This window comes from Salvelinus namaycush, chromosome 7 (genome assembly GCF_016432855.1).
Source record: "Salvelinus namaycush isolate Seneca chromosome 7, SaNama_1.0, whole genome shotgun sequence".
Lineage (NCBI taxonomy): Eukaryota > Metazoa > Chordata > Actinopteri > Salmoniformes > Salmonidae > Salvelinus > Salvelinus namaycush.
The window spans coordinates 3,902,851-3,974,939 of NC_052313.1; the positions used below are offsets into that span (position 1 = coordinate 3,902,851).

Consider the following 72,089-nt stretch of genomic DNA (forward strand, 5'->3'; position numbering starts at 1 on the left):
GGACAGGAACACAGTGGAACAGCAGTACTGATCACCCTAAAACCCTCCTGGACAGGAACACAGTGGAACAGCAGTACTGATCATCCTAAAACCCTCCTGGACAGGAACACAGTGGAACAGCAGTACTGATCACCCTAAAACCCTCCTGGACAGGAACACAGTGGAACAGCAGTACTGATCACCCTAAAACCCTCCTGGACAGGAACACAGTGGAACAGCAGTACTGATCATCCTAAAACCCTCCTGGACAGGAACACAGTGGAACAGCAGTACTGATCACCCTAAAACCCTCCTGGACAGGAACACAGTGGAGCAGCAGTACTGATCATCCTAAAACCCTCCTGGACAGGAACACAGTGGAACAGCAGTACTGATCACCCTAAAACCCTCCTGGACAGGAACACAGTGGAACAGCAGTACTGATCATCCTAAAACCCTCCTGGACAGGAACACAGTGGAACAGCAGTACTGATCACCCTAAAACCCTCCTGGACAGGAACACAGTGGAACAGCAGTACTGATCACCCTAAAACCCTCCTGGACAGGAACACAGTGGAACAGCAGTACTGATCATCCTAAAACCCTCCTGGACAGGAACACAGTGGAACAGCAGTACTGATCACCCTAAAACCCTCCTGGACAGGAACACAGTGGAACAGCAGTACTGAAGGCACTCAGAGCCCCAGCTGTTATCTTTGAGCCAAGCGTAGGAACACACACACACACACACACACACAGTCTTGTATAACTAACCTTCTGGGGACACACAATTCAGTCCCATTCAAAATCCTACTTCCCTAAACCCTAACCTTATCCCGAAACCTAGCCCTAGCTCCTAACCCTAAAACTACCCCTAGCTCCTAACCCTAAAACTATCCCTAGCTCCTAACCCTAAAACTACCCCTAGCTCCTAACCCTAAAACTATCCCTAGCTCCTAACCCTAAAACTACCCCTCGCGCCTAACCCTAACCTTAAACCTAATTCTAACCCTTACCTTTCCCAGACCCCCTGTTCCTATCCCCCCCCAACAGATACAGACCCCCAGACAAAAACAGACTCCTTCATTCCAGACTCAAAGCCGCTTTCACCCAAACCCAACGTACATTTCCCCTCACTCCAGGCATTCAGACCTATATGAGCATTTCACAGAAAACCCCAACCTAAGGGATCTCTTAGTCTATGGCAAACTGTTCCAATAAACTCTCTCCTAAACCACCTGTTGAACGACAGTATTATTGATAACTAACTCCCACACATTCAGTGGGGACACAGATTACAGCGCATGGATGGAGGATTGTTGAAGACATCCGGCTGTCATTCCACAGTTATGTATAGTCCCTGACTGCCATCCTTATGTATAGTCCCTGACTGCCATCCTTATGTATAGTCCCTGACTGCCATCCTAATGAATAGTCCCTGACTGCCATCCATATGTATAGTCCCTGACTGCCATCCATATGTATAGTCCCTGACTGCCATCCTTATGAATAGTCCCTGACTGCCATCCATATGTATAGTCCCTGACTGCCATCCTTATGTATAGTCCCTGACTGCCATCCTAATGAATAGTCCCTGACTGCCATCCTAATGTATAGTCCCTGACTGCCATCCTTATGTATAGTCCCTGACTGCCATCCTTATGTATAGTCCCTGACTGCCATCCATATGTCTAGTCCCTGACTGCCATCCTAATGAATAGTCCCTGACTGCCATCCATATGTCTAGTCCCTGACTGCCATCCTAATGAATAGTCCCTGACTGCCATCCATATGTCTAGTCCCTGACTGCCATCCTTATGTATAGTCCCTGACTGCCATCCTAATGAATAGTCCCTGACTGCCATCCATATGTATAGCCCCTGACTGCCATCCTTATGTATAGTCCCTGACTGCCATCCATATGTCTAGTCCCTGACTGCCATCCTAATGAATAGTCCCTGACTGCCATCCATATGTCTAGTCCCTGACTGCCATCCTAATGAATAGTCCCTGACTGCCATCCATATGTCTAGTCCCTGACTGCCATCCTAATGAATAGTCCCTGACTGCCATCCATATGTATAGTCCCTGACTGCCATCCATATGTCTAGTCCCTGACTGCCATCCTAATGAATAGTCCCTGACTGCCATCCATATGTCTAGTCCCTGACTGCCATCCTAATGAATAGTCCCTGACTGCCATCCTAATGAATAGTCCCTGACTGCCATCCTAATGAATAGTCCCTGACTGCCATCCTAATGAATAGTCCCTGACTGCCATCCATATGTCTAGTCCCTGACTGCCATCCTAATGAATAGTCCCTGACTGCCATCCATATGTCTAGTCCCTGACTGCCATCCTAATGAATAGTCCCTGACTGCCATCCTAATGAATAGTCCCTGACTGCCATCCTTATGTATAGTCCCTGACTGCCATCCATATGTATAGTCCCTGACTGCCATCCTTATGTATAGTCCCTGACTGCCATCCTTATGTATAGTCCCTGACTGCCATCCTTATGTATAGTCCCTGACTGCCATCCTTATGTATAGTCCCTGACTGCCATCCTAATGTATAGTCCCTGACTGCCATCCATATGTCTAGTCCCTGACTGCCATTCTTATGTCTAGTCCCTGACTGCCATTCTTATGTCTAGTCCCTGACTGCCATCCATATGTATAGTCCCTGACTGCCATCCATATGTATAGTCCCTGACTGCCATCCTTATGTCTAGTCCCTGACTGCCATCCATATGTGTAGTCCCTGACTGCCATCCATATGTATAGTCCCTGACTGCCATCCATATGTCTAGTCCCTGACTGCCATCCTTATGTATAGTCCCTGACTGCCATCCTTATGTATAGTCCCTGACTGCCATCCTTATGTATAGTCCCTGACTGCCATCCTTATGTATAGTCCCTGACTGCCATCCTAATGTATAGTCCCTGACTGCCATCCTAATGTATAGTCCCTGACTGCCATCCATATGTATAGTCCCTGACTGCCATCTATATGTATAGTCCCTGACTGCCATTCTTATGTATAGTCCCTGACTGCCATTCTTATGTATAGTCCCTGACTGCCATTCTTATGTATAGTCCCTGACTGCCATTCTTATGTATAGTCCCTGACTACCATCCATATGTATAGTCCCTGACTACCATCCATATGTATAGTCCCTGACTGCCATCCTTATGTATAGTCCCTGACTGCCATCCCTATGTATAGTCCCTGACTGCCATCCATATGTATAGTCCCTGTCATCCTCCTGAATAGTATGCGGGGTAACTGTAAATCTCCGTTCAACATTTCATTCTAAATGCCTAGTGCTTGCTAAATCTATTTTTCAACTAGATCAAAATAATGTTTCTTTGCAGGACAAGGATTGCCCTGACTTTCAAGAATGCCTGAATTGCTTGGCATTGATTTTGTGGTTGGCTGGATGCAAGTTTCCCCGTTCAATATTTCAGATCTACAGAAGTGCAAGTCTAAACATGGCACGGACCGTGGCGATACTGTGGCACGTGAGAATGAATAGAATATGGCAAATATTAGGCAATTCTTGCATTCTATCCATGCTGGCTTTTGCGGGCTACCTGAAACAGATAGGTGAGAGGGCATACTGACTGTCGCCAATTTATTCATGCACAATTTGCCTAAATGGATGATGGAAACACGTCAAACCCTTCATTTCTATTTGACAATAGTTTTTTGCCCAAAAAATGTATGTATTTTCTGTTGTGAGAGATAACAATTATAGGCAATTGTCAATGTAAACTTTCTAAATGTTGATCAAAAACGCTTGAAGGAGAAGAGGTTCTCATATTCATTTTATGGTCAGGGAATAATCAAAATATGAAACAGAAGGCCTGGGTTCATTCAGAGGTCTGCAGTGCCACGGCAGAAATGCATCTTAGATGGCTCCCGGTTATTTGAGCATTACAGGCCAAGTTTGACTGATGTCATTTCCAGTTTCATTTGGAGCCGGGTGAACGTGGCCCATCCGTCATGAGCTTTAAAAAGTCAACGTGTGATAAATGACAAAGCGGTTCTGGAACATTGCTCAAACCTAAAAGGCCAGTTCATATCTGCTCTATAAAACACAAGGCTAGTAAGCTATTTCCCCCCCCCCCCCCCCTCCATCCCTCCCTCCCTCCCTCTTTCTCTCTCTCTGACAGGCTCCAGATGGTTAGATAAACAAGAGGCTAGACGAGAGAGTGCAGTTGTTCGACTTGACATTTAAAACAGAGAATCGTAAACTGAGAGGTGTAGCTCTAAAAGGGCACAGAGTTAAAAAAAAAAAAAAATAATAATAATAAATAAAGTTTTAAAAACTTTGTTGTTCTGTTTCTGCATACTAGTATTTTTTTATATATTTTTTTAATTTTTTTTTGCCTGAAGCTCTGCCCACACTACGACATGGAGGTAACGGAGGAGAACCTAAACATAATATTTACACACAAATACTTTTTAGATCCCAAACTGGTCTTGAAGCTGTAAGTAAAGATGAATCATTTTGAGTGACCAGTAATTTTAGGCTTTTGGCAACACTTAATGCCTGCAGGTAGAGAGCTTGTAAACTTGTGAGCCTTTATATTTGTCATAACGGTGGGTGTAGCTGGTGGAAGTCAGGCGCAGGAGAGCAGAGATGAGCGGACAAAGCACTTTACTGGGGCAATTATTAGAACAGAATGCAACCGCGTCACAAAAACACATGCCCAAAGAACATGTGAGGCAGCACCAAGTACAACAACCAAGTACAAAGGACCGGCTGCCACAAAGCACGGGTACAAAACAAAACCCTGCGCAAACCAGCCGGAAGCGTGCCGACCTTGACAATTAAACAATACCCCACACAGACATGGAGGGAATCAGAGGGCTAAATACACATAGTAATTATGAGGAGATGTAAACCAGGTGTGCAGGAAAACAAGACAAAACAAATGGAAAATGATAGGTGGAGCGGCGATGGCTAGAAGACCGCCGACGTCGACCGCCGAACGCCGCCCGAACAAGGAGAGGAACCGACTTCGGCGGAAGTCGTGACAATATTTTCTTATAATAAGGCACGTGAGAAGCAGTGACGGTCTCCTATAGTTCCAAAGAGAGGATTGCTGCTATTGTTCACAGACTGTGGTCAGGAGAAAAGCCAAGACAATTGGGCTTCATGGTTTACAAGCCAATCGGGGCTTTAAGCTTCATTAATCAGGAACAACAGCATCCGAGCAGAGTAATTAATTAATCTATTTTAATCAGATTGAACCAATACGATTCCATTACTTAGAGAGGCCTCTGTCTAGTCATGGAGGGGAAACACATGTAAGACTTTAGTCAGTGTGAGATGACATTCAGAGGTAAACCTCTAATTGAGACAGTCAGTGTGAGATGACATCTGGAGGTAAACCTCTAATTGAGACATTGTAGAGTCTAGCAAAACCTTAAAACCTGGAAAAAGTATAGAAAACCCCCAAAATTGTCTTCTCACTGTGACTTTTGTTTCCCTCTGTAAACAGCATTAAAACAGTTTTAAAACAGTATTCAAACAGCGTTAAAACAGTATTAAAACAACGTTAAAACAGTAATAAAACAACGTTAACCTGTTTGGGCTGCAGCCCGACACCGGTACACTTATGACAACATCCAGCTCAAGTGCAGGGCGCGAAATTCAAAATATATTTTTTTTAAATATTTAACTTTCACACATTAACAAGTCAAATACAGCATATGAAAGGTACACATCTTGTGAATCAAGCCAACATGTCCGATTTTTAAAATGTTTTACAGGGAAGACACAATATGTAAATCTATTAGCTAACCACGTTAGCAAAAGACACCACTTTTCTTACTCCATCAGTTTTTTACTCCATCAGTAGCTATCACAAATTCGACCAAATAAAGATATAAATAGCCACTAACCAAGAAACAACTTCATCAGATGACAGTCTGATAACATATTTATTGTATACCATATGTTTTGTTCGAAGAATTTGCATATTTCAGGTATAAATCATAGTTTACATTTCAGCTACAATCAGAAATTGCACCGAAAGCAGCCATAATATTTACAGACACCAACATCAAATACCTAATTACTCATCATAAAACATTTCTGAAAAATACATAGTGTACAGCAATTGAAAGACAGGCATCTTGTGATTCCAGACAATATTTCCGATTTATCAAGTGTTTTACAGCGAAAACACAATATAGCGTTATATTAGCGTAGCCACAATAGCCAGAAACACTTGGGCGCCCACGACCAGTTCACATGCACGACAGATATTAGAAATAGCATCATAAATTGTTTCTTACTTTTGGTGATCTTCCGTCAGAATGTTGGACAAGGTGTCCTTTGTCCAGAACAGTCGTTGTTTGTATCTGGAACGGCAAATTTCCCTCTTGATTTAGCATGGGCACTTGCCAAGTGGCACGGATCTCTCCAACGTCAACAAAGTCAGAGAACGGAACACGGCAAAACTCCCGAAAAAATTTCAATAATCTGATTAAACTATATTGAAAAAACATACTTTACGATGATATGGTCACATGTATCAAATAAAATCTAAACCGGAGATATTAGTCGTCCATAACGACAGCTAAACAGAAGGCAAATCCATGTCCCCTTTCGCGCGCTCCAGAAACAGGAAATGGACGGTCACGTCATACAAAGACCTTTAATTCCACCTCAGACCAAGATAAACATGAAATTTCTTCTCTCACCGCCTCTTGACAACCAGGGGAAGGTGTATGAAGTGTACGTAGACTCTTACGTATCATGCCCATGTATAGGCAGGAAGTTGAACAGAGCATCGATTTCTGACATTCCACTTCCTGGTCAGGAAATGTGCTGCAGAATGAGTTCTGTTTCACTCAGATAAATAATTCAAACGGTTTAAGAAACTAGAGAGTGTTTTCTATCCAATAGTAATAATAATATGCATATTGTACGAGCAAGAATTGAGTACGAGGCCGTTTGAAATGGGCACGATTTAACTGGCTACTCAATACTGCCCCTTGCAGCCATAACAGGTTTTAAAACAGTGATAAAACAGTATTAAAACAACGTTAAAACAGTATTAAAACAACGTTAAAACAGTGATAAAACAGTATTAAAACAACGTTAAAACAGTACTAAAACAACGTTAAAACAGTATTAAAACAACGTTAAAACAGTAATAAAACAGTATTAAAACAACGTTAAAACAGTAATAAAACAGTATTAAAACAACGTTACGTTAAAACAGTAATAAAACAGCAGTAAAACAGCATTGAAAGAGCATTAAACCCGCATTAAAACAGTATTAGGAGTATTTAAACAACTTTAAAATAACATAAAAACAGTATTAAAGGAGTATTTAAACAACATTAAAAGAACATTAAAACAGTATTAAAACAGTATTGAAAGAGTATTTAAACAACATTAAAACAGTATTAAAACAGTATTAAAACAGTATAAAAAGAGTATTTAAACAACATTAAAACAGTATTAAAACAGTATTTATAGAACATTAAAACAGTATTAAATGTACCTGGAGGAGCACTTTGAATGTATTTCGTCATTGGATTTATTGCGCTGCCAGACTCAGAAGAAGACGAAATCCACGTCTGTGGTTTTTGGCGATTTCTTTATAGGATAGCTAGCAACTTGTAAACAATTACCCGTTCCTATATGACTACTATTTTAATAGCAATATTGAATAATACAATACAATAATACAATCTTCAACCTAGCCTAAACTCCAATCTTCTAATATTTAAAAAAGGTTCAAAATGTTCCTGTTTGAACCTTTACCCAGGGGTTCCTGTTTGAACCTTTACCCAGGGGTTCCTGTTTGAACCTTTACCCAGGGGTTCCTGTTTGAACCTTTACCCAGGGGTTCCTGTTTGAACCTTTACCCAGGGGTTCCTGTTTGAACCTTTACACAGGGGTTCCTGTTTGAACCTTTACCCAGGGGTTCCTGTTTGAACCTTTACCCAGGGGTTCCTGTTTGAACCTTTACCCAGGGGTTCCTGTTTGAACCTTTACCCAGGGGTTCCTGTTTGAACCTTTACACAGGGGTTCCTGTTTGAACCTTTACCCAGGGGTTCCTGTTTGAACCTTTACCCAGGGGTTCCTGTTTGAACCTTTACCCAGGGGTTCCTGTTTGAACCTTTACACAGGGGTTCCTGTTTGAACCTTTACACAGGGGTTCCTGTTTGAACCTTTACACAGGGGTTCCTATTTGAACCTTTACACAGGGGTTCCTGTTTGAACCTTTACCCAGGGGTTCCTGTTTGAACCTTTACCCAGGGGTTCCTGTTTGAACCTTTACCCAGGGGTTCCTGTTTGAACCTTTACCCAGGGGTTCCTGTTTGAACCTTTACCCAGGGGTTCCTGTTTGAACCTTTACCCAGGGGTTCCTGTTTGAACCTTTACCCAGGGGTTCCTGTTTGAACCTTTACCCAGGGGTTCCTGTTTGAACCTTTACCCAGGGGTTCCTGTTTGAACCTTTACACAGGGGTTCCTGTTTGAACCTTTACCCAGGGGTTCCTGTTTGAACCTTTACACAGGGGTTCCTGTTTGAACCTTTACCCAGGGGTTCCTGTTTGAACCTTTACACAGGGGTTCCTGTTTGAACCTTTACACAGGGGTTCCTGTTTGAACCTTTACCCAGGTGTTCCTGTTTGAACCTTTACACGGGGGTTCCTCGAATATCCTTTTCAGAGGGGAAAAAAACAAAACACAGCAACAGTACAACAAGAACAGCAGCCGATCCAATGGTGCGAAGCTACCGTCTGTGGGATTATGACTGAACGCCTCTAAGTCAGAATCCCCCCTAAACTTAATGATAGCGTAGCATCGTGGAGCTTCGGTTGGCTGTAAGTCAGAATCCCCCCTAAACGTAATGATAGCGTAGCATCGTGGAGCTTCGGTTGGCTCTAAGTCAGAATCCCCCCTAAACGTAATGATAGCGTAGCATCGTGGAGCTTCGGTTGGCTGTAAGTCAGAATCCCCCCTAAACGTAATGATAGCGTAGCACCGTGGAGCTTCGGTTGGCTCTAAGTCAGAATCCCCCCTAAACGTAATGATAGCGTAGCATCGTGGAGCTTCGGTTGGCTCTAAGTCAGAATCCCCCCTAAACGTAATGATAGCGTAGCATCGTGGAGCTTCGGTTGGCTCTAAGTCAGAATCCCCCCTAAACGTAATGATAGCGTAGCATCGTGGAGCTTCGGTTGGCCCGGGATAGCACCATTGGCTCCTCCTCGATCCAGCAGCGTCTCATTTACTTTGTTTTGCGTTTCTCATTCAAACTCTCCACATTAATTATAGCGGTGACTGTCTCTGCATGATAGAGCCAAACTAGTACAGCTAAACACACAGTACTGGAATGATTAAAGGGGCCCCTAAAATCCTGTCTGGGTCCCTGACAGTGACGATGGAAATATGACTATAAGCTTCAACAAAACCCGGACAAAAAATGTAAAAAAAGGCTGATCATTGACTGCTGCCTCTGGTATTTCTCTTTCCTTATTTTATATTTTATTTCTCCTTTATTTAACCAGGTCGGCCAGTTGAGAAAGAGTTCTCATTTACAACTGCGACCTGGCCAAGATAAAGCAAAGCAGTGCGACACAAACAACAACACAGAGTTACACATGGAATAAACAAACGTACTGTCCAATAACACAACAGAAGAAAAAAAATCTGTATACAGTGTGTACTTGAACGTAGACACAGAAACTACAGGCCATCTCTAGGCACACAGTACATTTAATACAACGTTATACAGTGAAGTGAACACACCGGATATGTTACAACACCCACACCAGCATAGGCCTACTATTAACAATGCATTTCCAATAGATAATGTCATTGTGTTCTACAGTGGATACTGGAAGGAAGCACCATCTACAACAACATGTATTGATAACCATAATGTAAACGGGGCCACAGCAATACATAGTGAATAACCAGAACGTCACAGGCAAAACAAGGGACATGTGTCTTCCCACTAGTACGTATTTGTAAGACAACGTTGTAAGTAATTTATATATCAGCTGATATTGCTCTCTTGCAAAGAGATGATTTATGAAATCACAGATTGTAACAATCAGATCATATCATTACATCATATTTGAGAGGTAATGAAAGGATCAGGTTGTCCTTTATTGGAAATGTGAAATAGTCGCTTAAGGAAGGACAAGATTGGGCAAGCTGTTCCTAGTACAATAAGGAATAAGTACTTACTTAGCTAATAGGAGACAATGCCAAGAGTGTGTAAAGCTGTCATCAATGCCTCGCCTGGTTCACCAATTACTTCTCAGATAGAGTTCAGTGTGTCAAATCGGAGGGCCTGTTGTCCGGACCTCTGGCAGTCTCTATGGGGGTGCCCCAGGGTTCAATTCTCGGTCCGACTCTTTTCTCTGTATATATCAATGATGTCGCTCTTGCTGCTGGTGATTCTCTGATCCACCTCTACGCAGACGACACCATTCTGTATACATCTGGCCCTTCTTTGGCCACTGTGTTAACAAGCCTCCAAACGAGCTTCAATGCCATACAACACTCCTTCCGTGGCCTCCAACTGCTTTTAAATGCTAGTAAAACTAAATGCATGCACTTCAACCAATTGCTGCCCGCACCCGCCCGCCCGACTAGCATCACTTCTCTGGACGGTTCTGACTTAGAATATGTGGACAACTACAAATACCTAGGTGTCTGGTTAGACTGTAAACTGTCCTTCCAGACTCACATTAAGCATCTCCAATCCAAAATTAAATCTAGAATCGGCATCCTATTTCGCAACAAAGCCTCCTTCACTCATGCTGCCAAACATACCCTCGTAAAACTGACTATCCTACCGATCCTTGACTTCGGCGATGTGATTTACAAAATAGCCTCCAACACTAGTCTATCACAGTGCCATCCGTTTTGTCACCAAAGCCCCATGTACTACCCACCACTGCGACCTGTATGCTCTCGTTGGCTGGCCCTCACTACATATTCGTCGCCAAACCCACTGGCTCCAGGTCATCTATGAGTCTTTGCTAGGTAAAGGCACGCCTTATCTCAGCTCATTGGTCACCATAGCAACACCCACCCGTAGCACGCGCTCCAGCAGGTATATTTCACTGGTCATCCCCAAAGCCAACACTTACTTTGACCGCCTTTCCTTCCAGTTCTCTGCTGCCAATGACTGGAATGAATTGCAAAAATTACTGAAGCTGGAGTCTTATATCTCCCTCTCTAACTTTAAGCATCAGCTGTCAGAGCAGCTTACCGATCGATCACTGTACCTGTACACAGCCAATCTGTAAATAGCACACCCAAACTACCTCATCCCCATATTGTTATGTATCCTCTTGCTATTTTGCACCCCAGTATCTCTACCTGCACATTCATCTTATGCACATCTATCACTCCAGTGTTAATGTTAAATTGTAATTATTTCGCCTCTATGGCCTATTTATTGCCTTACCTCCCTACTCTTCTCCATTTGCACACACTGTACATATATTTTTCTATTGCATTATTGACTGTACGTTTGTTTATGTGTTGTTGTGTTATTGGACAGTACGTTTGTTTATTCCATGTGTAACTCTGTGTTGTTGTTTGTGTCGTACTGCTTTGCTTTATCTTTGGCCAGGTCGCAGTTGTAAATGAGAACTTGTTCTCAACTAGCCTACCTGGTTAAATAAAGGTGAAATAAAATAAAATAAATACATTTGGGTGTGTGAATAAGAAGTCGAACATAAAGAAATAAACCCTTCACTTACAGCAATTAGCAGTTGCATTGATTATTTATCAATTGGCATCCTGACTCACCTGCATATCAAAGACATGGAAATAATCCCTGATCTTTATTAATGGTGTGCGTAGAGAGGCATGTAGGTGGTCAAACACTTCTGTTACACACGCCTCTGAGAAGAGGGAACGCAACTCCCTGCTACAACTCAACTCTCTGTGAAGTGCAAGAGGTATGGACTGCAGGTGCGAGAAAGGACGACAAAGGCAGAATTTACCGTTTACTAGGATTTATTTTCTTACACGGTAATATGGGGAAAAGGGGCTGGACGGAACCAAAGCAAAGAAAGTAAATATCAAAGTTCCCCCTCTCCTATCTAACCTGCCTACCCACTTAACTTACCTAACTTAGCACCACCTGGTGCCCTAACCAAAATACAGGGGGTGGTCCGCCCAGGTCTTACCTAGTGTGCCTAGACAGTAAATATACTACGGGTATATGTATGCCCGCGGGCCTCTTGCCTAAGCACTCCCAAAGTGCCTTCTCCTTCCCCCCTGGGAACAAATGAAACAGAGTAATTATTAACGATTTCACAAACACTCACAAACACAGGACATAGCAAAACTGCTACCAACAACAACAGTACATACCACACTTTCTGATACACAACCAACACTATATCACAATCAAATTTTTCTCTCTCTCAATCTCCAAATCTCTACTCCTTATCTCATCTCATCTCATCTCATCTCATCTCATCTCATCTCATCTCATCTCATCTCCTCTCTACTCCCTCCAATCTCCTCTCTACTGAACAGAACACTGGTTTTTATATCTTCAGGTGGCAATGTTAATTAGTCAGCTGCTTCTTGACGAGGGGGCGGGGTCAGCTCCAATCACCAATTAGCCTGGGGTCGACCAATCAGCTGGTTGGGGAGTATTTCAGGAAGCCATCTCCTGAAACACACACACTCAAATACAAAACAGAACACAGAAACTGGGGAACGTAACAACTTCCACACCACTGGTCTGATTTAGATGAGCGGTTTCAAACCTCTCTTTGTCTCTGGGAGGACCAGATGTCCACATGAAGAGAGAGAGGAGTTAAATGATCAAATTGAATGTTTTGAAGGGTACCTTCACCCATTCTCTGCAGAAGTGTCTTACTGTATTCTGCTCCACTTCTGTTTTCCATATTTCCCGAACACAAAACATTCACAACAATATTTCAATTAGTATTTGTTCTCCACAAAGTGTTGTTTACCCATTAAATCTATTGCTGGTTGGAGTAATAAGAAACGTAAACAATGATCTGTTCTAAGGAACCCTTCAGTCTGAATAGAGATTCAACTGTCTTTGGTGGCCACTTGATTGACAAGTCAATGACCAAACTATTCAATATGCTTCCATTGTGGTGATAGTTTCTCTGTGAGTGAATCAGAGTATTTGGCAGTGTCATATCTGGACTGAGCTAGACCCCAGAGGATAACCACGGGAACCATGTTGGACTGCATATATCTGTGTAAATCATGTGTAAACATTGCTGGGTTGATGCCGAGGGGGGGGGGAACACTCAGGGCCAATCAGTTAAACGTCTGTGAAAACGTCTCACGGAAATGTGTGTATTTATTTGTGCTTTCCCATGCACTCAAGGACACGCACAATGAGCAAAACAGTACACGCATTGAGCAAAACCGTCGCAACAATTTGAAAAGATGGGATTATCCAAGGCCAGTTCCAAATACTTGCATACAAGTGAAAGCAGTGAGATAAAGTAATTGTGAAACTGAATATGAGTGAAGTCATACCAAATTCACAATCTGTTAAATGGCCACTGACTAGTTTATCCTTCACTGACACAAGGAACCCACTGGTCACAAACTGGTTGAATCAAAGTTCCACGTAATTTCTCAACCTATTGTGACGTGGAATCTACGTGGAAAATACAATGGATTTGAAAAAAGTAATCAACGTAAACTGTTGATTTGAGTTATGAAGACAATAAAAAAGACAGCAGGAAGGAGAGGAGATAAACTAACACAATCATGCATCAATCGTGGCCTGGTTTTAGTGGTGTGGATCGCCTCCTAGCTGTGTCTCTCTCTGTCTGTGACGGCAGAGGTGATGGGCCATTGGAGACAGAAGACTGGAGAATGGAGAGGGGAGACGGGATACAGGAGACTGGAGACTGGAGAGGGAAGACGAGAGAAAGGAAACGGGAGATGGGAGACTGGAGAGGGGAGACGGAAGAAAGGAGACGGGAGAAAGGAGACATGAGTGGGTAGACTGGAGAGGGAAGACAGGAGACTGGAGAAAGGAGACAGGAGACTGGAAAATGGAGACGGAGACGGGAGACTGGAGAGGGGATACGGGAGACGGGAGAAAGGAGACTGGAGAAAGGAGACTGGAAAATGGAGACGGAGACGGAGACGGAGACGGAGACGGAGACTGGAGACTGGAGACTGGAAAATGGAGACGAGAGAAAGGAGACTGGAGACGAGACTGGAGACAGGAAAGGAAAGGAACGGAAAGGGAAAGGGGGGATACCTAAAATGTGTCTTCCGCATTTAACCCAACCCCTCTGAATCAGAAGAGGGGAGGCAGAAGACAGGAGACTGGAGAAGGGAGACGGAGACTGGAGACAGGAGAAAGGTTACGGGAGACAGGAGACTGGAGAAGGGAGACTGGAGAAAGGAGACTGGAAAATGGAGACGAGACTGGAGACGGGAGACAGGAGAAAGGTTACGGGAGACAGGATACAAGAGACAGGAGACAGGAGACTGGAGACGGGAGACGGGAGAAAGGAGACTGGAGAGGGGAGACTGGAGAGGGGAGACTGGAGAGGGGAGACTGGAGAGGGGAGACGGGAGACAGGAGAAAGGTTACGGGAGAAAGGAGAGGGGAGACTGGAGAGGGGAGACGGGAGAAAGGAGACTGGAGGCTGGAGACAGGAGAGGGGATACGGGAGAAAGGAGACTGGAGAGGGGAGACAGGTGAAAGGTTACGGGAGACGGGAGACGAGAGAAAGGAGACAGGATACGAGACTGGAGAGGGGAGAAAGGAGACAGGAGACTGGAGACAGGAAAGGAAGGGAACGGGGGGATACCTAAAATGTGTCTTCCGCATTTAACCCAACCCCTCTGAATCAGAAGAGGGGGAGGCAGGAGACAGGACACTGGAGACAGGACACTGGAGACTGGAGACTGGAGACCGGAAAGGGAAGGCAGGAGAAAGGAGACTGGAGAGGGGAGACGGGAAAAAAGAGACAGGAGACTGGAGAGGTGAGATGGGAGAAAGGAGACAGGAGACAGGAGAGTGGAGAGGGGAGACATGAGACAGGAGACTAGAGACGGGAGAGGGGAGACGGGAGAAAGGAGACTGGAGAGGGGAGAAAGGAGACTGGAGAGGGGAGAAAGGAGACAGCTTGCAGCTCTCTGTTTCGCCTCATTTCCATCATCATTCTATAGCTTCAGCTGTGAAAATATTGTGCAGTGGGTCACACGTCAGGGAAAAACATGATTCTATTACTCTGTAAGTATCCTGGTATAGTCTCCTACTGGCAAGCACAGGATGGGATGGGCTGCTAAATGGGAGGCTGGAGGATTACTAAACATTGGACCAAATTTAGAAAGATTTAACCAATTCCATTTCCCTCTTCAGTCTGTCTGTACTATTCAGCATACGGCTAAACGGATAACAAACTAATGTCATAAACAAGTTAGAAGAAAATAACAAAAGACAGCAACATATGCATTGAAGGCAGGAAATGAAACAGGAAGTTAGATATACAGTACATTTTCCAATACTATCCCTATAAAGTTGCGGTTCATTGGTAAAATCACTGGGGAAGCAAAGACAGAGAAAAAGCCATTTTATAACCTGTTAGTTCGCATGCCTTCGGAACGGTGTTATATAGGCCTAAGGCCGAGAAAATAATAAAGACACAAATTGAACCACACCTTTGTTTCATCACAAAACAGGAGAGCAACCAGTGTCTAGTGAAGTCCACAAAACATATGGCATGTGTCACGCCCTGACCTTAGTATTATTTGTTTTCTTTATTATTTTGGTTAGGTCAGGGTGTGACAAGGGGTGGTTTGTTTAGTTTTTGTCTTGTCTAGGGGTTTTTGTATGTCTATGGGTTTTTGACTAGTCTAGGTAGTTATATGTCTATGGTTGCCTAGATTGGTTCTCAATTAGAGGCAGCTGTTTATCGTTGTCTCTGATTGGGAACCATATTTAGGCAGCCATATTCCTTGAGCATTTGGTGGGTGATTGTCTATGTGTTAGTTGCCTGTGTCTGCACTTTTCATATATAGCTTCACGTTAGTTTTGTAAGTTTGTTTAAGTGTTCTTCGTTTCATTAAATGAGAAGATGTATTCATCTCACACTGCGCCTTGGTCTCATCAATACAACGAACATGATAGCATGTAACAAACAGTTACATTTTTATTTGTTTTTATTAGGGATCCCAATTAGCTATTGCCAAGGCATCAGTTACTCTTCCTGGGGTCCAAACACATTAAGGCATTTACATTACAGATAAAACAAAAGATAAAACAGTACATCACATAACATTATTACACCACTACATATCTACAATACAACATGTATAATACCATCATACAACTATATAACAATGTACAGTACCAGTCAAAAGTTTGGACACACCTACTCATTCAAGGATTTTTCTTTATTTTTACTATTTTCTACATTGTAGAATAATAGTGAAGACATCAAAACTATGAAATAACACATATGGAATCATGTAGTAACCAAAAAAAAGTGTTAAAATCCAAATATATTTGAGATTATTCAAAATAGCCACCAACTTGCTTTGATGACAGCTTTGCAAACTCTTGGTATTCTCTCAACCAGCTTCACCTGGAATGCTTCTCCAACAGTCTTGAAGGAGTTCCCACATATGCTGAGCACTTGTTGGCTGCTTTTCCTTCACTCTGCGGTCCAACTCATCCCAAACCATCTCAATTGGGTTGAGGTCGGGTGATTGTGGAGGCCAGGACATCTGATGCAGCAGTCCATCACTCTCCTTCTTGGTCAAATAGCCCTTACACAGCCTGGAGATGTGTTGGGTCATTGTCCGGTTGAAAAATAAATGATAGTCCCTCTAAGCGTAAACCAGATGGGATGGCGTATCACTGCAGAATGCTGTGGTAGCCATGCTGGTTAAGTGTGCCTTAAATTCTAAATAAATCACAGACATTGTCACCAGCAAAGCACCCCCACACCATCACTCCTCCTCATCCATGCTTCGTGGTGCGGAGATCATCCTTTCCCCCACACCGCGTCTCACAAAGGCACGGCGATTGGAAACAAAAACATGAAATTCGGACTCATCAGACCAAGGGACAGATTTCCACTGGTCTAATGTCCATTGGTTGTGTTTCTTGGCCCAAGCAAGTCTCTTCTTCTTATTGCCGTGCGGTAGCAGAGAAAACAGTCTATGACTTGGGTGACTGGAGTATCTGACAATTTTATGGGCTTTCCTCTGACACCGCCTATTATATAGGTCATGGATTGCAGGAAGCTTGGCCCCAGGGATGTACTGGGCAGTACGCACTACCCTCTGTAGCGCCTTATAGTCAGATGCCAAGCAGTTGCCATTCCAGGCGGTGATGCAACCGGTCAGGATGCTCTCAATAGTGCAGCTGTAGAACTTTTTGAGGATCTCTAGTGGCATGTCTTGTGGGGTTAGCATGGGTGTCTGAGCTGTGTGCTAGTAGTTTAAACAGACAGCTAGGTGCATTCACCTTGTCACCACTTCATACAAAAACAAGCAGTGATGAAGTCAATCTCTCTTCCACTTTGAGTAATGAGAGATTGACATGTACAGTTGAAGTCAGAAGTTTACATGCACTTAGGGCTAGACGTCCCGTCAGTGGGACACCTGTCGACAACTTCCGGTGAAATTGGAGGGCGCGCAATTCAAATAAATAATCATAAGAATTATGGATATTAAACAATCAGGAACATACAAGTGTCTTATTTCGGTTAAAAGCTTAAAGTTCTTCATCTAACTGCATTGTCCGATTTACAATAGGCTTTACAACGAAATCATGCCATGCGATTGTTTGAGGACGGCGCCCCACATCAAAATATTTTTTGTCCAGCACAGGCTTCATAAAATCACAAATAGTGATTAAATATTCACTTACTTTTTGAAAATCTTCCTCTGATTTGTCTTCCAAAGGGTCCCAGCTATAACATGTAGTGTCGTTTTGTAAGATTAAATCCTTCTTTATATCCCAAAAAGTCAGCTTAGTTGGCGCAATCGATTTGAGTAATCCACTCGTTCAACATGCAGAGAAAGGAATCCAAAAAGCTACCACTATACTTTGTTAAAACAAGTCAAAATACCTTTCTATTTAATCCTTAGCTAATCTAAAATATAATTCAACTATAATATTTCATACGGAAAGAAGTATGTTCAATAGAAAAGCAAAATAAGCAGGTGCGCGTCCTCTTTGTCGCGCGCACACAGACTGATTTTTAACTCTGACTCCCAGTACCAAAACTCAAAATTCCTCCTCGTTTGGGAAGAAACAAGCCTGAAACCTTTAACAAAGACAGTTGACATCTAGTGGAAGCCATGGGAATTGCAATCTGGGAGCTGGAATTGCATATGACCCATAGCTTTCCATTGCAAGAGCATGAGCTCTCAAAAAAAAAGTATAATAGACCCTAGCCTGAAGAAGTTTTTAAAACTTGTTTTTCAACCACTCCACAAATTTCTTGTTAACAAACTATAGTTTTGGCAAGTCGGTTAGGACATCTACTTTGTGCATGAAAAGTAATTTTTCCAACAATTGTTTACAGACAGATTATTTCACTTATAATTCACTGTATCACAATTCCAGTGGGACAGAAGTTTACATAACACTAAATTGACTGTGCCTTTAAACAGCTTGGAAAATTCCAGAAAATTATGTCATGGCTTTAGAAGCTTCTGATAGGCTAATTGACATAATTTGAGTCAATTGTAGGTGTACCTGTGGATGTATTTCAAGGCCTACCTTCAAACTCAGTGCCTCTTTGCTTGACATCATGGGAAAATCAAAAGAAATCCGCCAAAGACCTCAGAAAAAAAAATTGTAGACCTCCACAAGTCTGGTTCATCCTTGGGAGCAATTTCCAAATGCCTGAAGGTACCACGTTCATCTGTACAAACAATAGTACGCACGTTTAAACAGCATGGAACCACGCACCCGTAATACCGCTCAGAAAGAAGATGCGTTCTGTCTCCTAGAGATCAACGTACTTTGATGCGAAAAAGTGCAAATCAATCCCAGAACAACAGCAAAGGAACTTGTGAAGATGCTGGAAGAAAACAAAAGTATCTATATCCACAGTAAAACGAGTCCTATATCGACGTTACCTGAAAGGCCGCTCAACAAGGACGAAGCCACTGCTCCAAAAACCGCCATAAAAAAGCCAGACTATGGTTTGCAACTGCACATGGGGACAAAGATCATACTTTTTGGAGAAATGTCTTCTGGTCTAAACAGTTCTCTGTTTGGCCATAATGACCATCGTTATGTTTGGAGGAAAAAGGGGGAGGCTTGCAAGCCGAAGAACACCATCCCAAACGAGAAGCACGGAGGTGGCAGCATCATGTTGTGGGGGTGCTTTGCTGCAGGAGGGACTGGTGCACTTCACAAAATAGATGGCTCATGAGGGAGGAAAATTATGTGGATATATTGAAGCAACATCTCATGACATCAGTCAGGAAGTTAAAGCTTGGTCACAAATGGGTCTTCCAAATGCACAATGACCCCAAGCATACTTCCAAAGTTGTGGCAAATTGGCTTAAGGACAACAAAGTCAAGGTATTGGAGTGGTCATCACAAAGCCCTGACCTAAATCCTATAGAAAATTTGTGGACAGAATTGAAAAAGTGCGTGCGAGCAAGGAGTCCTTCAAACCTGACTCAGTTACATGAGCTCTGTCAGATGGAATTGGCCAAAAATCACCCAAATTATTGTGGTTAACTTCTTCTGGCTGCAAGCCCGAGGTCGGTACACTTATGACAACAGCCAGCTCAAGTGCAGGGCGCGAAATTCAAAATATATTTTTTAGAAATATTTACCTTTCACACATTAACAAGTCCAATACAGCATTTGAAAGATAAACATCTTGTGAATCCAGCCAACATGTCCGATTTTTTAAATGTTTTACAGCGAAAACACCACGTATATTTATGTTAGCTCACCACCAAATACAAAAAAGGACAGACATTTTTCACAGCACAGGTAGCATGCACAAAACCAACCTAACTAACCAAGAACCAACCAAACTAACCAAGAAACAACTTCATCAGATGACAGTCTTATAACATGATCAATAAATCTATGTTTTGTTCGAAAAATGTGCATATTTGAGCTATAAATCAGTTTTACGATATGCAGTTTACGTTATGGCGAGAGCGTGCCCAAAACCTGGCCGCAAACTACTAGTTCACATGTACGACAGATATATGAAATAACATCATAAAATGGGTCCTACTTTTGATGATCTTCCATCAGAATGTTGTACAAGGGGTCCTTTGTCCAGAACAATCGTTGTTTGGATTTAGAATGTCCTCTTCTCCAGTCAATTAGCACGGAAAGCTAGCAAAGTGGCGCGAAGCTCTCCTTCCTGAACATACGCAGACAAAGCAACACGCCTAACGTCCCGAAAAAAATTCAATAATCTAATAAAACTATATTGAAAAAACATACTTTACGATGATATTGTCACATGTATCAAATAAAATCAAAGCCGGAGATATTAGTCGTCTATAACGACAGCTGTACAGAAGGCAAAACCAGGTCCCTTCACGCGCTCTCCAGAAAACAGGAAACTGGTGACACGTCATACAAAGAGCTTTTATTCGACCCCAGATCAAGTTATACACTCCATTTCTTCTCTCACTGCCTATCGACATCTAGTGGAAGACGTATGAAGTGCATGTATACTGATATATATCAAGGACATTTATAGGCAGGCCCTAGAACAGAGCATCGATTTCAGATTTTCCACTTCCTGTCAGGAAGTTTGCTGCAAAAGGAGTTCTGTTTTACTCACAGATATAATTCAAACGGTTTTAGAAACTAGAGAGTGTTTTCTATCCAATAGTAATAATAATATGCATATTGTACGAGCAAGAATTGAGTACGAGGCCGTTTGAAATGGGCACCTTTTATCCGGCTACTCAATACTGCCCCTGCAGCCCAAACAGGTTAAGCTTGTGGAAGGCTACCTGAAACGTTTGACCCAAGTTAAACAATTTAAAGGCAATGCTACCAAATACTAATTGAGTGTCTGTAAACTTCTGACCCACTGGGAATGTGATGAAAGAAATTAAAGCTGAAATAAATAATCCTAACTGACCTAAAACAGGGAATTTTTACTTGTATTAAATGTCAGGAATTGTGAAAAACTGAGTTTCAATGTATTTGGCTAAAGTGTATGTAAACTTCCGACTTCAACTGTATATAATTAATGTTGGATCTCCATGTACTTTTTAAGGGCCAGCCATGCTGTCATGTTCTTTGCCAATTGTAATTTTCCTAAGTCTCTCTTTGTGGCACCTGACTTCATGACTGGAGAGTAGTCCAGGTGCGACAAAATAGTAGGAACTGACTCGTTGACAGTGCTGTTAAGAAGGCAGATCAGTGCTTTATTATGGACAGATTTGTTAGCTACTGTTGCATCAATATGTTTTGATCATGACAGTTTACAATCCAGGGTTACTCCAAGCAGTTTAGTCACCTCAACTTGCTCAATTTCCAAATCATTCATTACAATATTTAGTTGAGGTTGAGGGTCTAGTGAAAGATTTGTCCCAAATACAAATGCTTTTAGTTTTTGAAATATTTAGGACTAACTTACTTCCTTGCCACCCATTCTGAAACTAACTGCATCTCTTTGTTAAGAGTTGCAGTCATTTCAGTTGCTGTTGTAGCTTACATGTATAGTGTTCAGTCATCCACATACATAGAAACACTGGCTTTACTCAAAGCCAGTGGCATGTCGTTAGAAAAGATTGAAAAAAGTGAGGGGCCTAGACAGTTGCCCTGGGGAATTCCTGATTTTAACTGGATTATGTTGGAGAGGGTTCAATTAAAGAACACCGCCTGTGTTCTGTAGACAGGTAACTTTCTATCCACATTATAGCTGGGGGTGTAGAGCAATGACACATACGTTTTTTCAGCGGCAGACTATGATCGATAATGTCAAAAGCCGCACTGAAGTCTAACAAAACAGCCCCCACAATATTTTTATCATCTATTTCTCTCAGCCAATCATCAGTCATTTGTGTAAGTACTGTGCTTGTTGAATGTCCTTCCCTACAAGTGTGCTGAAAGTATGTTGTCAATTTGTTTACTGTAAAATAGCATTGAATCTGGTCAAACACAATTTTTTCCAAAAGTTTACTAAGGGTTGGTAACAGGCTGATTGGTTGGCTATTTGAGATGGAAAAGGGGGCTTTACTATTCTTGGGTAACGGAATGACTTTTGCTTCCCTCCAGGCCTGAGGGCACACACTTTCTAGTAGGCTTAAATTGAAGATATGGCAAACAGGAGTGGCAATATCGTCCGCAATTATCCTCAGCAATTTTCCATCCAGGATGTCAGACCCAGGTGGCTTGTCATTGTTTTTCACCTCTTTCCTAACTCACTTTACGGAATTCAAAAGTACAATTCTTGTCTTTCATAATTCGGTCAGATATACTTCAATGTGTACTGTAGTGTCAGCATTTGTTGCTGGCATGTCATGCCTGAGTTTGATCATATTGCCAATGAAAAAATCTTTATAGTAGTTGGCAATATCAGTGGGTCTTGTGATGAATGAGATACCTGATTCAATGAATGATGGAGCCAAGTTTGCCTTTTTGCCCAAAATGTAATTTAAGGTGCTCCAAAGCTTTTTACTATCATTCTTTCTATAATTTATTTTTGTTTCATAGTATAGTTTCTTATTCTTTTTATTCAGTTTAGTCACATGATTTCTCAATTTGCAGTACGTTTGCCAATCGGTTGTGCTGCCAGACTTATTTGCCATTCCTTTTGCCTCATCCCTCTCAATCATAATTTAAAAAAAAATCCTCATCAATCCAAGGGGATTTAACCGTTTTTACAGTCATTTTCTTAATGGGTGCATGCTTATTAGTAACTCAAGTGCAGCGTCTGGTTGCTCCTCATTACACACCACAGACCAGCAAATATTCTTTACATCAACAACATAAGAATCCCTACAAACCTGTTGTATGACTTCTTATACACTATATTAGGCCCAGCGTTAGGATCTTTGGTTCTCCTAAATATGGCTCCTATATTGTGATCACTACATCCAATGGATTTGGATACATTAGTAAAGATGTGATCAATATATGTTAATGATTTAATTCCTGTTCTGTTTGTAACTACCCTGATAGGTTGACTAATTACCTGAACCAGGTTTCAGGCACTGGTTACAGTTTGAAGCTTTTTCTTGAGTGGGGCAGCTTGATGAAAGCCAGTCAATATTTAAATCACCCGGGGCCTCCCGGGTGGCGCAGAGGTCTAAGGCACTGCATCGCAGTGCTAGCTATGCCACCAGAGATTCTGGGTTTGAGTCCAGGCTCTGTCGCAGCCAGCCGTGACCGGGAGGCCCATGGGGCGGCGCACAATTGGCCCAGCATCATCCGGGTTAGGGCGGGTTTGGCCGGCAGGGATATCCTTGTCTCATCGCACACTAGCGACTCCTGTGGCGGGCCGGGCGCAGTGCACACTGACCAGGTCGCCAGGTGTACGGTGTTTCCTCCGACACATTGGTGCGGCTGGCTTTCAGGTTGGATGGGCATTGTGTCAAGAAGCAGTGCGGCTTGGTTGGGTTGTGTTTCGGAGGATGCATGCCTCTCCCGAGTCCGTACCGGAGTTGCAGCGATGAGACAAGACTGTAACTACTACCAATTGATATCACAGACATTATCAAGCATTTCGCACGTTATCCAGATACTGACTGTTAGCACTTGGTGGTCTATAGCAGCTTCCCACAAGAATGGGCTTGAGGTGAAGTCATATTACCTCAACAGTATTTAACATGAGATCCTCTCTAAGCTTTACAGGAATGTGGTTCTCAATATAAACAGCAACACCACCCCCATTGGCATTTCTGTATTTTCTGTAAATGTTATAACCATGTATTGCCACCACTGTATCATCAAATGTATTATCTTAGTGAGTTTCTTAGTGAGTTTCAGAGATAGAATATGAATGTCATCTGTTATAAGAAAGTTATTGACTTCATGAACCTTGTTTCTTATACGTTAATATGGGCAATTTTTTTGCACTTTTCTGTGTTGCTTGGTTGTTTTTAATTGTTTACTGGAAGCTAATCAGAAGTAGACTTGCTCATGTTATTAATATTGGAGCTGATAGTGCAGGGTGAGCTGCACAAAGTGGACTTTTTTCTGTCAATTACGTTTTGCTTTCGATGTGATTGGTGTAAAGCCAAATCCAAACTGGCTTCCCTTGATACTTTTTTGGGGGCGCCCCAAGACCATTCACAGTTGAGGCACTCAGTTTAGCTTAACGCTGATTGGTTATTATTGTATTTATTTATTTTTCATCAAAGGAGGCCAAATGCTGGTTGGCTTCCCTTGCATTCAGTGCTGTGGGCAACAATGTCATACTCTTTTTGACCAGACAGCATCAGATAGATTGGCTACACATACTGAGACAGATGGGTGCTGTTTCTTTCGCTCAGATTCTTTCTCCAATGAGATACATTTAGCCTCTTTCAAATTGAAGAAATTTTATTAAACAGAAAGACGAAAGATACATTATTTTTTATTTTTTTTTCAATCTTTTGGAGAAGCCTGGCTTCCCTTGGCATCCATAAATACATGCCGCTGTCCCTATATGATATAAAATGCATTATTTTGTGTCCTCCCGTGCAAAACCGTTAAAGCGTTCAGAATAACTTGTCTGCTACCAAAGAGGATTCGCCCTGGTTCCGCCACTCTCCAAGATATCCCCCCCCCCCCCCCCGTCCTATAAACAGAACCAAGTGGAGCAGCTGTCTGCATGTGAGGTTGTCCTTCAGCTTAGCTGCAACATCTCTACATTCATATTTCATCACACATGACCTTGTTGGTATGCCCATTTCGTAGCTATTTGTTAGATGTAAAATGCAATCTGACAACTCCTATTCACCACCAAAGCAAACAATAATGAAAGCAAATATGAACAATATAGGGAATAATTTAATATTTTCTCAGTCCCAATGATCTCTACTACTTTGTTATTTAAAAAAATAATAATCAAAGACATTTAAAAAGCTCTATGACATCTAGGGAAAAATATGACTTAGTCGGGAAAATACTTGCCATCTAAAGTCCCGGGCTGAGTTCCGCACTCAACCATTCATAGATGCACAACATGTATTAATGCTGGCCTACCGTTCACCCTGAAAATGCCTTGTATCACCGTCATAGATATCTTTTTCACATTCGGCACCCTACATGTCTTATCACAAGATTTGGAACAGAGGACATAGACTTCAGTTAATAGACGCATGACATCAAACACATAATCTACGGTATATACGCACTAGCATATCCCACAGCGCTGGCAAGACCCTCTGCGTCGACAGACGGCACAAGAAAGATGTCTTCAATAGAGCACCAAATTGGAAACAGAGTAGTAGAGAATATTGAAGTTTTTGCCAGGGCTATTTAACACATTGATTCAGCTCGGCTGGACTGAGATGATAGGACACAGCTTCACATACTCCTGGGGGACTCCAAAAAAAATTGTAAGCAGAAAATTGTAAATCAATACAGGTTTATCACTTGCAAAAAAACTGTGCAATTTTATCTACAGGAGGGACGGCAGGCCTTATTGTATGGTTGAGAGGGATGAGGCAAAAGGAATGGCAAATAAGTCTGGCAGCACAACCGATTAGTAAAAAGCAGTATGTTTGCCATCTGCTTTTCACTATCATTCTTTCTATAATTTATTTTTGTTTCATAGTATAGTTTCTCATTCTATAAGAAACTATACTATGTCTATCTGCAAATTAAATGTAGGCCTAACCATACTTTATAAATCATATATAATCAATTATACTATTTAGGCCTATATAGCATTTACGAAAGTCATCAACAGCTATTGTTTCAATTCAACCCAGTGGTTCAACTAAAAATAGACAATATATACCTAGGGTTTCAAGCTTTGGTTGAGTTCAAATGTAATTTTCAAGGTAATAATGTATATCTTGGATTCACATCTCTATCTGTTTTAAGATGGTCATACCATGGACCATTTAGCTATTTTACTTTAAATTATAGGAACCCTGTAACGGCTTTCCTCCTCTTCAGACGAGGAGTATGAATGATCGGACCAATACGCAGCGTGGTAAGTGTCCATGATATTTTAATAAAACCGAACACGACAAAATACAAAAAATAACAAAGTGAATGACAACGAAAACCCAAACAGTCCTGAATGGTGACACAAACACAAAAACAAACACAAAAACAATCACCCACAACCAAAATGGGGAAAACAGGCTACCTAAGTATGATTCTCAATCAGAGACAACGATCGACAGCTGCCTCTGATTGAGAACCATACCAGGCCAAACACAGAAATGGAAAACATAGAAAAAACAACATAGAATGCCCACCCCAACTCACGCCTGACCAAACCAAAATAAAGACATAAAAAAGGAACTATGGTCAGAACGTGACAAAACCTGAATGTATCAAATCTGTTTTTTTTGTTCGTTTTTGGAATTATTTGAACAAATATTGAATTTGGCCTTTACTGATATAGCCCATAGAAACACATTGAATAACACATTCAAAACAGTAAAAAAACAACAAAAAAACATAAGGAATTAAGTTTGGAAATGTCTTTCCTATTTCTCTGAGATATAAGAAAGCTAATGAAATATTTTTCATTTTTGGACACATTTAACCCCCCCTTTTTTTGCCACAAAACTATCTCCATTCTTCCATTATAATTTGTTTTAACCGGTACTGGGTTACCTTCTGATGAGTCCCGTGAAACGGAGAACACTATCGTGTTTGTGAGAATCTCCCCTTTCCATAGTGGGATGGTATTAGTTTGTAGCCCAAACGGTTCTGACGCTACAGACGGAAGTTGGCAGATCGCCGGTACCGACTTCAGACGAGTCCCGTGACGAGTCCCGTGTTCCTGAGAATCTCATCTTTCCATAGAGGGGTCATATTATACTGGGGGGAAAAATAAACGCAACATGCAACAATTTCAAAGATTTTACTTAGTTCATATAAGGAAATCAGTCAACGGAAATAAATTCATTAGGCCCTAATCTATGGATTTCACATGACTGGGAATACAGATATGCATCTGTTGGTCACAGATACCTTAAAAAAAAGTAGGGATGTGGATCAGAAAGCCAGTCGGTATCTGGTGTGACCAATATTGGTCTCATGTAGCACGACATCTCCTTCACATAGAGTTGATCAGGCTGTTGATTGTGGCCTGGGGAATGTTGTCCCACTCCTCTTCAATTGCTGTGCTTAGTTGCTGGATATTAGCGTGAATTCGAACACGCTGTTGTACACATGGGTCCAGAGCATCCCAAACATGCACAATGGGTGACATGTCTGGTGAGTATGCAGGCCATGGAAGAACTGGGACATTTTCAGCTTCCAGGAATTTTGTACAGATCCTTGTGACATGTGGCCGTGCATTATCATGCTCAAACATGAGGTGATGACGGCGGATGAATGGTACGACAATGGGCCTCACAATCTCATCACAGTATTTTTGTGCATTCAAATTGCCATCGATAAAATGCAATTGTGTTCGTTGTCCATGGCTTATGCCTGCTCATACCATAACCCCACACCACGTGGCACTCTGTTCACAACATTGACATACATTGCCCACACAACGCCATACATGTGGTCTGCGGTTGTGATGCCGGTTTGACATACTGCCAAATTCTCTAAACGAAGTTGGAGGCAGCTTATGGTAGAGAAATGAACATTCAATTATCTGGCAACAGCTCTGGTGGACATTCGTGCAGTCAGCATGCCAATTACACGCTCCCTCAAAACTTGAGACATCTGTGGCATTGTGTTGTGTGACAAAACTTCACATTTTAGAGTGGCCTTTTATTGTCCCCAGCACAACGTGCACCTGTGTAATGATCACGCTGTTTAATCAGCTTCTTGATATGCCACACCTGTCAGGTGGATGAATTATCTTGGCAAAAGAGAAATGCTCACTAACAGGGATGTAAACAAATGTATGCACAAAATGTGAGAGAAACCAACACTTTACATATTGGGTTTATATTTTTGTTCAGTGTATATGTGTAATATAGCCATGCCCATGTTTGATATAGGCACACGTAGCACAACCTAGAGTCACATTAAAAGGATAAACAAACAGACCTATAGCCTAAAAAATAAAACCCAACAACTCAATGTTCACAGCAAATGATGTAGACTAATTAATGACAATGCATCAATTTAAAGCCTCTATGAAGTACAAAATAGCGTACCATTATGTCTTAAAATGTTCAAATTGGTTTTACAGAGAAAAATACATGCTGCTGCGTGTAAAACGAAACACGTTTTTTGTTCGACTATTTCCGCCGGGTTCGATTATTTCCGCCAAGCTCTCAAGTCCCTCCATTTTGTTGTATGTTGTTTGTGCTGTTGGCAAGAGAAGTGCAAAAAAAAACTGTGTCGTTTATAACGATATTCTAGCAATGGACGGGTATGTATTGGCCATCTATGTGTTGTTCATGAACGATTCATCATGCGCGGCAATATTTAGTTGATTCAATTCGAGTAGCTTGCTTACCTCACCCTAGCTTGGTTTTTATTTAAGCTAAGGGTCGCTAGCTAACGTTACGTTAGCTTGGCTAGCTAACGTTAGCTAACTCCTGGCTGGGCATGTGAACTGCCAGACGGCGATGGCAAGTTAGCTTTAGTTAGATAACTAAAAGTATATTTTGCTTTTGTAACTGTTAAGAAACCAGCTAATAAATTGACTGGGCAATCACGTTCAGCTAACGTGAGTTAACTAGCTAGCTCAAGCTAGTCTTAAGAAATGAGGACCACTCAAGCATGACAAAGTGTGTCGTCACTTGTCCGGTGATCATTAATTTTATCCTTTGTTGATCGGAATTGTAGCTAGCGTAAGCTATCCACTCACAAAGCTATCAACACCGTTAAACTACAAAATCCCTGGCTAACGTGCATTGCCATACAGGTTACCCATTTTATATGTGTAACTAGGAGTTCACTAGCTAACGTATGCGCTGGTGTGGAGAGAGAGAAACGTTTGTCACTGGTGGTTTTCTTTTTGCATGTAGCCACGACACTAACGTTAGCCTGCTAGCTAACTTCCTTAGCTACTAGCTAGTTGAACTCCAGATAAGTAAAGAAGCAGCGGCATGCTGCTATAATTGTGGAACGATTTGGCTTAACGAGGTAGCTAATCATTCTGTTCCCTCTCTTTTTCAGTATGGGAGATGTTGCAGTTGGTGTGAAGGTAAGCTTCAGCCCAATGCCCTCTCTATGGCAAGTAGCCTGGTGGTTAGAGCGTTGGGCCAGTAACCGAAAGGTTGCTGGCTCGAATCTCCGGAGCGGACAAGGTACAAATCTGTCGTTCTGCCACTGAACCAGGCAGTTAGCCCACTGTTCCCCGGTAGGCCGTGATTGTAAAATAAGAACTTGCCTAGTTAAATAAAGGTAAAATATGTATATATTTATTTATGGCAAAGGTTATAGCTAGTTATAGCTATGAAATTCCCTTTCATTGCTATGGCAAAAAAAAAAAAAAAATCTTACCCAGTTGAGTTGTTACATTAGGCTACATCAGATTAATGTATCTCACGCTGGTCAAGGTTTGCCTCCATCCAGTTTTTCGACCCCTAGAGTATTTTATGGGCAGATGCCTGACACACAACTCAAATTTACCTCTCTCCCATTGACAACAATTGTTTAAAAAGTTGTGCTTTCAAGTCAGGATCTGGGCATAGACCTACTGGTATGAGTACAGAATCCTAAATGTAACTTAATACTGTTGAGAGAGTATGTAGTATCGGGTCCAAAAAATACAGCTACATTTCAAGTCCTCATTTCTAGCTTTCATGATATTAGAACAACAGTAACTAAATAGGAACAACATAAGTCGAATCTGTTTAGGGAGAAACTTGTTCTCTTATAAATGCTTGGTGATCCTGTACCCTTCCAACTTGATTCGTGTCCAATAACCCTTGTTCCATCTGGTTCAAAACAAAGGTAACTTCCTCTAATGGAAATACTCTTTATAACAAACCTGGGCTTTGCCTCTGTGTTTATTTCATCAATGTTTCACGTCCAAAATAAAGTTTGCTTTGAGAAGCGTTCCTTTCAGCTACATTCCCAGCCCTGGTGTGAATTAGCCTTGGCCTAGTTGTCACGTTTTTAAGCTAGACAACTTACTAAAATGTATTTGTGGACTCTGGCCTTACAGAGTTTATTGCGTCTATACATTTTGTTAGAGAGAAAGAACATTTCAGACAAAAATAGAAAAAAGCTTAAGACCCAGGCCTGTTAGATGGGTCTCTAATGGCTCCAGGCATAGCATTGCTGTCCCGTCTGTCAGTTTTAGCAGGACTCTGAGCGCGTCAGCCACCAACTGCAGCCCAGCGGACAGACGCTTACTGCAGCCCAGCGGACAGACGGCTCAGAGCCTTCTGGGATTTCCCAGATGAAATGACATGTCTGACATCTTGAGACTCCATGAGATTAAGCTGACTGACACTAGAACAAAAAAAAAACGAGGCGACTCTTTCTGGTTTTATGTCCCCCCTCTGTTTTCTCTGACTGTCCAGAGAGAGATCTGTATTTCATTGTCGTCTTTCAGGGGCTCTGCTTGCTCTCAATTTCTTTCTTTCTCTCTCTCTCCCACTTTCTCTCTTTCTCTTATTCTCTTTCTCTTATTCTCTCCCTCCCACTTTCTCTCTTTCTCTCCCTCTTTCTCTCTTTGTTTTCTTTCTCCAGAGAGGATCAGATGAGTTGATGTCAACCAGTGTCTACAACAGTGGATCTGAAATGAGCAGTATCAGTGGTAAGTTTGGGGTCCCCCCCCCCAGCCCTCTCTGAAGAGATATTTGCATAAGTAATTTGACCGTGTTCCAACGGCATTCAAATAAGTCAAAGGATTAATGAATGTTTGAAGTAGAACGGCTGTATTGGTCAATGTCTTCCTCGCGGCAGGTGTTTCGGTATGTGTAGGTGGACACACGCTAGCATGTGACTGAAATAGAGATGTGGTGCATTTCAATAGGCTAGATCTCTTCAGAACATGGCTGTAATGTCTTAGAGGAACTATAGTAAGGTATTTAAAAAAAAAAAAAAACATTTTAACAGGCAAGTCAGTTAAGAACAAATTCTTTTTTACAATGACAGCCTAGGAACAGTGTAACCCACTGTTCCTAGGCTGTCATTGTAAAAAATAATTTGTTCTTAACTTCCTTGTTCAGGGGCAGAACGACAGATTTTTACCTTGTCAGCTCAGGGATTCGATCCAGCAACCTTTCGGTTATTGGCCCAACGCTCTAACCACTAAGCTACCTGCCGCCGGGGCTGAAGAGAATGAAGCCTGACACGGGTTGACTGGGAAAAGTTTCTGTATTAATGTAACTTGAAATCCTCAACAAAACATTAGGAGCACCTGCTCTTTCTATGACATAGACTGACCAGGTGAATCCAGGTGTAAGCTATGATCTCTTATTGATGTCACCTGTGAAATCTATTTCAATCAGTGTAGATGAAGAGGACAAGACGTGTTAAAGAAGGATTTTTAAGGCTTGAGACAATTGAGACATTGTGTATGTGTGCCATTCAGAGGGTGAACGGGCAAGACAAAAGTTAAGTGCCTTTGAACGGGGTATGGTAGTAGGTGCCAGGTGCACCGGTTTGAGTGTGTCAAGAACTGCAACGCTGCTGGGTTTTTCATGCTCAACCGTTTCCAGTGTGTATCAAGAATGGTCCACCACCCAAAGGACATTCAGCCAAGTTGACACAACTGTGGGAAGTATTTAAAACAACATGGGTCAGCATCCCTGTGAAACGGCTTTCGACACCTTGTAGAGTCCATGCCCTGATGAATTGAGGCTGTTCTGCGGGCAAAAGAGGGGGGGGGGTTCCTAATGTTTTGTACACTCAGTGTATATTGCATTCAGATGCCAAATATAGTATTATACTTTAAATGTTTGAGAAACACTAATACTGAAGTTTAGGTATGACATGTTCGTCCATCGTAAGAGGATGGAGTCTAGTGGTGTTCATTCCGTGCTCCTCTTTAGTTAGTGGGTGTTTTGTGCTTTCTGAGGGGTGGCTTTAGAGCAGGATTGGGACAATAAAAGCTGTGTCTTCTATCTAGATGTTACAGCCAATGGGAGCGACAGTAAATCCAATGGGAGCGACAGTAAAAAGCTGAGAGTGGAAGACCGGATGGAGGCCCCTCCCTCTCGTGTGCTGCACATCAGAAAACTGCCCAATGAAACTTCAGAATCGGAGGTCATTGCCCTGGGGTTACCTTTCGGGAAGGTCACAAATATCCTGACGCTTAAGGGGAAAAACCAGGTGAGTGTGCCCAGATAGAGGAACAGGCAATCAGCAATCTATACGAAAAATAAGCCTACAATGGGAGGAATTTTTGTATGTAGGTCAATGAGTGTCAAAATTGGTTAATACAAAATGTAATTGCTAATTTGCTACGTGAGTTCTATTTGATCTAATAGAAGTTACGTAATGGTTAGGTTGTTACAAATGCACTGATATAAGGGAACATGTGGCATTTTGTGATTGGGGAGAGGGCGAGGCAGGGAGGGTTGAGGAGGAGGAGGCTTGAAACGCAGGGTATCTTGTTATGTATTAGGTCCACACAGTTATACTTATGTCTTAACTTCTGAAAGTTAACGTTGGACTAACAAGCTTGTATGCAGAGTGGCACCAGAATTAAAATTAAAAACATATATTTTTGTAGTTAATAAATCCAATTTAAATGTTACCTTTTATTTAACTAGGCAAGTCAGTTGAGAACACATTCTTATTTACAATTACGGCCAAACCCGGACAACGCTGGGCCAATTGTGCGCCGCCCTATAGGACACCCGATCATGGCCAGTTGTTGATACAGCTGGAATTTGAACCAGGGTGTCTGTAGTGGCGCCTCTAGCACTGAGATGCAGTGCCGTAGACAGCTGTGCCACTCGGGAGCCCAATCATGTCTTCTCTAATAAAAAATCTCTACCTAATTTCTGAATCAAGTAATGTCAGTAGGCTACAGTAGCATGTGCTTCGGAGGGGCAGGTAGCCTACACAGGCACAAACACTGGCAAAGATTTTTAGCTGGCAGGCAGATGCTGGAATATCTATCTTAGTGACAGAGTAAGGGCTTTGCACAGGCACTATGTTGTTGTTAACTGGTTCCCATGCTTTTAGAATAAAGGTTCTGTTCCGTAACAGTGTAGATCACTTTCGTTCCTGGTTCTGATTCTGTTCGTTGACAAATGTATTTTTCTGTTCTCTTCCTTGAACCGGTTCCAACTCCTGCTTGAAAGAGGAGATGGCCTCAATGGCGCTGCCCCAGCTGTCACGGACACTAATATGGCACAGTAACAAAGATACTATGGCCTGTAGTTCACATACGTATCTGCCCTCTCATTGGCTAGAATGGTCCCACCTGATCTCGCCTGCCTTCCATCTTTGAGGACATCGTTTTCCATTGTTAGAGCGGTCAGTCGACTGTCCTGTCAATTTAATAGACGATCTTTGGCCCAGAATAATACAGCAGCCAATTTAGATTGTGTTCTCTGTCAGGGGCTTGCCAAAGATTGAATGTGTATCTTTGAAGGAGTAGGCTATGGTCGGTTGGCCCTTTGTCCTTTCTTGTGTGACCTCTTGTCTGATTCATAATTGCCTGTGTTTTAATCCATTTGTATTCCTTGTCACAAGGATTTAAAAAAACATTGGCTGTGTTTGTTTGTCTGACATGAATGTCATGTTTACAATTTTGTTGCATTAATCGCCATGTTTTCTTCGTTTATGTCCCACTCCCTGTCTATAAAGTATTTTATGATACCAGGGTTCCAGACTGCTACCATTTAATCACATTTTGCCACCCTTTGACTTGGCTTAGCAAGTAAAACATTTTTTTTAGGAGGCTAAACCATAATTTGGTCAAACCGTAAAGTACATTATCCACATGATTCCTGTGATGAGTGTCTACCTGCCCCTGGTACCCGTTTCCTACTGATGCAGTCGCGCAAACCGCTCTTAGTTCCCAGGCGGGGGGAAATGCTCTCGGAGAAAGAAAAGCGTTTGGATTGTATAACAAAATTGCCTGAAAAACACAGCTCTCCTGTTGTCACAGTTGAAGAAAGGAGCTTATTAGTTTTCTGTTGGTATCAATACTTTTTTCTTCTTCTCTGCTTTCAATTTTGAGCTCAATAGCAACTATCTTACAACCAAGATATTTGATATGGCTTTGAGATACGGAGCGAGCGAACTGCGCATTTGGTCTTTGCGATTTCATAGGCCTTCATTGAGTGGTAGACGACAACAGCAATATTCTTTTAGACATGAACAAAATGTATTGTTAGCTTAATACATGGCTACTAGCAGTGGCTATTATAGTTAGTTAGCCATCTAGCTAATGTGATTGAGTTATTCCGGTGGAGAATTATCTCTAAAATTAATTACAATATGATATTAGTGCACATAAAGATGTAGGGAAATTCATTTTATTGAACATTCCCAAAAATATAAAAATAGGAGTAAAATATTATAAAAATATACAAAACACTTTTTGGAGGGTGTGACCAAATCGTAGGCTGGTGCCTCCAACTGGAAAAACTTGGTGCCACCAGGGGAAAATGTTAGTCTGGATCCTTGGCTACAGACATGGTACAGTTTCATTGAACTGTATCATAAGACTTCATAGGATGCCATTGGGTATGTAGCCTAACAGAAGACTAAATGCTGTTTCTATCTATTGGTCTTCAGGCTTTCTTGGAGCTGGGGACAGAGGAAGCAGCAATAACCATGATCAACTACTACTCTACTGTGACACCGCATGTTCGGAACGTCCCCGTATTCATCCAGTATTCCAACCACAAAGAACTCAAAACAGATAGTGGAAACCAGCGGGCCCAGGCCGTCCTGCAGGCGGTGTCAGCGGTCCAAGGAGGAGGTACTCCTACGTCAGGCTCCATTGCGGATCTAACCGCTGCATCAAGCCCTGTGCTCAGAATAATCATTGACAACATGTTCTACCCAGTCACTCTGGATGTGCTGCAGCAGGTAACCTACATTCACTATGTATTTTTAGTTTTTCTAATAGGTTTGTCAGAGTCAGATGCCAGAATGCAATATAAAATAAAAAAATATTGTGATTATCCTCCATTTTGTACAGACGTGATCCGAATCAATGGCGCTGTCCTGGATGGCAGCCGTTTTGCAAGCTCCGACCAAACTTTGCTATTTGTGATTATTTTTGCTTCTTTTTGCTTTATTTTCATGCACTATTAAATGTATGCACTATTAATTCTTACAACCGACAATAACTTTTGAACATCAGACCAGCAGTTACTTACTCCATATCCGGCTTCAACTTCTACTCATCTTCCCTGGGCTCTCTGTAATTCCGACCCAATTTTCAGGCTACCCAAGCGGAAACGTCGGCTTTAGAGGCAAAAGGGGGTGGAGAATCCTGGTGAGATTAAGGCAAAGGTAAAACCAGCCACCTCTGCCCCCCCCCCAATCCGCTGGCCAACATACAGTCACTCGACAATAAAATGGACGACCTCCGATCGCAGATTTGCTACCAACAAGACTCAGGACTCTCCACATCGACAGGCCTGCAGTGGAGCAGGTCGAGAGCTTCGAGTTCCTTGGTGTCCAAATCACTAAAGACTTAAAATGGCCCAAAGAAGACGCAACAGCATTAAGAACAAATAAAATGGGCCCTCAAATTCCTCTGTACCATTTGAGAGCATTTTGACTGGCTGCATCACTGCCTGGTATGGCAATGGCACCGCCCTCGATTGCATGGTTCCACAGAGGGTGGTGTGGACATCCCAGTACATCACTTGGGCCGAGCTCACTGCCATCCAGGACATCTATATCAGGAGGTGTGGTAAAAACCGGACAGGGGAGATCACGTGACTCAACCTACACAAGTGACGCACCCCTCCTAGGGACGGCATGGAAGAGCACCAGTAAGCCAGTGACTCAGCCCCTGTAATAGGGTTAGAGGCAGAGAGGGGAACCGGCCAGGCAGAGACGGTGCCATGCCATTCACATTGTTATTGATTATTGCACTGTTGGGTTTTGAGTTTGCATGAAAGGCATTTCACTGTACTTGTCACTTGCATGTGACATAACAACTTGACTACCACCTCCTGCCCTTTCATCTCATTACAAAATGATGATTTTTAGCAGCAGTTTCATATTACATCTGATAGTTATACATCAGCTATTTCGTAGAGGTTGTATTTTCAATATTTTTGTATTGCTGCTGTTTGTTTTTTGGGGGGTCAGATCTTCTCAAAGTTCGGCACGGTCATGAAGATAATCACATTCACCAAGAACAATCAGTTCCAGGCTCTGCTGCAGTTCAACGACCCACCGACCGCCCAGCAAGCCAAAATAGTGAGTGGGACTTTTCATCGTTCATTATCAATTTGTTATGTACTGAGTTTTATAATTTGTATAGTTGCTGTTTTGCAAAGATTTTCGGTTATACTTCACTTATCATTACATATGGCAAATAAACTCAAGTGGAATCGTTCCATTGTTCCTCAGGCCCTGGATGGTCAGAACATCTACAACTCGTGCTGTACGCTCCGCATCGATTACTCCAAGCTGGTCAACCTGAACGTCAAGTACAACAACGACAAGAGCCGTGACTACACCCGGCCAGAGCTCCCCGCCGGGGATGGACAGCCTGCCATGGACCCCAACATGGCTGCTGCCTTCCAAGGCAAGGACTCCAACTCTCTGCTCGGTAAGATCCCAGGTAGACCCCCTCCTCTCTGCTCGGTAAGATCCCAGGTAGACCCCCCCCCCTCTCTGCTCGGTAAGATCCCAGGTAGACCCCCCCCCCCCCTCTCTGCTCGGTAAGATCCCAGGTAGACCCCCTCCTCTCTGCTCGGTAAGATCCCAGGTAGACCCCCCCCCCCCCCCCTCTCTGCTCGGTAAGATCCCAGGTAGACCCCCCCCCTCTCTGCTCGGTAAGATCCCAGGTAGACCCCCCCCTCTCTGCTCGGTAAGATCCCAGGTAGACCCCCCCCCCTCTCTGCTCGGTAAGATCCCAGGTAGACCCCCCCCCCCCCCCCCTCTCTGCTCGGTAAGATCCCAGGTAGACCCCCTCCTTTCTGCTCGGTAAGATCCCAGGTAGACCCCCTCCTTTCTGCTCGGTAAGATCCCAGGTAGACCCCCTCCTCTCTGCTCGGTAAGATCCCAGGTAGACACCCCCCTTTCTGCTCGGTAAGATCCCAGGTAGACACCCCCCCCCCCTTCTCTGCTCGGTAAGATCCCAGGTAGACCCCCCCCCCCTCTCTCTGCTCGGTGAGATCCCAGGTAGACCCCCTCTCTCTGCTCGGTAAGATCCCAGGTAGACCCCCCCCCCCCTCCTCTCTGCTCGGTAAGATCCCAGGTAGACCCCCCCTCTCTGCTCGGTATGATCCCAGGTAGACACCCCCCCCCCCTCCTCTCTGCTCGGTAAGATCCCAGGTAGACCCCCCCTCTCTGCTCGGTAAGATCCCAGGTAGACCCCCCCCTCTCTGCTCGGTAAGATCCCAGGTAGACCCCCCCTCTCTGCTCGGTAAGATCCCAGGTAGACCCCCCCTCTCTGCTCGGTAAGATCCCAGGTAGCCCCCCCCCCTCTGCTCGGTAAGATCCCGGGTAGACCCCCCCTCTCTGCTTGGTAAGATCCCAGGTAGACCCCCTCTCTCTGCTTGGTAAGATCCCGGGTAGACCCCCTCTCTCTGCTCGGTAAGATCCCGGGTAGACCCCCTCTCTCTGCTCGGTAAGATCGCGGGTAGACCCCCTTCCTCTGCTTGGTAAGATCGCGGGTAGATCCCCCTCCTCTGCTTGGTAAGATCGCGGGTAGATCCCCCTCCTCTGCTTGGTAAGATCGCGGGTAGATCCCCCTCTGCTTGGTAAGATTGCGGGTAGATCCCCCTCTGCTTGGTAAGATCGCGGGTAGATCCCCCTCCTCTGCTTGGTAAGATCGCGGGTAGATCCCCCTCTGCTTGGTAAGATCGCGGGTAGATCCCCCTCCTCTGCTTGGTAAGATCGCGGGTAGATCCCCCTCCTCTGCTTGGTAAGATCGCGGGTAGATCCCTCTCCTCTGCTTGGTAAGATCGCGGGTAGATCCCTCTCCTCTGCTTGGTAAGATCGCGGGTAGATCCCTCTCCTCTGCTTGGTAAGATCGCGGGTAGATCCCTCTCCTCTGCTTGGTAAGATCGCGGGTAGATCCCTCTCCTCTGCTTGGTAAGATCGCGGGTAGATCCCCCTCCTTTGCTTGGTAAGATCGCGGGTAGATCCCCCCCTCCTCTGCTTGGTAAGATCGCGGGTAGATCCCCCCCCCCTCTGCTTGGTAAGATCGCGGGTAGATCCCCCCTCCTCTGCTCGGTAAGATCGCGGGTAGATCCCCCCCTCTGCTCGGTAAGATCGCGGGTAGATCCCCTCTCTCTGCTCGGTAAGATCCCGGGTAGACCCCCCCTCTCTGCTCGGTAAGATCCCGGGTAGACCCCCCCTCTCTGCTCGGTAAGATCCCGGGTAGACCCCCCCCCCCTCTGCTCGGTAAGATCCCAGGTAGACCCCCTCTCTCTGCTTGGTAAGATCCCAGGTAGACCCCCCCTCTGCTTGGTAAGATCGCGGGTAGATCCCCCTCTGCTTGGTAAGATCGCGGGTAGATCCCCCTCTGCTTGGTAAGATCGCGGGTAGATCCCCCTCCTCTGCTTGGTAAGATCGCGGGTAGATCCCCCTTCTCTGCTTGGTAAGATCGCGGGTAGATCCCCCTTCTCTGCTTGGTAAGATTGCGGCTAGATCCCCCTTCTCTGCTTGGTAAGATCGCGGGTAGATCCCCCTCTGCTTGGTAAGATCGCGGGTAGATCCCCCTCTGCTTGGTAAGATCGCGGGTAGATCCCCCTCTGCTTGGTAAGATCGCGGGTAGATCCCTCTCCTTTGCTTGGTAAGATCGCGGGTAGATCCCCCCCTCTGTTTGGTAAGATCGCGGGTAGATCCCCCCCCTCCTCTGCTTGGTAAGATCGCGGGTAGATCCCCCTCTCTGCTTGGTAAGATCCCAGGTAGACCCCCTCTCTCTGCTTGGTAAGATCCCAGGTAGACCCCCTCTCTCTGCTCGGTAAGATCCCGGGTAGACCCCCCCTCTGCTTGGTAAGATCGAGGGTAGATCCCCCTCCTCTGCTTGGTAAGATCGAGGGTAGATCCCCCTCCTCTGCTTGGTAAGATCGAGGGTAGATCCCCCTCCTCTGCTTGGTAAGATTGCGGGTAGATCCCCCTCTGCTTGGTAAGATCGCGGGTAGATCCCCCTCTGCGTGGTAAGATCGCGGGTAGATCCCCCTCTGCGTGGTAAGATCGCGGGTAGATCCCCCTCCTCTGCTTGGTAAGATCGCGGGTAGATCCCTCTCCTCTGCTTGGTAAGATCGCGGGTAGATCCCTCTCCTTTGCTTGGTAAGATCGCGGGTAGATCCCCCCCCCTCCTCTGCTTGGTAAGATCGCGGGTAGATCCCCCCTCTGCTTGGTAAGATCGCGGGTAGATCCCCCCCCTCCTCTGCTTGGTAAGATCGCGGGTAGATCCCCCCCTCCTCTGCTTGGTAAGATCGCGGGTAGATCCCCCCCCTCCTCTGCTTGGTAAGATCGCGGGTAGATCCCCCCTCCTCTGCTTGGTAAGATCGCGGGTAGATCCCCCCTCCTCTGCTTGGTAAGATCGCGGGTAGATCCCCCCCCTCCTCTGCTTGGTAAGATCGCGGATAGATCCCCCCTCTGCTTGGTAAGATCGCGGGTAGATCCCCCCTCTTCCTCTCTGGCGTGTTCTTTGGGACTCATGGTGTCTGGAAGTTGGAAGCGTGACACTGGTTTAGGGGCCAGCTCTGCTTTTTACATCTCTGGTTCTGTGAGGTCTGTTTCTCTGCTCATGTTTGTTAACATGGTCCTTGTCTAGTGTCAGGTGGAATCACTATTACTGGACTGTCTGTACCCGTCTACCTGACTGCCAGGGAAACATTTGTTTTACCTCGCCCAGGTCTCTGGGTGGGCAGACTTTGCATATTTTCCACCTTTCTGTTGGTCCTAAAGGGAAATCTCTGCCCTCACTAGCCCAGGGTGACCTTTCTGTTGGTCCTAAAGGGAAATCTCTGCCCTCACTAGCCCAGGGTGACCTTTCTGTTGGTCCTAAAGGGAAATCTCTGCCCTCACTAGCCCAGGGTGACCTTTCTGTTGGTCCTAAAGGGAAATCGCTGCCCTCACTAGCCCAGGGTGAGCTGAATTCATCCTTGGCTCCTTCATGTTGGGTCTAATTCCTGACCCCTCTGACCTCTCCAGGTGGCCTGAGCCCGCTGAATGCTGCGGCAGCGGCGGCTGCTGCTGCAGGGAGGGTGGCTCTGTCTGGTCACTCTGGCTCCAGCGGCGTGCTCCTGGCCTCCAACCTCAACGAAGAGGTCAGTAATGATCTATCTACCCCCTCCAGACGTAGGCCAAACGCTTATCACAAACCAACACTATCTCCTCTTTCTCCATCTCTCCATATAAATGTCAAAGCCTGCCAGTGCAGACTGAGCCTCTCTCTTTCTCCTCTGTCTGCCATGTTAACACTCTAATCTCTCCTCTCTCCGCCATGTTGATCTGAAGCTGGTTAACACTCTACTCTCTCCTCTCTCTGCCATGTTGATCTGAAGCTGGTTAACACTCTACTCTCTCCTCTCTCTGCCATGTTGATCTGAAGCTGGTTAACACTCTACTCTCTCCTCTCTCTGCCATGTTGATCTGAAGCTGGTTAACACTCTACTCTCTCCTCTCTCCGCCATGTTGATATGAAGCTGGTTAACACTCTACTCTCTCCTCTCTCTGCCATGTTGAGCTGAAGCTGGTTAACACACATCTCTCCTCTTTGCCGTGTTGAGCTGAAGCTGGTTAACACACATCTCTCCTCTTTCCGCCATGTTGAGCTGAAGCTGGTTAACACACTCATCTCTCCTCTCTCCGCCATGTTGAGCTGAAGCTGGTTAACCTTTACTTAAACCTCTACCGCTTCTCTCTCCCGGATCCGGGATCCTCCTCATCAAAAAAGCTGACTAGCATAGCCTAACGCGACAGGGATATCATATAATATAATTTTCATGAAATCACAAGTCCAATACAGCAAATGAAAGATAAACATCTTGTGAATCCAGCCATCATTTCTGATTTTTAAAATGTTTTACAGCGAAAACACTATGTATTTCTATTAGCTAACCACAATAGCAAAAGACTCAACCGCATATTTTCACCAATTTTCTACCGCATAGGTAGCTATCACAAAACCAACCAAATAGAGATATTAGTCACTAACCAAGAAACAACTTCATCAGATGACAGTCTTATAACATGTTATACAATAAATTTGTTTTGTTTGAAAATGTGCATATTTGAGGTATAAATCATAGTTTTACATTGCAGCTACCATCAAAAATATCACCAAAGCAGCCAGAATAATTACAGAGAGCAACGTGAAATACCTAAATACTCATTATAAAACATTTATGAAAAATACATGGTGTACAGCAAATGAAAGACAAACATCTTGTGAATCCAGCCAATATTTCTGATTTTTTTAAGTGTTACACAGCGAAAACACAACATATATTTCTATTAGCTCACTACAATAGCCAAACACACAATGCCATTTACTCCCTGCCAAAATAGCTTTCACAAAGCCGACAAAATAGAGATAAAATGAATCACTAACCTTGAACAACTTCATCAGATGACAGTCTTATAACATCATGTTATACAATACATTTATGTTTTGTTCGAAAATGTGCATATTTAGAGCTGCAAATCGTGGTTATACATTGTGAATACGTAGCAACAATTCACCAAAATCTCCAGAGATATTTTGGACAGTCACCTAATCTAACCAAAGAACTCATCATAAACTTTACTAAAAAATACATGTTGTACAGCAAATGAAAGATACACTGGTTCTTAATGCAACTGCTGTGTTAGATTTTTTAAAATAACTTTACTACAACATACAAAATGCATTATTGTGAGACAGCGCTCACCTATTCTCCGCCGAGTTGGAGTCAAAACATATTACACAGAAATACGAAATAACATCATAAATTGTCTTACTTTTGCTGAGCTTCCATCAGAATGTTGTACAAGGAGTCCTATTTCCAGAATAAATCGTTGTTTGGTTTTAGAATGTCCTTTTCTTCTGTCGAATTAGCAACTTTGGCTAGCCATGTGGCGCGAACATGCCCATCATCTCTTGGCGCAAAGAACGAAAAATTCCAAAAGTCCCAATAAACGTTGCATAAACTGATCAAACTCGGTTGAAAAATCCACTACTTTATGATGTTTTTCTCATATGTATCAAATAAAATCAGAGCCGGAGCAATTCGCCGTGTATACCAAACGCTTTTCAGAAGACAATGTCGAGGTCCCCCGCGCGCCGTCGAAAACAAACAAAATACCGGACCTGTCACTCCAAAAGCTCTTATTCGGCCTCAGATCAAGCTAGACACCCCATTCAACCTTCCACTGCCTGTTGACATCTAGTGGAAGGCGTATGAAGTGCATACATATCGATAAATAAAAGCCAGTTGAATAGGCAGGCCCTGAAACAGAGCCTCGTTTTCAGATTTTTCACTTCCTGTATGGAAGTTTGCTGCCAAATGAGTTCTGTTTTACTCACAGATATAATTCAAACAGTTTTAGAAACTTCTGAGTGTTTTCTATCCAATAGTAATAATAATATGCATATTGTATGATCTAGAACAGAGTACGAGGCCGTTTAATTTGGGCACGATTTTTCCCAAAGTGAAAACAGCGCCCCCCTATTCACAAGAAGTTAACACACTCATCTCTCCTCTCTGCCATGTTGAGCTGAAGCTGGTTAACTCTCTCCTCTCTGCCATGTTGAGCTGAAGCTGGTTAACTCTCATCTCTCCTCTCTGCCGTGTTGAGCTGAAGCTGGTTAACACTCTACTCTCTCTGACATGTTAACACACTCATCTCTCCTCTCTGCCGTGTTGAGCTGAAGCTGGTTAACTCATCTCTCCTCTCTCTGTCATGTTGAGCTGAAGCTGGTTAACTCTCATCTCTCCTCTCTGCCGTGTTGAGCTGAAGCTGGTTAACACTACTCTCTCCGACATGTTAACACACTCATCTCTCCTCTCTGCCATGTTGAGCTGAAGCTGGTTAACTCTCTCCTCTCTGCCATGTTGAGCTGAAGCTGGTTAACTCTCATCTCTCCTCTCTGCCGTGTTGAGCTGAAGCTGGTTAACACTCTACTCTCTCCGACATGTTAACACACTCATCTCTCCTCTCTGTCATGTTGAGCTGAAGCTGGTTAACTCTCATCTCTCCTCTCTGCCGTGTTGAGCTGAAGCTGGTTAACACTACTCTCTCCGACATGTTAACACACTCATCTCTCCTCTTTGCCGTGTTGAGCTGAAGCTGGTTAACTCATCTCTCCTCTCTCTGTCATGTTGAGCTGAAGCTGGTTAACTCTCCTCTCTGCCATGTTGAGCTGAAGCTGGTTAACTCTTCCCTCTCTGCCATGTTGAGTTGAAGCTGGTTAACTCTCCTCTCTGTCATGTTGAGCTGAAGCTGGTTAACTCTCCTCTCTGCCATGTTGAGCTGAAGCTGGTTAACTCTTCCCTCTCTGCCATGTTGAGTTGAAGCTGGTTAACTCTCCTATTCTCTCTTTCTCCTTTTGCTGTACTGTACTGAGATGTAACTGTCTCTCTCTCCTCTCCTGACTTTACCTCTCTGTCTCTGGGGAGGACCCCGTATTTCAGATACTTTGACTTGCAGTTATTGTTTTTGGGGCCCCACACCCTGTTGACATGTATGTCTGTGGGGTCAAACATGATCTATGGATGCCATAGTGCTTCCAGGTGGTTTCATGTCTGTTCTTGCATGTGGATGATACTAACCAGAGTTTTGACTGCTTCCTACTAGTTATCTTCATTTCATACCCTTTACTACACACCGAATGATCCTGGACTTCATGCGCTAGCCTATCGCATGCCTTTTTTGTTTCTTCATTGCTAGGCTATAACTCGTATGATTTTGACATTGACTGTACCTTACCCGTGTTTGTCAAGGGGATGATTTACATTTGGCCCAGTTTATTTGCTTGTTTAGTTGTGATAAAGTACATGAACCAGTCAGTCTGACCAAACTCCTGCATCATTTCCTGTGTACTGACCTGTATTTTAATTTGTCTCCCTCCCTTACTTTGTTTTTTACATTTGCATTTTCCTTCCCTCTCTCTCTCTCTCTCTCTCTCCCCACATACTTACCCTTCATCTCTCTCTCCCCATACCTACCCACCCACCCTTCATCCCTCTCTCTCTCCCTCCCCAACTACCTACTCTTCATCCCTCACTCCCTCCCTCCCCAACTACCTGCTCTTCATCCCTCACTCTCTCCCTCCCCACCTACCTACCCTCTCGCGCTCTCTCCCTACCTACCTGCCCTTCATCCCTCTCTCGCGCTCTCTCCCCACCTACCTACCCTTCATCCCTCCCCCCTCTCGCGCTATCTCGCTCCTCCATCCATCCCTCCATCTCTATAACCCCCTGCTCATGCTTGGTGCTTGAACAAAACCTGTTCCATCGGAACCAACCTTTATCCCCAAATTAACTGCCTTGAACCATACTCCATGACCACCTTCACCATTCTACGGGAAACCACCCTCCTCCGTTCTGGATGATCTGTCCATCTCCGCTCTCTACCTCCGCTCCGCTCCGACTCTTCTACCTGTCTTCCTGTCTTCTGCTGCTTGCTCTCTTCTCTTCTAAAGATGGTTACGCCCCAAAGTCTGTTTACTCTCTTCGGTATGTTGTCGTTAGCTTTCTGTTGCTTATTTCTGTTCTAAAGAGACGTTCACTTTTTATTTTGTTCTTTTCCATATTGCACTAATTGTTTTGACTTGTAGTTTTTTGTTGTTGTTTGTTGTTGCTCCTCTGTTACATTTGGTTTGGTTCTCTGTCTCTCTTTGGCTATCGAAATTGACCCATCAATAGATTTGTGTTAATGCATGGTACATTGATTTGGCATAGCCTGTACAGTAGTTTAATTAGCCAAACATGTCATTAACTTATCTGTTTATGGGGATGTCTCAATCTGTCCTTAACACACACCTCTTGTCAACATCTCTTCAAATGTTAATTCTGATGAATGATCTCTAGCCTACATTCAGACTCTCTCTATCTAGCCTCTTACTCTGTCTCTGCCTTGCCTAAACTTTCCCTCTATCTCAAGTGCTAAAGTGTTTCCTCACTGTCTCCTCTTCCTCCTCTTCCTCGCCCTCCTCTCGTCTGCTCATGACTTTAACCTAGGGGTGTATGGTGATGCCCAGAGGGTGAAGATCCTCTACAATAAGAAAGACAGTGCTCTGATACAGATGGCTGATGCCAACCAAGCCCAGCTAGGTAAGGCCTCGGCCCCGGCTAGGTAAGGCCACGGCCCCGGCTAGGTAAGGCCTCGGCCCCGGCTAGGTAAGGCCTCGGCCCCGGCTAGGTAGCATGGTCCTCCTCCATTGTCATGTTTATTGACTGATAAAAAGGACATCTCCCCAGATTTATTTAGTGTCTAGTTGATTGATTGTTCCATTCTTTTTGAAGTAGATTCTCTCCTAAATGCGGGGGGGTGGGGGGGGGGGGTGATTGTCTTGGGACACAATTACTGCTGTATTAAAAACTCACTCGGTACAAATGAAATGCTTCCAGCTATGAGTCACCTGAATGGGCAGAAGATGCATGGGAAAGCCATCAGGGTGGCTCTGTCTAAGCACACCTCGGTGCAGCTGCCCAGGGATGGACTGGATGACCAGGGCCTCACCAAAGACTTCACTAACTCGCCCCTACACCGCTTCAAGAAGCCCGGCTCCAAGAACTTTCAGAACATTTTCCCTCCCACCACTACTCTTCACCTCTCCAACATCCCGTAAGTCTACCACATGGCCCCTACACTACACACTGATCTAAGAACAGTTTTGTATTAACTCATAATGGTTATTGTTAGGATTTGGACATGGTAAACACCTCCTGTGTCTAGTGTATTCCCCTAGACACTGATTTTAAGGACAGTTTTGTTCTTTCTCACTATGATTTGGGGAGGGTCATCTGACAATCTGACCCTGGGGAGGGTCATCTGACCCTGGGGAGGGTCATCTGGTAATCTGACCCTGGGGAAGGTCATCTGAGACAACATCTATACCTGGAAGAAAAGTTAAGGGAACTTTATCTCTAAGGGAATACACCAACAGACACAGGATCTGCTTACCATGTTCAAATCCTAACAATAACCATTATGAGCTAATACAAAACTGTTCTTAGATCAGTGAAGTCTTAGGGCTCCCGAGTGGCGCAGCGGTCTAAGGCACTGCATCTCAGTGCTAGAGGCGTCACTACAGACCCTGGTACGATTCCAGGCTGTGTCACAACCGGTCGTGACTGGGAGTCCCATAGGGCGGCGCACAATTGGCCCAGCATCGACCGGGTTTGGCCCGGGTTAGGCTGTCATTGTAAAATAAGAATTTGTTCTTAACTGATTTGACTAGTTAAAGAAAAGTTTTATGGTCTGTGTCTGGGTTGGCTGTGTCCTTAAAATGCTAAATTCACGTGTTTCCACAGAACGGACGTAACCGAGGAAGACCTCCGACTGCTGTTCTCCAACGCCGGGGGAACTGTGAACGCTTTCAAGTTCTTTCAGTACGTCTCTCTTCACCACTATATAATAACAGAACTGAGCTACGGTTGTTCTTCAATTGGTTGTGAATGAACTTGAGAATTGATTCCGACACGCCGTAGCTCTGTGGCTAGCTCCAGGGAGTGATGAGACTCGCCGAGCCTGTGTTCCTGTCCATTCTGTGGGGTGGTTGAGAGCAGAGCAGAATATACACTACATGCTGATGGAACGGTTTGCGACAGATCCAAGTTGTATTTCGATGTGTTCAACCATTCTTCTCTTCCCAGGGATCACAAAATGGCGTTGCTCCAGATGTCGACGGTGGAAGAGGCCATCCAGGGTCTGATCGACCTCCACAATTACAACATGGGTGACAACCATCACCTGAGAGTCTCCTTCTCCAAATCCACCATCTAAACCGGCATAACGATCCTCCACAACATCGCTTTCTGTTTTCCCTAGCAGATTTTGGCTGGCATTTGTTAACCCTGTTGACTCGTTCCAGACGCTTGAGGACCACATTTTGACCTTATTGTTTCTAAGTGTTATCAGTCATTCCTTCAGAGAGAACCAGAAACTCAAATCGGGGGGAAGAAATTGTTGTACTTCTATGTTTTGAGGACATTTTAACCCCTTCACCTGATTCCGACCCCTGTGTTAGTCCCATACCCCCTGATCCTGACCCCTGTGTTAACCCCCTGACCCCTGTGTTAACCCCATATCCCCTGATCCTGACCCCTGTGTTAACCCCATACCCCCTGACCCCTGTGTTAACCCCATACCCCCTGACCCCTGTGTTAACCCCATACCCCCTGACCCCTGTGTTAACCCCATACCCCCTGACCCCTGTGTTAACCCCATACCCCCTGACCCCTGTGTTAACCCCATACCCCCTGACCCCTGTGTTAACCCCATACCCCCTGACCCCTGTGTTAACCCCATACCCCCTGACCCCTGTGTTAACCCCATACCCCCTGACCCCTGTGTTAACCCCATACCCCCTGACCCCTGTGTTAACCCCATACCCCCTGACCCCTGTGTTAACCCCATACCCCCTGACCCCTGTGTTAACCCCATACCCCCTGACCCCTGTGTTAACCACATACCCCCTGACCCCTGTGTTAACCCCATACCCCCTGATCCTGACCCCTGTGTTAATCCTGTAACCCATTTGTATGATCAGCAAACTATTTGCCTTTTCTACCTTCTCATTACGAAGGGTGGATGAATGGACATGGGCGCCTCTTTTGACTATGATTAGTTCTACAAGATATGTGCCTTACCAGACTATCAATTATTTTTACATCCAAATATTGACATGAATCCCTGTCTGATTTTTGAGGCACATTAATTTTGATGTGAAATTTAACATGATTTGTCTCTTCTCCCGTGTCACTGTGTAGTTTGTATGTTTCTGCCACCCAAGTTTTGCCTTTTTCAGTTGCTGTTCAAATTGTGGAGTTTTTTTTCTCTCCTTTTTTTCGTTAAATTCACTGCGGTTGTTGTGGAGTGGGGAAGTTGAGTCAGTCTTTTATTTTAGATAATTTAGACCACGTTGCTTGAACGCTTCTTGTAGACAAACAACGAACAATACCGATTTAACCCTAGTTTATTTTCCCCGTTTTTTTATTTTTTATTTTTTTATTTTTTAGTTTACACATTTTACTAAAATAGTCTTAATGTGCTATTTATAGGTTTTTACTTCCCTTGTTTTTCATCACATTCATGTACATGGGTAAGAGGTGAGTGGTTTTCTAAGCTTCTACTGCCTGCTCTCTCTAGTTCTTGGAATAAAACATATATTTGTAATACTTTACTAATTTGAACTGCACTTAACTGTCACAATATTGTCATTACACACGACACAAAGCAAATGTCATGACAATATTAGGACTGTTTTGTGACGTACAGTTTCAAATAAAGTGATACCAAAACTCTGCTGTTGCATGTGTTGGAAGGAGGTTAGCGAAATAGAACCTGTTGTGACGTCAACGTGTTGCTGTTAGAGGAGGGACAACCCTGGTTGGGACCAAAGTTTGTGCCTTTTTTAGTCTTTAATTTACAGTTGTATCACAAAGGAAATGAATCAACATTTGAATGAACCTCTCTGATATACAAAATATATCTGGGAGGAGAAAAAAAAATAAGGTAAGGTACAGGACCTGATTCATTATCAACGACATTAATTCCTTATACAGTTATTTTAAGCAGACCTACATATAATACCCGCTATGGTTTTTAAGAGTCCCACAACCTCAATTTGCTGGATAAACGTATCTAGAAATGTATGTTTTCAAGAGGGAAAAAGTCGCGTATATTTTCTATATTAGTTTAATTTTTACATCTCTGGAAATGTAAGATTCAGATATAGTTTGGAAGCGGCACAATTAAAATAATTTTCTAACAGTCGGGAGATTTGGTCGGACTTGTTTTAGATGTTTCTCTTCTATCGTGTGTGTGTTCTGCTTTTCCTCTGTAGCATGTTCAATAAACTTCTCTAGCTCTGTATTCACTTCTGTCTCTGCGACCCGCTCATCTTTTCTCTCCACTCATCGCCTATATATTATTTTGATTGTATTTTATTCAGATCCCCATTAGCTGTTACTAAAGAGCAGCTACTCTTCCTGGGGTCCACACAGATCATGACATTATACAGAACAATAATAGACAAGATAAGCACATTGCTTACCTTTACAACAGGAGTATAGCCTACCTGGCTAGCATGAAAATTAACCACGGGAAAAGCGTCCTCCATTCGCTATTTAAGTGCATAGTATTAATTTTCGCATGGCCCTGTTCCGAGATAAGGTTTGTTTGTATCAACTAAAGTGGCCAAATAACTTCTTAAAATTAAGCACATTAATTTGCTTTACAACCGGTGTAGAGCCTAACTGGCATACATAGGCGGCCCGTGAGTTTCAAGTTCCCCATAAAAATACACCTTTTATAATTAAGCATTATATACATAATCGCGTTTGCGGTCACTTTTGAGAACCATATTTTCCCGCTAATTGAGGCATTTTGGAACATTATCGCTAATAGCCTACTGCCGTGTGCGCATTGCTGCGCTTATAATGTGAAGAAATAGCCTAATAGTTGATCAACAGTTTAAGCTAAAAGTTCTGATCTGTTGCATCAGCCTCATTGCTTAAATTTTGTTTTTGATGTGTTGTATAAATTGAAGATCTATTGCAACCGACAACTGTCCTAGATGTTTGGAATATTTATTTATTGCACCGAATGACAAGCTGACCAATAGAAGAGGTCAACTTTTGTACTATGGGGGATAGTAGATTGCTGTTCGTTGGGCCTACTCACCTTGTGGACAGTTCTTCTAGCATCTTCAATATGCACCTTGGAATTCGATAAGATGGACCCGGCAGTTGTGTCCCTATGTGTCTGTCTTCACTTGGAGCCTACTTCATAGCTGAGATGCCTGTGAGAAGGACCTGAACATGTGCATTGGCTAACAAGAATTAAGATATCTGAGTGAGCCATGTGAGTGAGAGATGCTTCAGTAAGAAGGGAATTATTTGCATATAGAAAAATGGAGCGGAGGTCGGACTGCCTGCTGAGAATTCATAGTAAACTGTAAACTGCCACTACAATCCATTCTATTGGCCAATGTGCAATCATTGGAAAACAAAATGGCTGATATACGTTCAAGACTATCCTACCAACAGGACATTAAAAACTGTAATATCTTATGCTTCACCGAGTTGTGGCTGAACGACACAGATAATATAGAGCTGGCGGGATTTTCCATGCATCGGCTGGACAGAGAAGCTACGTCTAGTAAGACGAGGAGCGGGGTGTGTGTCTATTTGTCAATAACAGCTGGTGCGCAATGTCTAATATTAAAGAAATCTTGAGGTATTGCTCGCCTGAGGTAGAGTACCTTATGATAAGCTGTAGACCACACTATCTACCAAGAGATCTCTGATCTATATTATTCATAGCCATCTTTTTACCACCACAAACCGATGCTGGCACTAAGACCGCACTCAACCAGCTGTATAAGGCCATAAGAAAACAAGACAATTCTCATCCAGAAGCAGCGCTCCTAGTGGCCGGGGACTTTAATACAGGCTAACTTAAATCCATTTTATCTAATTTCTACCACTTCTGTTGTGGCAGGGCTTGAAAACTATTATGGACTACAAAGGGAAACCCAGCCATGAGCTGCCCAGTGATACGAGCCTACCAGTCGAGCTAAATGTCTTTTATGCTCACTTTGAGGCAAGCAACACTGAAGCATGCATGAGAGCACCAGCTGTTCCGTACGACTGTAATAACGCTCTCGGTAGCCAATGTGAGCAAGACCTTTAAACAGGTCAACATTCACAAAGCCGCAGGGCCAGACAGATTACCAGGATGTGTACCCAAAGCATGCACGGACCAACTGGCAAGTGTCTTCACTGACATTTTCAACCTCTCCCTGACTGAGTGTGTAATACCAACCTGTTTCAAGCAGACCACCATAGTCCCTGTACCGAAGGTAACCTGCCTAAATTATTACCACCCCATGGCTGGTCATGGCTCACATCAACAGCATCATACCGGATACTCGAGACCTACTGCAGTTCGCATACCGCCCCAACAGATCCACAGATGACGCAATCTCAACTGCACTCCACACTGCCCTTTCCCACCTAGACAAAAGGAACACCTATGTGAGAATGCTGTTCATTGACTACAGCTCAGTGTTCAACACCATAGTGCCCACAAAGCTCATCTCTAAGTTATGGACCCTGGGACTAAAAACCTCTCTCTGCAACTGGATCCTGTACTTCCTGATGGTCCTCCCCCAGGTGGTAAGGGTAGGCAACAACATGTCTGCCACTCTTATCCTCAAGACTGGGGCCCCTCAGGGGTGCGTGGTTAGTCCCCTCCTGTTCTCCCTGTTAGCCCATGACTGCGTGGCCATTCACGACTCCAACACCATCATTAAGTTTGCCAACGACACAACAGTGGTAGGCCTGATCACCGACAACGATGAGACAGCCAATAGGGAGGAGGTCAGAGACCTGGCAGTGTGGTGCCAGGACAACAACCTCTCCCTCAATGTGAGCAAGACTAAGGAGCTGATCATGGACTACAGGAAAAGGTGGGCCGTACAGACCCGCATTAACATCGACGGGGCTGTAGTGGAGCGGGTCGAGAGTTTCAAGTTCCTTGGTGTCCACATCACCAACAAGCTATCATGGTCCAAACACACCAAGACAGTCGTGAGGAGGGCATGACAAAACCTTTTTCCCCTCAGGAGACTGAAAATATTTGGCATGGGTCCCCAGATCCTCAAAAAGTTATACAGCTGCACCATTGAGAGCATCCTGACCGGTTGCATCACCGCCTGGTATGGCAACTGCTTGGCATCTGACCATAAGGCGCTACAGAGGGTAGTGCGAATGGCCCAGTACATCACTGGGGCCAAGCTTCCTGCCATCCAGGACCTACAGTATATACTAGGCATTGTCAGAGGAAAGCCCATAAAATTGTCAGAGACTCCAGTCACCCAAGTCATAGACTGTTTTCTCTGCTACCGCACGGCAAGTGGTACCGGAGCACCAAGTCTACGACCCTAAAGGCTTTTTAACAGCTTCTACCCCCAGGTAGAAAAAATTGTCAAATTGCCACCCGGACTATTTACATTGACCCCCCCCCATTTGTTTTTACACTGCTGCTACTCGCTGTTTATTATCTATGCATAGTCACTTTACCCCTACCTACATGAACAAATTACCTTGACTAACCTGTACCCCCGCACATTGACTCGGTACAGGTATATAGATTTGTTTTTGTTGTTTTATTGTGTTACTTTTATTAAATTTTTTGCTTTAGTTTATTTGCAACTTTTTTCAAATCATCATTAGAGTCACATCATGCAGCTTTAGAATATATTAAAAATGGAAACATATACAGTGCATTCGGAAAGTGTTCAGACCCCTTGACTTTTTCCACATTTTGATATGTTACAGCCTTTTTCTAAAATGGATTAAATAATACATTTTCCTCGTCAATCTACACACAACACCCCATAATGACATCACAACACCACATAATGACATTACAATACCCCATAATGACAAAGCAAAAACAGGTTTTTAGAAATTGTTACAAATAAAAAAACAGAAATACCTTATTTACATAAATATTCAGTCCCTTTACTATAAGACTCGAAATTTAGTTCAGGTGAATCCTGTTTCTATTGATCATCCTTGAGATGTTTCTTCAACTTGATTGGAGTCCACCTGTGGTAAATTCAATTGATTGGACATGATTTGGAAAGGCACACACCTGTCTATATAATGTGTCACAGTTGACAGTGCATGTCAGAGCAAAAACCAAGCCATGAGGTCGAAGGAATTGTCCATAGAGCTCCGAGGCAGGATTGTGTCGAGGCACAGATCTGGGGAAGGGTACCAAAACATTTCTGCAGCATTGAAAGAACACAGTGGCCTCCATCATTCTTAAATTGAAGAAGTTTGGAACCGCGAAGACTGGCCGCCCGGCCAAATTGAGCAATCGAGAGAAGGGCCTTGGAAAGGTAGGTGACCAAGAACCCAATTGTCACTCTGACAGAGCTCCAGAGTTCTTCGGTGGAGATGGGATAACCTTCCAGAAGGACAATCATCTCTGCAGCATTCCTCCAATCAGGCCTTTATGGTAGAGTGGCCAGACGGAAATAACTCCTAAGTAAAGGGTACATGACAGCCCACTTTAAGTTTGTCAAATGGCACCAAAAGGACTCAGACCATGAGAAACAAGATTCTCTGCTCTGATGAAATCAAGATTGAACTCTTTGGCCTGAATGCCAAGTGTCACGTCTGGAGGAAACCTGGCACCATCACTACGGTGAAGCATGGTGGTGGCAGCATCATCATGCTGTAGAGATGTTTTTCAGCGGCAGGGACTGGGAGACTAGTCAGGATTGAGGGAAAGATGAACAGAGCAAAGTACCGAGAGATTTCTCGTATGTAATAGCCTTCATTTCTCAGAACAAGAATAGACTGATGAGTTTCAGAAGAAAGTTATTTGTTTCTGGCCATTTAGAGCCTGTAATTAAACCCACAAATGCTGATGCTCCAGATACTTACCGATCCTTGACTTCAGCGATGTCATTTACAAAATAGCCTCCAACACTCTACTCAGCAAATTGGATGCAGTCTATCACAGTGCTATCCGTTTTGTCACCAAAGCCCCATATACTACTCATCACTGTGACCTGTATGCTCTCGTTGGCTGGCCCTCGCTTCATACTCGTTGCCAAACACACTGGCTCCAGGTCATCTACAAGTCTTTGCTAGGTAAAGCCCTGCCTTATCTCAGCTCACTGGTCACCATAGCAGCACCCACCCGTAGCACGTGCTCCAGCAGGTATATCTCACTGGTCACCAGAGCAGCACCCACCCGTAGCACGCGCTCCAGCAGGTATATCTCACTGGTCACCATAGCAGCACCCACCCGTAGCACGCGCTCCAGCAGGTATATCTCACTGGTCACCATAGCAGCACCCACCCGTAGCACGCGGTCCAGCAGGTATATCTCACTGGTCACCATAGCAGCACCCACCCGTAGCACGTGCTCCAGCAGGTATATTTCACTGGTCACCAGAGCAGCACCCACCCGTAGCACGCGCTCCAGCAGGTATATCTCACTGGTCACCCCTTTCCTTCCAGTTCTCTGCTGCCAATGACTGGAACGAACTGCAAAACATCACTGAAGCTGGAGACTCATATCTCCCTCACTAACTTTAAGCATCAGCTGTCAGAGCAGCTTCCAGATCATTGCACATGTACATAGCCCATCTGTAAATAGCCCATCTGTAAATAGCCCACTCAACTACCTCATCCCCATATTGTTTTTTTGCTCCTTTGCACCCCAGTATCTCTACTTGCACATCATCTTCTGCACATCTATCACTCCAGTGTTAATGCTAAATTGTAATTATTGTTATTTTAATGGACAAAAAAAAATTTGCTTTTCTTTTAAAACCTCTTATGGCTGCAAGCCCGAGGTTGGTACACCTATGACAACATCCCCCACCCCCCCCACACTGATTAGCATCGCTAGCATAGCGTCACAATTAAATAGTAGCATCTAAATATCATTAAATCACAAGTCCAAGACACCAAATGAAAGATACAGATCTTGTGAATAAAGCCACCATTTCAGATTTTTAAAATGTTTTACAGGGAAGACAAAATATGTAAATCTATTAGCTAACCACGTTAGCAAAAGACACCATTTTTCTTTGTCCACCATTTTTTCTCTCCACCAGTAGCTATCACCAATTCGGCCAAATAAAGATATTGATAGCCACTAACCAAGAAAAAACCTCATCAGATGACAGTCTGATAACATATTTATTGTATAGGATAGGTTTTGTTAGAAAAATGTGCATATTTCAGGTATAAATCATAGTTTACAATTGCACCCACCATCACAACTCGACTAGAATAAATACACAGAGCAACGTGTATTACCTAAATACTAATCATAAAACATTTCTTAAAAATACACAGCTCACAGCAATGGAAAGACACAGATCTTGTGAATTCAGACAATATTTCAGATGTTCTAAGTGTTTTACAGCGAAAACACAATAAATCGTTATATTAGCATACCACATGTGCAAACGTTACCAGAGCATTGATTCTAGCCAAAGAGAGCGATAACGTAATCATCGCCAAAATATATTAATTTTTTCACTAACCTTCTCAGAATTCTTCCGATGACACTCCTGTAACATCATATTACAACATACATATAGAGTTTGTTCGAAAATGTGCATATTTAGCCACAAAAAAACGTGGTTATACAATGACAAAACTAGCAAAACTAGCCTGAAAATGTCGGGCGCCATATTTGACAGTGATCTTGTCTCATGATTAACTATTCATAAACTTGACTAAAAAAATATAAGTTGGACAGCTATCGAAAGACAAATTAGTTCTTAATGCAATCGCTGAATTACATTTCTAAAATTATCCTTACTGTCCAATACAGGGTTCGCCAAGCGAAGCTATACCAAAGAAAATGGCGGAATATGCGTTTAAAATTTTTCGACAGAACAACGATTTATCATCTTAAATATTTCTTACTATGAGGTGATCTTCCATCAGAATCTTGGGCAATGTATCCTTTCTTGGGTCTAATCTTCTTTTGGTCGAAAGATGTCCTCTTGTCCGTCGAAATGCCCACTAACGTTCGACCGGTACTGGAAACGTGCCCGGCGCTTCAAAGTGCATCACCAAGAATTGCCTCAAAATCGCACTAAACGGATATAAATTGCTATAAAACGGTTTAAATTAACTACCTTATGATGTCTTTAACACCTATAACGAGTAAAAACATGACCGGCGAAATATTACTGGCTAAACCCAAGCTTGGAAAGAGAGCAGGTCCAACGTACATCGTGCGTCAGGCGCAGCAGGAAAAGAACGGTACATCCGGTCTTTGGCGTTTTATACAGGCCCTGATTGCGCAATCGACTCCATTCAAATTGTCACCTCTTACTGACATCTAGAGGAAGGCGTAGGCAGTGTTTGTAGCATCATAGCCTTCACAGGGACTTATGAACTGACCTGGGAGCAGGGGCCAAGATTTCTGAAATCTCACTCCATATCAGGAAAAGTGCTGTAGAATGAGTTCTGTTCCACTCAGAGACATAATTCAAACGGCTATAGAAACTAGAGAGTGTTTTCTATCCAATAATAACAATAATATGCATATTGTACGAGCAAGAATTGAGTACGAGGCCGTTTGAAATGGGCACCTTAAACAGAGCTACTCAATACTGCCCCTGCAGCCATAAAAAGTTAAAAACAAGGACATTTCCAAGTGACCCCAAACCTTTTAAACGGTAGTGTAACTGCTTTCAATTCAGAGACCATAGATGGCAAAACACATCGACCATCTATCGACCGATAACTGTTTCTGCACTATGAAATGTTTAAAAGTAGTCTGATGGTCTACTAACACATTCCTGTACTTGACCTGTGGCTGCTGTGCTGTGCTTGTTGTTATCGAGTCACTTCATCAGCGGGGCTGTACAATGATGGACGCCCTGTCTGACTGTCTGATGAAGACAATTCTCCAGCTCCGCTCTGTAGTTGGTGTGCCGGGCTGATGTGATTCATCATGACCTAGACTGACTTCCACCGTAACGCAACACCCAGTCCACTCTCACGCTGCTGTTATTTTGCAAACTTGTGTTCTCCATGTACCTTTTTATAAACAGAAATGACGGCGCAGTGAGCAGACGACCCAGACCAAATCAATAGCTTGTCTAGCCCCAATGTATCATGGTAGAGACATCTGTATCCACTCTCCGTTACCCAGTCAACAAAATGGGAGCTGTTCTTAATTGTCTTGTCTTTCTTCTTTCTTTATGAAAGATGTGTCGCGTGGCTGAGAACTTCTTGTTGGAGTTGAAGACATGTTCTCTCTTTCCTGTACAAGTTGCAATTATGTCAAAAAAATGTTTCTGTTTTCAGTGTTGCTCTTTTTTTGTTGTTGTACATTTCCTGATTTTTCTTTTGGACTATATTGATTTGGGAGAAGGTCATTTGTCATTTTTAATAAAGGTTAATCCCTCATTTAGGCCTACTTTAATTGCTGCATTTGAATACAATTAAAATATTTTTGGAGTGTGTGTGTGTATAGAATATTTATCTGAAGTCATTCAGTAACTTGATTGTGGTGATTGTGGACTACAGGAAAAAGAGGACCAAGCACTCCCCCATTCTCATCGACGGGGCTGCAGTGGAACAAACTAACATGGTCCAAGCACACCATGACAGTCGTGAAGCGGGCACGACAAAACCTATTCCCCCTCAGGAGACTGAAAATATTTGGCATGGGTCCTCAGATCCTCAAAAGGTTCTACAGCTGCACCATCGAGAGCATCCTGACTGGTTGCATCACTGCCTGGTATGGCAACTGCTCGGCCTCCGACCGCAAGGCACTACAGAGGGTAGTGCGAACGGCCCAGTACATCACTGGGGCCAAGCTTCCTGCCATCCAGGACCTCTACACCAGGCAGTGTCAGAGAAAGGCCCTAAAAATGTTCAAAGACTCCAGCCACCCTAGTCATAGACTGTTCTCGCTGCTACCACACGGCAAGCGGTACCGGAGCGCCAAGTCTAAAAGTCTAAATATATTTTTTTACTGCTCCTCTTTAAATACTTGTTACTTTTATCTCTTATTCTTGTCCGTATTTTTTGAAACTGCACTGTCGGTTAGGGGCTCGTAAGTAAGCATTTCACTGTAAGGTCTACACCTGTTGTATTCGGCGCATAACATTTGATTTGATTTGAACTTATTTACTAGGGCGACAGGTAGCCTAGTGGTTAGCGCATCGGACCAGTAACCGAAAGGTTGCTAGATCGAATCCCCGAGCTGACAAGGTAAAAATCTGTCGTTCTGCCCCAGGTAACCCACTGTTCCTAGGCTGTCATTGTAAATAAGAATTTGTTCTTAACTGACTTGCCTAGTTAAATAAAAAAATTAAAATTCAGGCCCTTAACAATCAGTGAGTGTTCAGTTCAGACCTCAGAGACAGATCTTAGCAGTGTTCTGCTCTGGATAATGTACAGTTAGGCCCTCTAGCAATCAGTCAGTCAGCACCAAGTCTCCCGGTCAGGCAGTCATACCATGCTGCTGTGCTTCACTCATCCGTCTCATTTCCTTTCATAGAGACACAGTGGTAATATTGTATTCCATTTACTAAGTTCACTACCTGGTCATCAGCACATTGTGGGGACCGTAACTGCTAATCCATACTGCTCCACGCAGCCAATACACATAAACCTCTTAATCTCATCTCATGTGGCAGCCTCCTCTTGGCCCGAGGTTACGTTACTGTTCAGCAGGCCCGGCTGCAAAATTACTGTATTAGTTTGGATTGTGTTCCTGTTTGAGAGAGAAAGAGAGACTGTGCATTTTACCACATCTCCTCAGTGCTGAGATCCCCCTCACAACTAAACTACCCACTCTCCCCCCTTTCCCTCACTTGGTCCGGCCCAGTGGAAGTACATGTTGTGGGATCGGCATGGCGATTGCTGTCACCAATGCCCAGGGCAGGGGGGGAGATAGGGAGATGATCATTGGTACAGAGAGACCTTTGATGAAAACCTACTCCAGAGCGCTCAGGACCTCAGACTGGAGCAAAGGTTCACCTTCCAACAGGACAACGACCCTAAGCACACAGCCAAGACAATGCAGGAGTGGCTTCGGGACAAGTCCCTGCATGTAATTGAGTGGCCCAGCCAGAGCCCGAACTTGAACCCAATTGAACATCTCTGGAGAGACCTGAATATTGCTGTGCAGCAACGCTCCCCATCCAACTTAACAGAGCTTGAAGCATCTGCAGAGGAAAATGGGATAAACTCCCCAAATACAGGTGTGCCAAGCTTGTAGCGTCATACCCAAGAAGACTCAAGGCTGTAATTGTTGCCAAATGTGCTTGAACAAAGTAGTGAGTAAAGGGTCTGAATACTTATGTAATTATGATAAATCATATTTTTTTCTTTAAAAACCTGTTTTGCTTTGTCATTATGGGGTATTGTGTGTAGATTGATAAGCGAAAATAAAAACAATTGAATCCATTTCAGAATGTCCGTCACATAACAAAATGTGGAAAAAGTCAAGGGGTCTAAATACTTTCCCGAATGCACTGTGCCATGTTTTTTGAGAAGACTAGTATGTTTCACTTCTTACTACTGTCTCTAGAGTAATATCTGGAGTAATCTCTAGAATAATCTCTGGAGTAATCTCTAGAGTAACCTCTGGAGTAATCTCTGGAGTAACCTCTGGAGTAATCTCTAGAGTAATCTCTGGAGTAATCTCTAGAGTAATCTCTGGAGTAATCTCTAGAGTAACCTCGAGTAATCTCTGGAGTAACCTCTGGAATAACCTCTGGAGTAATCTCTGGAGTAACCTCTGGAATAACCTCTGGAGTAATCTCTGGAATAACCTCTGGAGTAATCTCTGGAGTAATCTTTGGAGTAACCTCTGGAGTAATCTCTGGAGTAATCTTTGGAGTAACCTCTGGAGTAATCTTTGGAGTAACCTCTGGAGTAATCTCTGGAATAACCTCTGGAGTAATCTCTGGAGTAATCTTTGGAGTAACCTCTGGAGTAATCTCTAGAATAACCTCTGGAGTAATCTCTGGAGTAACCCCTGGAGTAATCTTTGGAGTAACCTCTGGAGTAATCTCTAGAGTAATATCTGGAGTAACCTCTGGAGTAATATCTGGATTAACCTCTGGAGTAATCTCTGGAGTAATCTCTAGAGTAATCTCTAGAGTAATCTCTGGAGTAATCTCTGGAATAACCTCTGGAGTAATCTCTGGAGTAATCTCTGGAGAAATCTCTAGAGTAACCTCTGGAGTAACCTCTGGAGTAATCTCTGGGGTAACCTCTGGAGTATCCTCTGGAGTAATTTGGAGAAACACTACCTGGATGGATCGGCCCCACATAAAACTGTCCTGACTCCTGAATCCTGATCAATGACAGAATTGCAGTTTTACACAAATTACATATTTTTTTTTTTTTTGCTTTTCTCAAAATAATGTGTAATACTTCATACTCAATATTATAGCTAAATTAGGAGAATATCCAATCATTAGTATGAATGCAATTTCTGTGTAGATTGTAGTCTTAATTAGATTGATCTCCTACTGTACCTTAATACAACAAAACAAAAATAAATACAGATGAACTTACTGGTGTGACATCAGCACAATGCCATGTTTCCATGTTGAATCAGTAAAGGAACTGGTTAGAGGTGGGAGAATATAACACTTCCGCATAGGGTTTTTACTGCGCCATTAAAGCTGACGGCAATATTTTTTCATAGGGAACAACTTCACCTTCTGAGGTGGGGATTCATCACGTGGTAATTTAAGGCATCTCCTCCATCTGCAGGTGATACCTCCCTTATCCCTCCATCTACAGGTGATACCTCCCTTACTCCTCCATCTACAGGTGATACCTCCCTTACTCCTCTATCAGCAGGTGATACCTCCCTTACTCCTCCATCTACAGGTGATACCTCCCTTACTCCTCCATCTACAGGTGATACCTCCCTTACTCCTCCATCTACAGGTGATACCTCCCTTACCCCTCCATCTACAGGTGATACCTCCCTTACTCCTCCATCTACAGGTGATACCTCCCTTACTCCTCCATCTACAGGTGATACCTCCCTTACTCCTCCATCTGCAGGTGATACCTCCCTTATCCCTCCATCTACAGGTGATACCTCCCTTACTCCTCCATCTACAGGTGATACCTCCCTTACTCCTCTATCAGCAGGTGATACCTCCCTTACTCCTCCATCTACAGGTGATACCTCCCTTACCCCTCCATCTACAGGTGATACCTCCCTTACTCCTCCATCTACAGGTGATACCTCCCTTACCCCTCCATCTACAGGTGATACCTCCCTTACTCCTCCATCTACAGGTGATACCTCCCTTACCCCTCCATCTGCAGGTGATACCTCCCTTACTCCTCCATCTACAGGAGATATCTCCCTTACCCCTCCATCTACAGGTGATACCTCCCTTACCCCTCCATCTACATGTGATACCTCCCTTACTCCTCCATCTACAGGTGATACCTCCCTTACCCCTCCATCTACAGGTGATACCTCCCTTACTCCTCCATCTACAGGTGATACCTCCCTTACTCCTCCATCTACAGGTGATACCTCCCTTACTCCTCTATCAGCAGGTGATACCTCCCTTACTCCTCCATCTACAGGTGATACCTCCCTTACTCCTCCATCTACAGGTGATACCTCCCTTACCCCTCCATCTACAGGTGATACCTCCCTTACTCCTCCATCTACAGGTGATACCTCCCTTACCCCTCCATCTGCAGGTGATACCTCCCTTACTCCTCCATCTACAGGTGATATCTCCCTTACCCCTCCATCTACAGGTGATACCTCCCTTACCCCTCCATCTACATGTGATACCTCCCTTACTCCTCCATCTACAGGTGATACCTCCCTTACCCCTCCATCTACAGGTGATACCTCCCTTACTCCTCCATCTACAGGTGATACCTCCCTTATCCCTCCATCTACAGGTGATACCTCCCTTACTCCTCCATCTACAGGTGATACCTCCCTTACCCCTGCATCTACAGGTGATACCTCCCTTACTCCTCTATCAGCAGGTGATACTTCCCTTACTCCTCCATCTACAGGTGATACCTCCCTTACTCCTCCATCTGCAGGTGATACCTCCCTTACCCCTCCATCTACAGGTGATACCTCCCTTACACCTCCATCTGCAGGTGATACCTCCCTTACTCCTCCATCTGCAGGTGATACCTCCCTTACTCCTCCATCTACAGGTGATACCTCCCTTACTCCTCCATCTACAGGTGAATCCTCCCTTACTCCTCCATCTGCAGGTGATACCTCCCTTACTCCTCCATCTGCAGGTGAATCCTCCCTTACTCCTCCATCTGCAGGTGATACCTCCCTTACTCCTCCATCTGCAGGTGATACCTCCCTTACTCCTCCATCTACAGGTGAATCCTCCCTTACTCCTCCATCTGCAGGTGATACCTCCCTTACACCTCCATCTGCAGGTGATACCTCCCTTACTCCTCCATCTGCAGGTGATACCTCCCTTACCCCTCCATCTACAGGTGATACCTCCCTTACACCTCCATCTGCAGGTGATACCTCCCTTACTCCTCCATCTGCAGGTGATACCTCCCTTACTCCTCCATCTACAGGTGATACCTCCCTTACTCCTCCATCTACAGGTGATACCTCCCTTACTCCTCCATCTACAGGTGATACCTCCCTTACTCCTCCATCTGCAGGTGATACCTCCCTTACCCCTCCATCTACAGGTGATACCTCCCTTACACCTCCATCTGCAGGTGATACCTCCCTTACTCCTCCATCTGCAGGTGATACCTCCCTTACTCCTCCATCTACAGGTGATACTTCCCTTACTCCTCCATCTACAGGTGATACCTCCCTTACTCCTCCATCTGCAGGTGATACCTCCCTTACCCCTCCATCTACAGGTGATACCTCCCTTACACCTCCATCTGCAGGTGATACCTCCCTTACTCCTCCATCTGCAGGTGATACCTCCCTTACTCCTCCATCTACAGGTGATACCTCCCTTACTCCTCCATCTACAGGTGAATCCTCCCTTACTCCTCCATCTACAGGTGATACCTCCCTTACCCCTCCGTCTGCAGGTAATACCTCCCTTACCCCTCCATCTACAGGTGATACCTCCCTTACTCCTCCATCTACAGGTGATACCTCCCTTACCCCTCCATCTACAGGTGATACCTCCCTTACTCCTCCATCTGCAGGTGATACCTCCCTTACTCCTCCATCTGCAGGTGATACCTCCCTTATCCCTCCATCTGCAGGTGATACCAGATGGAGGAGTAAGGGAGGTATCACCTGCAGATGGAGGGGTAAGGGAGGTATCACCTGCAGATGGAGGGGTAAGGGAGGTATCACCTGTAGATACAGGGGTAAGGGAGGTATCACCTGTAGATGGAGGAGTAAGGGAGGTATCACCTGCAGATGGATGGATAAGGGAGGTATCACCTGTAGATGGAGGGGTAAGGGAGGTATCACCTGTAGATGGAGGGGTAAGGGAGGTATCACCTGCAGATGGAGGGGTAAGGGAGGTATCACCTGTAGATGGAGGGGTAAGGGAGGTATCACCTGTAGATGGAGGGGTAAGGGAGGTATCACCTGTAGATGGAGGAGTAAGGGAGGTATCACCTGCAGATGGAGGGATAAGGGAGGTATCACCTGCAGATGGAGGGATAAGGGAGGTATCACCTGCAGATGGAGGGATAAGGGAGGTATCACCTGCAGATGGAGGGGTAAGGGAGGTATCACCTGTAGATGGAGGGGTAAGGGAGGTATCACCTGTAGATGGAGGAGTAAGGGAGGTATCACCTGCAGATGGAGGGGTAAGGGAGGTATCACCTGTAGATGCAGGGGTAAGGGAGGTATCACCTGCAGATGGAGGGGTAAGGGAGGTATCACCTGTAGATGGAGGGATAAGGGAGGTATCACCTGTAGATGGAGGAGTAAGGGAGGTATCACCTGTAGATGGAGGAGTAAGGGAGGTATCACCTGCAGATGGAGGAGTAAGGGAGGTATCACCTGCAGATGGAGGTGTAAGGGAGGTATCACCTGTAGATGGAGGGGTAAGGGAGGTATCACCTGCAGATGGAGGAGTAAGGGAGGTATCACCTGTAGATGGAGGAGTAAGGGAAGTATCACCTGTAGATGGAGGAGTAAGGGAGGTATCACCTGTAGATGGAGGGGTAAGGGAGGTATCACCTGCAGATGGAGGAGTAAGGGAGGTATCACCTGTAGATGGACGAGGTTCCTTGATATCCATGGAAATCTAAAGTATTTTTATTGTCTCTTTTCAACTGCGAGAGACATCATGGAAAATCATACCACCCTTAGTGTCCTGATAGCCATACGATGTAGAACTCACACCCTTACAGTGTCCTCATAGCCATACGATGTAGAACTCACACACTTACACTGTCCTCATAGCCATACGATGTAGAACTCACACACTTACAGTGTCCTCATAGCCATACGATGTAGAACTCACACCCTTACTGTGTCCTCATAGCCATACGATGTAGAACTCCCACCCTTACAGTGTCCTCATAGCCATATGATGTAGAACTCACACACTTACAGTGTCCTCATAGCCATACAATGTAGAACTCACACCCTTACAGTGTCCTCATAGCCATACAATGTAGAACTCCCACCCGTACAGTGTCTTCATAGCCATACAATGTAGAACTCCCACCCTTACAGTGTCCTGATAGCCATACGATGTAGAACTCACACCCTTACAGTGTCCTCATAGCCATACGATGTAGAACTCACACACTTACAGTGTCCTCATAGCCATATGATGTAGAACTCACACCCTTACAGTGTCCTCATAGCCATACGATGTAGAACTCACAGCCTTACAGTGTCCTCATAGCCATACGATGTAGAACTCACACCCTTACAGTGTCCTCATAGCCATACGATGTAGAACTCACAGCCTTACAGTGTCCTCATAGCCATACGATGTAGAACTCACACCCTTACAGTGTCCTCATTGCCATACAATTTAGAACTAACACACTTACGGCAGGTTAAGAGTGTTCTGACAGTAACCGAAAGCTTCTATTATTTTAGTCTGGGTCTATTGTTTTAGTCTGGTTTTAGTCTGGTTCTATTGTTTTAGTCTGGGTCTGTCTATTGTTTTAGTCTGGGTCTGTCTATTGTTTTATTCTGGGTCTGTCTATTGTTTTATTCTGTGTCTATTGTTTTAGTCTGGTTCTATTGTTTTAGTCTGAGTCTTTTATTTTAGTCTGGGTCTGTCTATTGTTTAGGTCTGGGTTTATTGTTTTAGTCTGGGTCTATTGTTTTAGTCTGAGTCTATTGTTTTAGTCTGGTTCTATTTATTTAGTCTGGGTCTATTGTTTTAGTCTGAGTCTATTGTTTTAGTCTGAGTCTATTGTTTTAGTCTGGGTCTATTGATTTAGTCTGGGTTTATTGTTTCAGTCTGGGTCTGTCTGTGGTTTTAGTCCCGGTCTGTCTGTGGTTTTAGTCTGGGTCTATTGTTTTAGTCTGGGTATGTCTATGGTTTTAGTCTGGGTCTGTTGTTTTAGTCTGGGTCTGTCTATTTTTTTAGTCTGGGTCTATTGTTTTAGTCTGGGTCTGTTTATGATTTTAGTCTGGGTCTATTGTTTTTGTCTGGGTCTATTGTTTTAGTCTGGGTCTATTGTTTTAGTCTGGGTCTGTCTGTGGTTTTAGTCTGGGTCTATGGTTTTAGTCTGAGTCTATTGTTTTAGTTTGGGTCTATTGATTTAGTCTGGGTCTATTGTTTTAGTCTGAGTCTATTGTTTTAGTCTGGGTCTATTGATTTAGTCTGAGTTTATTGTTTCAGTCTGGGTCTGTCGCTTGTTTTAGTCTGGGTCTCTTGTTTTAGTCTGGGTCTGTCTGTGGTTTTAGTCTGGGTCTATTGTTTTAGTCTGAGCCTATTGTTTTAGTCTGGGTCTGTTGTTTTAGTCTGGGTCTGTTTATGGTTTTAGTCTGGGTCTATTGTTTTAGTCTGGGTCTATTGTTTTAGTCTGGGTCTATTGTTTCAGTCTGGGTCTAGTGATTTAGTCTGGGTTTATTGTTTCAGTCTGGGTCTGTCTCTTCTTTTAGTCTGGATCTATTGTTTTAGTCTGGGTCTGTCTGTGGTTTTAGTCTGGGTCTATTGTTTTAGTCTGAGTCTATTGTTTTAGTCTGGGTCTGTCTGTGGTTTTAGTCTGGGTCTATTGTTTTAGTCTGGGTCTGTCTGGGGTTTTAGTCTGGGTCTGTTGTTTTAGTCTGGGTTTATTGTTTTAGTCCCAGTCTGTCTGTGGTTTTAGTCTGGGTCTATTGTTTTAGTCTGGGTCTGTCTGGGGTTTTAGTCTGGGTTTATTGTTTTAGTCCCGGTCTGTCTGTGGTTTTAGTCTGGATCTATTGTTTTAGTCTGGGTCTGTCTGTGGTTTTAGTCTGGGTCTATTGTTTTAGTCTGAGTCTATTGTTTTAGTCTGGGTCTGTCTGTGGTTTTAGTCTGGGTCTATTGTTTTAGTCTGGGTCTGTCTGGGGTTTTAGTCTGGGTCTGTTGTTTTAGTCTGGGTTTATTGTTTTAGTCCCGGTCTGTCTATGGTTTAAGTCTTGGTATTCTCCCAATATGGAGAAAAACAATGGTGGGCGGGCGGTCAACATTCAGACATGCTGAACACAACCTCCCTCCTCTCCTCGACATGTACACATAGGATATGCACAAATACTTGTACTGGCTCTGACACACACACAGACAGACACACTCTCTCCGCCTACATGGAAGGCACTTATACACAACATAGAACAGACTCAAATACTTTCTTTCCCAACCCCCCCAACCTCTCTCCCTCCCTTTCTCCCTTTTCTCCCATTCCCAAACCCCCCTTCCCCTTTTTCGTCTTGTCAGGAAAATGTGCGGGCGGTGTGCATGTGTAAATAATCTAGGATTTAAAGAGAAGGGTCAGAGCATTAATCAGATGCTTTGAAAGAGAGTGACAAAGGGTGTGCATGTGTAAATAATCTAGGAATTAAAGAGAAGGGTCAGAGCATTAATCAGATGCTTTGAAAGAGAGTGACAGGGAGTGTGCATGTGTAAATAATCTATTAATTTAAAAAAGGAGAAGAATGATTAGGAATCAATCAATCACATTTATTTATAAAGCCCTTCTTACATCAGCTGATGTCACAAAGTGCTGTACAGAAACCCATCTCAAAACACCAAACAGCAAGCAATGCAGGTGTAGAAGCACGGTGGCTAGGAAAAACTCCCTAGAAAGGCCAGAACCTAGGAAGAAACCTAGAGAGGGACCAGGCTATGAGGGCTGGCCAGTCCTCTTCTGGCTGTGCCGGGTGGAGATTATAACAGAACATGGCCAAGATGTTCAAATGTTCATAGATGACCAGCATGGTCAAATAATAATAATCACAGTGGTTGTTGAGGGTGCAACAGGTCAGCTCCTCAGGAGTAAATGTCAGTTGGCTTTTCATAGCCGATCATTGAGAGTATCTCTACCACTCCTGCTGTCTCTAGAGAGTTGAAAACAGCAGGTCTGGGACAGGTAGCACGTCCGGTGAACAGGTCAGGGTTCCATAGCCGCAGGCAGAACAGTTGAAACTGGAGCAGCAGCATGGCCAGGTGGACTGGGGACAGCAAGGAGTTATCATGCCAGGTAGTCCTGAGGCATGGTCCTAAGGCTCAGGTCCTCCGAGAGAGAGAAAGAAAGAAAGAGAGAAAGAGAGAATTAGAGAGAGCATACTTAAATTCACACAGGACACCGGATAAGACAGGAGAAGTACTCCAGATATAACAGACTGACCCTAGCCCCCCGACACATAAACTAGTGAAGCACAATCTAAGCTTGATGCCCTCAATCTCACACAAATTATCAATGAACCTACAAGGCACAACTCCAAATCCGTAAACCCTCATAAAAATCCGCACCCTCATAGATATCATCCTAACTAACTCGCCCTCCAAATACACCTCTGCTGTTTTCAGTCAAGATCTCAGCGATCACTGCCTCATTGCCTGCAACCGTAATGGGTCTGCGACCAAACGACCACCCCTCATCACTGTCAAACGCTCCCTAAAACACTTCTGCGAGCAGGCCTTTCTAATCGACCTGGCCGGGGTATCCTGGAATGACATTGACCTCATCCCGTCAGTAGATGATGCCTGGCTATTCTTTAAAAGTGCCTTCCTCACCATCTTAAATAAGCATGCCCCATTCAAAAAATGTAGAACTAGGAATAGATATAGTCCTTGGTTCACTCCAGACCTGTCCGCCCTTGACCAGCACAAAAACATCCTGTGGCGTTCTGCATTAGCATCAAATAGCCCCCGTGATATGCAACTTTTCAGGGAAGTTAGGAACAAATATACACAGGCAGTTAGGAAAGCCAAGGCTAGCTTTTTCAAACAGAAACGGCTGGCCATGCTTTCCACCTGGCTACCCCTACCCCAGTCAACTGCCCGGCACCCTCCACAGCAACCTGCCAAAGCCCCCACCATTTCTCCTTCACCCAAATCCAGATAGCTGATGTTCTGAAAGAGCTGCAAAATCTGGACCCCTACAAATCAGCCGGGCTAGACAATCTGGACCCTCTCTTTCTAAAATGATCTGCCAAAATTGTTGCAACCCATATTACTAGCCTGTTCAACCTCTCTTTCGTATCGTCTGAGATTCCCAAAGATTGGAAAGCTGCCGCGGTCATCCCCCTCTTCAAAGGGGGTGACACTCTAGACCCAAACTGCTACAGACCTATATCTATCCTACCCTGTCTTTCTAAGGTCTTTGAAAGCCAAGTTAACAAACAGATTACCGACCATTTCGAATCCCACTGTACCTTCTCCGCTATGCAATCTGGTTTCAGAGCTGGTCATGGGTGCACCTCAGCCACGCTCAAGGTCCTAAACGACATCATAACCGCCATCGATAAGAGACATTACTGCGCAGCTGTATTCATCAACCTGGCCAAGGCTTTCAACTCTGTCAATCACCACATTCTTCTTGGCAGACTCGACAGCCTTGGTTTCTCAAATGATTGCCTCGCCTGGTTTACCAACTACTTCTCTGATAGAGTTCAGTGTGTCAAATCGGAGGGCCTGTTGTCCGGACCTCTGGCAGTCTCTATGGCGGTGCCACAGGGTTCAATCCTCGGGCCGACTCTCTTCTCTGTATACATTAATGATGTTGCTCTTGCTGCTGGTGATTCTCTGATACACCTCTACGCAGACGACACCATTCTGTATACTTCTGGCCCCTCTTTGGACACTGTGTTAACTAACCTCCAGACAAGCTTCAATGCCATACAACTCTCCTTCCGTGGCCTCCAACAGCTCTTAAACGCAAGTAAAACTAAATGCATGCTCTTCAACCGATCACTGCCCGCACCTGCTCGCCCGTCCAGCATCACTACTCTGGACGGCTCTGACTTAGAATACGTGGACAACTACAAAAAACCTAGGTGTCTGGTTAGACTGTAAACTCTCCTTCCAGACTCACAATAAGCATCTCCAATCCAAAATTAAATCTAGAATCGGCTTCCTATATCGCAACAAAGCATCCTTTACTCATGCTGCCAAACATACCCTCGTAAAACTGACCATCCTACCGATCCTGATGTCATCTATAAAATAGCCTCCAACACTCTACTCAACAAACTGGATGCAGTCTATCACAGTGCCATCCGTTTTGTCACCAAAGCCCCATACACTACCCACCATTGCGACCTGTATGCTCCCGTTGGTTGGCCCTCACTTCAAACTCGTCGCCAAACCCACTGGCTACAGGTTATCTACAAGTCTCTGCTAGGTAAAGCACCGCCTTATCTCAGCTCACTGGTCACCATAGCAGCACCCACCCGTAGCACGCGCTCCAGCAGGTATATCTCACTGGTCACTCCCAAAGCCAATTTGGTCGTCTTTCCTTACAGTTCTCTGCTGCCAATGACTGGAACGAACTGCAAAAATCTCTGAAGCTGGAAACACTTATCTCCCTCACTAGCTTTAAGCACCAGCTGTCAGAGCAGCTCACAGATTACTGCACCTGTACATAGCCCATCTATAATTTAGCCCAAACAACTACCTCTTCCCCTACTGTATTTATTTATTTTGCTCCTTTGCACCCCATTATTTATATTTCTACTTTGCACATTCTTCCACTGCAAATCTACCATTCCAGTGTTTTACTTGCTATATTGTATTTACCTCGCCACCATGGCCTTTTTTTGCCTTTACCTCCCTTATCTCACCTCATTTGCTCACATTGTATATAGACTTATTTTTCTACTGTATTATTGACTGTATGTTTTGTTTATTCCATGTGTAACTCTGTGTAGTTGTATGTGTCGAATTGCTATGCTTTATCTTGGCCAGGTCACAGTTGTAAATGAGAACTTGTTCTCAACTAGCCTACCTGGTTAAATAAAGGTGAAATAAAAAAAATGAAATAAAAATAAATACTGGAGGCTTGAGACAGGAGGGGTCGGGAGACACTGTGACCCCGTCCGACGATACCCCAGGACAGGGCCAAACAGGCAGGATATAACCCCACCCACTTTGTCAAAGCACAGCCCCCACACCACTAGAGGGATATCTTCAACCACCAACTTACCATCCTGAGACAAGGCGGAGCATAGCCCACAAAGATCTCCGCCACGGCACAACCCAAGGGGGGGGCGCCAACCCGGACAAGGAGATCACGTCAGTGACTCAACCCACTCAAGTGATGCACCTCTCCCAGGGACGGCATGGAAGAGCACCAGTAAGCCAGTGACTCAGCCCCTGTAATAGGGTTAGAGGCAGAGAATCCCAGTGGAGAGAGGGGAACTGGCCAGCAAGGGCGGTTCGTTGCTCCAGTGCCTTTCCGTTCACTTTCACACTCCTGAGCCAGACTACACTCAATCATAGGACCTACTGAAGAGGTTGAGACCGAGTCTGCGTCTCTCACATGGGTAGGCAGACCATTCCATAAAAATGTTGCTCTATAGGAGAAAGCCCTGCCTCCAGCTGTATGCTTAGAAATTCTAGGGACAGTAAGGAGGCCTGCGTCTTGTGACCGTAGCGTACGTGTAGGTATGTACGGCAGGACCAAATCGGAAAGAGAGGTAGGAGCAAGCCCATGTAATGCTTTGTAGGTTAGCAGAAAAAACTTGAAATCAGCCCTTGCCTTAATGGGAAGCCAGTGTATTGAGGCTAGCACTTGAGTAATATGATACATTTTTGGGGTTCTAGTCAAGATTCTAGCAGCCGTGTTTAGCACTAACTAGCACTAAGTTAATTTAGTGCTTTATCCGGGTAGCCGGAAAGTAGAGCATTGCAGTAATTTAACTTCTACTTCATCACAATCCCGGATCCGGGAGCACCCCCATCAGTAAAAAAGCTGACTAGCATAGCCTAGCATAGTGTCACAAGTAAATACTAGCATCTAAATATCATTAAATCACAAGTCCAAGACACCAGATGAAAGATACACATCTTGTGAATCCAACCATCATTTCTGATTTTTAAAATGTTTTACAGCTTTCCAGAACGCCATCCTGAGGTCTGTCTTGCGTCATGGCGAAAGATGAAAAGACTGGACCCCACGTTCCCAGCCCATTTATATGGCCTCAGATCTGCCTAGCAACTCCATTCCAATTCTCACTATTTGCTGACATCTAGGGGAAGGCGTATGCAGTGCATCTCGACCAATAGAAGACATGCAAATTAATAAACTGACCCCAGAACAGCCTGCCTTATTTCAGATTTCTCACTTCCTCACAGGAAAATTGCTCCAACTTGAGTTCTGTTTTACTCACAGATATAATTCAAACGGTTTTAGAAACTAGAGAGTGTTTTCTATCCAATAGTAATATGCATATTGTACGAGCAAGAATTGAGTACGAGGCAGTTTAATTTGGGAACGAAATTTTTACAAAGTGAAAACAGCACCCCCTATTGAGAAAAGGCTAACCTAGAAGTGACAAAAGCATGGATGAATTTTTCTGCATCATTTTTGTACAGAAAGTTTCTGATTTTTGCAATGTTACGTAGATGGAAAAAAGCTGTCCTTGAAACAGTCTTGATATGTTCGTCAAAAGAGAGATCAGGGTCCAGAGTAACGCCAAGGTCCTTCAAAGTTTTATTTGAGACGACTGTACAACCATCATGATTAATTGTCAGATTCAACAGAAGATCTCTTTGTTTCTTGGGACCTAGAACAAGCATCTCTGTTTTGTCTGAGTTTAAAAGTAGAACATTTTCAGCCACCCACTTCCTTATGTCT

At 44.1% G+C, this 72,089-nt stretch overlaps 1 protein-coding gene across 2 annotated transcripts; it reads left to right on the forward strand.

Annotated features, from left to right (window-relative positions):
• The first annotated feature begins 28,364 nt into the window (after positions 1 to 28,364).
• On the forward strand, positions 28,365 to 47,439 carry LOC120050911 (polypyrimidine tract-binding protein 2-like). Of its 2 annotated transcripts, XM_038997436.1 has the most exons (13): positions 28,365 to 28,471; positions 29,224 to 29,251; positions 30,748 to 30,814; positions 32,132 to 32,334; positions 34,759 to 35,055; positions 36,295 to 36,405; positions 36,559 to 36,760; positions 40,324 to 40,439; positions 44,798 to 44,831; positions 45,336 to 45,428; positions 45,726 to 45,942; positions 46,632 to 46,709; positions 46,974 to 47,439. In XM_038997436.1, the coding sequence occupies exons 1-13, from the start codon at positions 28,464 to 28,466 to the stop codon at positions 47,101 to 47,103; spliced, it is 1,584 nt and encodes a 527-aa protein (XP_038853364.1). In that variant the 5' UTR covers positions 28,365 to 28,463; the 3' UTR covers positions 47,104 to 47,439. The 2 variants fall into 2 exon arrangements, with proteins under 2 accessions (XP_038853364.1, XP_038853365.1); XM_038997437.1 differs by lacking the exon at positions 45,336 to 45,428.
• Positions 47,440 to 72,089: the final 24,650 nt, after the last annotated feature.

Excerpts from the sequence above, each read along its gene's own strand:
- LOC120050911 (XM_038997436.1), top strand. Across the intron at positions 30,815-32,131 it reads TGAAATGAGCAGTATCAGTG|ATGTTACAGCCAATGGGAGC; the intron begins GTAAGTTTGGGG and ends TCTTCTATCTAG. Across the intron at positions 46,710-46,973 it reads AACGCTTTCAAGTTCTTTCA|GGATCACAAAATGGCGTTGC; the intron begins GTACGTCTCTCT and ends TTCTCTTCCCAG.